This window comes from Pleurodeles waltl, chromosome 1_2 (assembly GCF_031143425.1).
Source record: "Pleurodeles waltl isolate 20211129_DDA chromosome 1_2, aPleWal1.hap1.20221129, whole genome shotgun sequence".
Classification (NCBI taxonomy): domain Eukaryota; kingdom Metazoa; phylum Chordata; class Amphibia; order Caudata; family Salamandridae; genus Pleurodeles; species Pleurodeles waltl.
In genome coordinates this window covers 1199860193-1199932281 of record NC_090437.1, presented here as the reverse complement: position 1 = coordinate 1199932281, position 72089 = coordinate 1199860193, and positions in this window count along the sequence as shown.

Below are 72089 nucleotides of genomic sequence, written 5' to 3'. Positions count from 1 at the left end.
TCTCATGTTGGAGTTGAGGTCTGTCTCTGTATGAACCCAATGGGATCTCCTCCGTCAACCAGGTCCACGCTGTGGCTGGCCGATCAAAAAAATTAGTCTTGTTGTTGTGGACTGCCCGGAGCCTCGCCGGGAAAAGGAGGCGATATTGAATGTTCATCGATCTCATTTTCTGCTTTACATCTGTGAATGAGCTAGGTTGTTGCTATACCTCCTTTGTGTAGTCAGGGAAGAGGAGAACTCTTGCCCCGTCACAGACAAGGTCCCATTTCGTGCGTGCCTCCTGTAGCACTGCGTCCTTATCTTTGAAGTTGAAGAGACAAAGTATCACTGATCTGGGTGGGGAACCCGGTGGGGGCCTAAACTGAAGGGCTCTGTGGGCTCGTTCAATTGCGAACCATGGCGAGAGACGGTCTGTCGGCATCCAGGAGCGGAACCAATCCTCCAGGTATTTGGCCAGGGATGACTCTGCTGTGTTTTCAGGTAGGCCCACCATATGGAGATTATTGCGCCTCAATCTGTTATCAGCGTCTTCTGCTCTTCGGTGGAGTTCTTAGGTGCGGGTGGTCAGTGCGGAGACTTGGGCCTTTAGAGCGGTCACATCATCTTCCATTGTGGAAATTCTGGATTCGGTTTCGGTAATTCGGGCTGTGGCATTGCGGAGTCTTGTCGAATCAAAGCTACGTCCACTCTCAATTCACCAATTTTCGTCTCGACTGCCACTTGGGACGCCTGGATTGCCTGAAGGATTGTCGTTAGGTCGCTGTCTGTGTATCACCATTTCCGCTTGGGGCACGGTCTTCCGTCTGGGAGCCAGCTGCACCTGTAGTAAACTGGTCCATGCGTGTTTGTGTCGCTGTCTGTCGTGTTACTTTGTCTTTGCCCATCTTGGTACAGTCCCTTTCTCTAATTTGCTTAGGCTTAGGTTTAGGTGGATTGGTCTGTCTCCCCGCTTGTTAAGATCTCTGCGGTGCAAGGTCGGACTGACGCCGTCAAAGGTTCGAATCGGGTAGCTCTTCTGCCTCTGGGAGATGGCCATGTGTCTCCGAAAGGTCGTGGGTCACAGGCCACTACTTCCAATTTGATAATGCCCAGTGGGGGTGCCCTCTCCAGCAGGGCACAGCCGATGGAGACGAAACGCCGGTCCCCTCTCCCAGCCCAGGCCCATCAGTGCGGTTCGAGCATTTTACGGAGAGGGGGTGAGGAAAGTGGGCACATCGAAGAAGCCCTGCCTCAATGGCGTTGGGTCTAATTCCCCTTTTGTAGGCAGTTGTTTCGTGTCCCACTTTTCAGGGCATTACCCACCGTTTCTATGTTTTGGTGGGAGAGTCTTCACTCATGCATGGGGCCCCCCCCCAGGTACCGCTATATGCCTCTGCAGGCTTTCCCGTCGAGGCGGGGATCTCCAGTGGGTGCGTGCTTCAGCCTCCCTTTCGGTCTGACTCCATTACCCCGGTAGGAGTCCGGGGGGCTCTCTCAGGGGACCCCCGACGGGGTGGAAAGAAACAGCGAGAGGGAGCGCAGGAGGAGGCCCGAGCCCGGCCCCTCCGGCGTACACTCCCCACTTTGGCAGCCGCTCCTCGGCACAGCTCTCTCCCGGTCAGGCCCCGAGGTCTTCAGGCTCCGACAGGCATGCCCCAGATCCAGCGGGGAAGGCCCAGGTCAACATCCGCGGGTCTCGGGCCCTCCAGGCGCCCCAGCGCTCCTCCGCGACCCGAATCGCCGGGTCGGCATCGTTGCGGTCAGCCTGCTTCTTGGCCGGTGCCGTCTATTTGTTTTAGGCCACGGGCTTCGCGGAGAGCGCAGCAGCGATCCTTCCTCCGGCCGGGTCCCACCAGGCCCGCCCCGGCCCCCCACTGATGGTGCCACAGTCCTTTCCCCCCAGTTTCACAAAGCAGGCACACCACTCGGGGTTGCGCCGATACGCCGCCGCACCGCCCCGACCTCCAGATGCCACCCGGTGCCTCTCTCGCCGTCTGCCCCTTCGGCCGCCGCGGCAGCCTCCGGGCGTTCGCTGACACCCCTGCGCTATGTCCCTCACCTCTGGCCTTCACAACACCGAGGGGGGTTGCAGCAGGGCAGTCCCGGTCCACTGGTGCCACGGCTTCCTCAGTAATCTGTGTTTCTCCTGTATCTGCAGTCGCCGTCCACCATCTTGGCCCGCAGCGTTTATATGCGGCTTGATCGCTTGCGGATTAGTGGGGCGGCCTGCGAGGGTATCCCCGTCTTCCGCACGTCGACAGGATCTCGGGGGCCTTTTAGTGGTGTAGATGATAAGGGATTGTGTGTTCTGTTGAAGGCGGATGACGGAGGGCTCCGGAGCACTACGAAAGTGCTGCCACCATCTTGACGCCTTGGCCACGCCCCCTGAAGTTTACAACTTTTATTTGTGAAAGTGACATGCTGATAAACATTTTTTCCAAAGGAAGGGATAAACCAAACTCCTATATTCAAGAAGAGTACTTACCAGTGCACCAATCTGTTTTTTCACCAAGGATCTCATGTCCAAGGAACTTATGCACCTATAAAAAAGCACCAGAGTTGAGTACAACTTTAAATCTAGACAATCTTGTATTCTTTTGAGATACAACCCTGACTAAGAACCTCATGTTTAAAAAAACCTAACAAGACCTAAATTCCTGTGTAGTTATAAATATCCTCATACCTTTAAAGCTCAAAGCCTATGCAGTGGCAACAGCTTTGTGAATTTCTATCAGTATATCATCAGAACCTTTTCGGCCACTGTTTTGACTTTGAATAGCCGGACACTTGCAAATAAAGAAGACAGTTGAGTTAATCTCAAGAATAGTATTGTGGCCAAAATTACAGGACAGGGTAAAATAAGTTATTTTGAACTGCACATCATATGCACAAGCCAAGCAAGCTCACTTGAAATTCCCTGATAGACTGTTAAATCCACATTCAATCCACTAAAAAATCATGATATCAAATTACAATGGATTTTATAGTCTAGCTGCATGCCCCAAGGTTATAATACAATAGTGGTAGTTGATTTGCTTACAAATATAGGACACTTCATTCCGCCGAAGACTGGGTCCACAGCCCTGGAACTGGCTAATACATTTTTAAGACAGATTTTCAGATTGCATACTTACCCAAGTTAAATATCACAAGATAGAGGCACTCAATGTATCTCTAGATTTTGGAATGCCTTATTGAAACAGGTTAGACCAGTTAATTTTCACCGGTCATCATTCATAATCTGATGGGCAAACAGAGTGACATAACCAAATAATTGAACATTTTCCTAAATGTTTTCTCGTGAATGACTCACAAGTCTGGGTACCGTGGATACCATTGGCGGATTTGGCCCATAATAATGCCATACACAAACTCCTACACTAATGGATCCCATCATTCATATGTTGCATGCAGAATAAGGAGGAAGCTCCTGCCCATCCCCTGCAGCCTCGGATGGCTGCACCATTATGGTTGGTGGTGTGGGTTCCGACTGAGTCCCAACACCAGGCCCCTTGTCTTTACTGCCTGCTGGTGCTGGCCACTTGTCCCTACTGCCTGCTGGTGCAGGCCCCTTGCCCTTCCGCCTGCTGGTGCAGGCCCCTTGCCCTTCCTGCTAGCAGCTGGGGATGGCTCCTTGCTCCTTTTGGCAGCAGCTGGGGATGGCTCCTTGCTCCTTTTGCCAGCAGCTGGGGATGGCTCCTTGATCCTTTTGGAAGCAGCTGGGGGTGGCTCCTTGCCCTTCCTGCCAGCAGCTGGGTATCGCTCCTTGCTCCTTTTGGCAGCAACTGGGGATGGCTCCTTGCTCCTTTTGGCAGCAGCTGGGGGTGGCTCCTTGCCCTTCCTTGCAGCACTTGGGGCAGGCACCCTTTCTTTGTGGCTGCCTGGTGCCTGGGATCCTTTCCCACCTGGAATTGCTGTGGACACTACTGGGCCCGTGGACTGGGTGGCTGAGGTGCTTGCCTGGGTTTTGACCACCCTGGCCTGACGTGAAGGATGGGGGGAGGATGGGAAGGGAAGAGCTCAACGGTGAGAGGAGAAGCTTCTTAGGGACATTAGGGCAGAAAGAGGGAGAATGTTTGGGAGTGGAGGAAGAGGGAGTGGTTGTAGGAGGTGTCAGTCTGCTGTGTTTGGGTGCAGGTGCATGGGCTGGGTGCTGTTGTGAGGTGGATGGCTGTTGGGTGTCTGAGTGCTTGCATTTGTGTCCTTTAGGAGTGGGGGGCACAGACACAGTGGGAGAAGACACAGGAGACGTGTGCATGGATGTTGGGGTGGTGACTGCCAGTGAGGTGTGTGATCTGATAGGTGTGCTGGTGATGGTGGCAGTGGATGAGGATATAGTGCATGCAGGTGTGAGTGTAGATGCAACTGCGAGGGATGTGGAGGAGGAGGAGAAGGAGGGGGACACAGTGGAGGCTGTGGATGTTGGTATGTCTGCATCTGGATGGTGTTTGTGTGAGTGCCTGTGGGATGAGGTATGGTGCTTGTGTTTGCCTGTGCCACTCTTGTGTGTTGTCCTGTGTGCATGCTCGTCTGCCTGTGTGCTTGGGATAGGTTGGGGTTGAGGGGAATGGCATTGGGTAGAGGAAGTTGGAGTGGGGACGGTGGAAACAGGGACAATGGCTGCCAGAGGAGGCCAGAGCCTGGATTGATCTATGTTGGGCTGCCAAGCCAGTGTGAATGACCTCCAGAAATGCATTGGACTGTTACATTTGGGCTGTCAGCCCCTGGATGGCATTCACAATGGTTGACTGCTCAACAGAGATGGATCTCAGGAGGTCAATAGCCTCCTCACTCAGGGCAACAGGGCTAACTGGAGCAGGGCCCGAGGTGCCTGGGGCGAAGGAGATGCCCACCCTCCTGGGTGAGCGGGCATGGGAAACTCGATGAGGGGCTGCTGGGAGGGCGGTGCTGGTACGGGGGTGGCGGCTGTACCTTTAGCGCGGGTGGTCACACAGGTGCCCGCCACCACCAGGGAGCTTTCATTGGAGGCAGTATCCGTGTCCAAACTGTCCCCTCCAGTCCCCGCCGTGGTACTTCCCTCGCCCTCCATCCTACTGGTGCCCTCACCCTTTGGTGGCCTCCAGGGTCCTGTGGGATGCATCCCCCTCCACCGCCCGTGCCTCTGCTCCTCCGCCAGATGATGCTAATGCACATAAGGACATGGTGAACAAACAAAAAGGGGGGGAGAGACAAAGGATACACTTGGTCAATTGCAGCATCAACACCACCGTTGGGGTATACAACACACTCACACACAGGGAACAGCCCACGCACTAGGCAATGCACTACCAGTACCAATGCTAGTCACCAGGGCATACGGAGAGACACATACCGCCAACTGCAGCATACCTGGGACCCACACACCCCTGCCCAGTAGTGGATGCCTACTAGCTAGGTTGGAGGAATTTCACGTCAGAACCCTGCCAAACATGGGACCTACTCTGCAATGTCAGGCCTGGCCTAGGGGCACCCACAGGCACACATCCCCCACTCTGATACCACCCCACCAGGCGCAAGAAGTAATGATGTGCACTGTACTCACCCCCTTGTTGCTGCTGTGATGCAGGCCGTCGAGGGGCTCAGGGTTCGACAGGCACCTGTTCCTCGTTGAGAGGCCATCCCCAGCTGGGCCTCCGCCGTCTTCCGTTCCCAGCGTCTCAGGTCCTCCCACCATTTCCGACAGTGGGTGCTCTGCCTGCCGTAGACCTGCAGGGGCCGCATGTCCTTGGCGGTGGCACGCCATATACCCTTCTTTTGATGGGCGCTGACCTGCAGAGGAAGTATACACAGGGAAAGGTATTAGTCAGACCGTCCTGCCTGTTACACTCATGGCCCACCATATCCCTGCCATCCCCTTACGCAAAGACATGGCCCAGCATACATGCTGCACGCTGTCCAGGGCCCATCCAGCAACACCCCCCCACACGATGTCTTCACACACACACCACTCCATGCATACATGCCCCATGCATCGTGCTCACAGTGTACTTACCTGTTGGTCTGGAGGCCCATACAACAGTCTGTACTGGGATAGGACCCCATCCACCAGTCTCTCCAACTCCGCTGAGGTGAAGGCAGAGGCCCTTCCACAGTCACACAAGCCATGGTAGGTTCCAGACACAGGTCACAGCAGCACATGCAGTGCAGGTCCTCTCCTGTTGAAGGTCAGGTAGCAAGTGAGTGAACAGATAGAAAATTGCGGTGACGTCCGCGGCGGTGCTTACCATCACCGCCGGCGTACATCACCATTGGCCACTGTACCTCATAGGGCCCAATGATAACCAATGAAGAGTTGCACGGCAGTTCCCGACTGCCTCCCGCAACGGCGCACAATGTCAGCGGAATTACCTTACTTCCACCTGTCCCTCCATACAGGACAGGCGGACGCCATTTCGGGGGGGGGAGCAGGCCATGGATCCTAACTCCGTCACAGTTCACAATTGTACATTCAGGTCAGATGCCACCAATAAATTGTAAATTTCACATTATGCATTGAACTGTAGTGGTTACAATGTACAGATTATGACCAGCTCCTCACTATTGTGCCCCATAGATTGCAACCACTGCAGATGAATAGGAGATGGAGACATCCCTCCATGTACAGACCCCTGGTGGACTTGGCAACAATGGAGGACAGGCACATCATCCTCCCCTACAGACTTGACACGGCCACAATCACAGAGCTGTGTGCCCAATTGGAGCCTGACCTGATATCTGCTATCCGTCAGCCCACTGGGATCCCCCCTCTTGTGCAAGTGCTATCAATGCTCCATTTCTTGGCAACTGGTTCTTTCCAAGTGACAGTGGGCTTGACGGCAGGAATGTCACAGCCAATGTTCTCAATAGTGCTGACCAGAGTGTTGTCTGCCCTGATTTAACACATGTGCAGCTACATCGTTTTCCCCACAGGTGGAGGATTTGGCCACAGTGAAGGCTGACTTCTATGCAATGTGACATATTTCCAACATTATTGGGGCTATTTGATGCAACACATATTACATTTGTCACCCCCCTCCCCGGCAAAATGAACAGGTCTTCAGAAATCGAAAACGTTTTCACTCGATGAATGTGCAGATGGTGTGATTGGCGGACCAGTACATCTCCCAAGTTAGTGCTAAGTATACTGGGTCTGTGCATGATGCCTTTATCCTGAGGAATAGCAGCATCCCAAATGTGATGGGCCAACTCCAGAGGCACAGGGTGTGGCTAATAGGTGAGCCCTGGTTTCCCTCCCAGTAGATGTTGATGTATGGGTATGGTGTGGGCCATTTGGCATAGTGTGTGGCTAACAGTTGTTCCTCAATATTTGCAGGTGACTCTGGTTACCCCAACCTCTCATGGCTACTGACCCCTGTGAGGAATCCCAGGACAATGGCTGAGGAACGTTACAACGAGGCACCCGGGACGGCCGCGGGTCTCGCGACCCAACCCGGCGGGTCTACGGGGGAGAGTCCGAGCAGGATCTCTGATATGTCTTGCGCCTCCTAGAACGGGTACGACGGCGTCGGTCGGACTGCCGTCCCTTCTGACTATTCGGCGTTGTCTCATGTTGGAGTTGAGGTCTGTCTCTGTATGAACCCAATGGGATCTCCTCCGTCAACCAGGTCCACGCTGTGGCTGGCCGATCAAAAAAATTAGTCTTGTTGTTGTGGACTGCCCGGAGCCTCGCCGGGAAAAGGAGGCGATATTGAATGTTCATCGATCTCATTTTCTGCTTTACATCTGTGAATGAGCTAGGTTGTTGCTATACCTCCTTTGTGTAGTCAGGGAAGAGGAGAACTCTTGCCCCGTCACAGACAAGGTCCCATTTCGTGCGTGCCTCCTGTAGCACTGCGTCCCTATCTTTGAAGTTGAAGAGACAAAGTATCACTGATCTGGGTGGGGAACCCGGTGGGGGCCTAAACTGAAGGGCTCTGTGGGCTCGTTCAATTGCGAACCATGGCGAGAGACGGTCTGTCGGCATCCAGGAGCGGAACCAATCCTCCAGGTATTTGGCCAGGGATGACTCTGCTGTGTTTTCAGGTAGGCCCACCATATGGAGATTATTGCGCCTCAATCTGTTATCAGCGTCTTCTGCTCTTCGGTGGAGTTCTTAGGTGCGGGTGGTCAGTGCGGAGACTTGGGCATTTAGAGCGGTCACATCATCTTCCATTGTGGAAATTCTGGATTCGGTTTCGGTAATTCGGGCTGTGGCATTGCGGAGTCTTGTCGAATCAAAGCTACGTCCACTCTCAATTCACCAATTTTCGTCTCGACTGCCACTTGGGACGCCTGGATTGCCTGAAGGATTGTCGTTAGGTCGCTGTCTGTGTATCACCATTTCCGCTTGGGGCACGGTCTTCCGTCTGGGAGCCAGCTGCACCTGTAGTAAACTGGTCCATGCGTGTTTGTGTCGCTGTCTGTCGTGTTACTTTGTCTTTGCCCATCTTGGTACAGTCCCTTTCTCTAATTTGCTTAGGCTTAGGTTTAGGTGGCTTGTTAAGATCTCTGCGGTGCAAGGTCGGACTGACGCCGTCAAAGGTTCGAATCGGGTAGCTCTTCTGCCTCTGGGAGATGGCCATGTGTCTCCGAAAGGTCGTGGGTCACAGGCCACTACTTCCAATTTGATAATGCCCAGTGGGGGTGCCCTCTCCAGCAGGGCACAGCCGATGGAGACGAAACGCCGGTCCCCTCTCCCAGCCCAGGCCCATCAGTGCGGTTCGAGCATTTTACGGAGAGGGGGCGAGGAAAGTGGGCACATCGAAGAAGCCCTGCCTCAATGGCGTTGGGTCTAATTCCCCTTTTGTAGGCAGTTGTTTCGTGTCCCACTTTTCAGGGCATTACCCACCGTTTCTATGTTTTGGTGGGAGAGTCTTCAATCATGCATGGGGGCCCCCCCAGGTACCGCTATATGCCTCTGCAGCCTTTCCCGTCGAGGCGGGGATCTCCAGTGGGTGCGTGCTTCAGCCTCCCTTTCGGTCTGACTCCATTACCCCGGTAGGAGTCCGGGGGGCTCTCTCAGGGGACCCCCGACGGGGTGGAAAGAAACAGCGAGAGGGAGCGCAGGAGGAGGCCCGAGCCCGGCCCCTCCGGCGTACACTCCCCACTTTGGCAGCCGCTCCTCGGCACAGCTCTCTCCCGGTCAGGCCCCGAGGTCTTCAGGCTCCGACAGGCATGCCCCAGATCCAGCGGGGAAGGCCCAGGTCAACATCCGCGGGTCTCGGGCCCTCCAGGCGCCCCAGCGCTCCTCCGCGACCCGAATCGCCGGGTCGGGATCGTTGCGGTCAGCCTGCTTCTTGGCCGGTGCCGTCTATTTGTTTTAGGCCACGGGCTTCGCGGAGAGCGCAGCAGCGATCCTTCCTCCGGCCGGGTCCCACCAGGCCCGCCCCGGCCCCCCACTGATGGTGCCACAGTCCTTTCCCCCCAGTTTCACAAAGCAGGCACACCACTCGGGGTTGCGCCGATACGCCGCCGCACCGCCCCGACCTCCAGATGCCACCCCGGTGCCTCTCTCGCCGTCTGCCCCTTCGGCCGCCGCGGCAGCCTCCGGGCGTTCGCTGACACCCCTGCGCTATGTCCCTCACCTCTGGCCTTCACAACACCGAGGGGGGTTGCAGCAGGGCAGTCCCGGTCCACTGGTGCCACGGCTTCCTCAGTAATCTGTGTTTCTCCTGTATCTGCAGTCGCCGTCCACCATCTTGGCCCGCAGCGTTTATATGCGGCTTGATCGCTTGCGGATTAGTGGGGCGGCCTGCGAGGGTATCCCCGTCTTCCGCACGTCGACAGGATCTCGGGGGCCTTTTAGTGGTGTAGATGATAAGGGATTGTGTGTTCTGTTGAAGGCGGATGACGGAGGGCTCCGGAGCACTACGAAAGTGCTGCCACCATCTTGACGCCTTGGCCACGCCCCCTGAAGTTTACAACTTTTATTTGTGAAAGTGACATGCTGATAAACATTTTTTCCAAAGGAAGGGATAAACCAAACTCCTATATTCAAGAAGAGTACTTACCAGTGCACCAATCTGTTTTTTCACCAAGGATCTCATGTCCAAGGAACTTATGCACCTATAAAAAAGCACCAGAGTTGAGTACAACTTTAAATCTAGACAATCTTGTATTCTTTTGAGATACAACCCTGACTAAGAACCTCATGTTTAAAAAAACCTAACAAGACCTAAATTCCTGTGTAGTTATAAATATCCTCATACCTTTAAAGCTCAAAGCCTATGCAGTGGCAACAGCTTTGTGAATTTCTATCAGTATATCATCAGAACCTTTCCGGCCACTGTTTTGACTTTGAATAGCCGGACACTTGCAAATAAAGAAGACAGTTGAGTTAATCTCAAGAATAGTATTGTGGCCAAAATTACAGGACAGGGTAAAATAAGTTATTTTGAACTGCACATCATATGCACAAGCCAAGCAAGCTCACTTGAAATTCCCTGATAGACTGTTAAATCCACATTCAATCCACTAAAAAATCATGATATCAAATTACAATGGATTTTATAGTCTAGCTGCATGCCCCAAGGTTATAATACAATAGTGGTAGTTGATTTGCTTACAAATATAGGACACTTCATTCCGCCGAAGACTGGGTCCACAGCCCTGGAACTGGCTAATACATTTTTAAGACAGATTTTCAGATTGCATACTTACCCAAGTTAAATATCACAAGATAGAGGCACTCAATGTATCTCTAGATTTTGGAATGCCTTATTGAAACAGGTTAGACCAGTTAATTTTCACCGGTCATCATTCATAATCTGATGGGCAAACAGAGTGACATAACCAAATAATTGAACATTTTCCTAAATGTTTTCTCGTGAATGACTCACAAGTCTGGGTACCGTGGATACCATTGGCGGATTTGGCCCATAATAATGCCATACACAAACTCCTACACTAATGGATCCCATCATTCATATGTTGCATGCAGAATAAGGAGGAAGCTCCTGCCCATCCCCTGCAGCCTCGGATGGCTGCACCATTATGGTTGGTGGTGTGGGTTCCGACTGAGTCCCAACACCAGGCCCCTTGTCTTTACTGCCTGCTGGTGCTGGCCACTTGTCCCTACTGCCTGCTGGTGCAGGCCCCTTGCCCTTCCGCCTGCTGGTGCAGGCCCCTTGCCCTTCCTGCTAGCAGCTGGGGATGGCTCCTTGCTCCTTTTGGCAGCAGCTGGGGATGGCTCCTTGCTCCTTTTGCCAGCAGCTGGGGATGGCTCCTTGATCCTTTTGGAAGCAGCTGGGGGTGGCTCCTTGCCCTTCCTGCCAGCAGCTGGGTATGGCTCCTTGCTCCTTTTGGCAGCAACTGGGGATGGCTCCTTGCTCCTTTTGGCAGCAGCTGGGGGTGGCTCCTTGCCCTTCCTTGCAGCACTTGGGGCAGGCACCCTTTCTTTGTGGCTGCCTGGTGCCTGGGATCCTTTCCCACCTGGAATTGCTGTGGACACTACTGGGCCCGTGGACTGGGTGGCTGAGGTGCTTGCCTGGGTTTTGACCACCCTGGCCTGACGTGAAGGATGGGGGGAGGATGGGAAGGGAAGAGGTCAACGGTGAGAGGAGAAGCTTCTTAGGGACATTAGGGCAGAAAGAGGGAGAATGTTTGGGAGTGGAGGAAGAGGGAGTGGTTGTAGGAGGTGTCAGTCTGCTGTGTTTGGGTGCAGGTGCATGGGCTGGGTGCTGTTGTGAGGTGGATGGCTGTTGGGTGTCTGAGTGCTTGCATTTGTGTCCTTTAGGAGTGGGGGGCACAGACACAGTGGGAGAAGACACAGGAGACGTGTGCATGGATGTTGGGGTGGTGACTGCCAGTGAGGTGTGTGATCTGATAGGTGTGCTGGTGATGGTGGCAGTGGATGAGGATATAGTGCATGCAGGTGTGAGTGTAGATGCAACTGCGAGGGATGTGGAGGAGGAGGAGAAGGAGGGGGACACAGTGGAGGCTGTGGATGTTGGTATGTCTGCATCTGGATGGTGTTTGTGTGAGTGCCTGTGGGATGAGGTATGGTGCTTGTGTTTGCCTGTGCCACTCTTGTGTGTTGTCCTGTGTGCATGCTCGTCTGCCTGTGTGCTTGGGATAGGTTGGGGTTGAGGGGAATGGCATTGGGTAGAGGAAGTTGGAGTGGGGACGGTGGAAACAGGGACAATGGCTGCCAGAGGAGGCCAGAGCCTGGATTGATCTATGTTGGGCTGCCAAGCCAGTGTGAATGACCTCCAGAAATGCATTGGACTGTTACATTTGGGCTGTCAGCCCCTGGATGGCATTCACAATGGTTGACTGCTCAACAGAGATGGATCTCAGGAGGTCAATAGCCTCCTCACTCAGGGCAACAGGGCTAACTGGAGCAGGGCCCGAGGTGCCTGGGGCGAAGGAGATGCCCACCCTCCTGGGTGAGCGGGCATGGGAAACTCGATGAGGGGCTGCTGGGAGGGCGGTGCTGGTACGGGGGTGGCGGCTGTACCTTTAGCGCGGGTGGTCACACAGGTGCCCGCCACCACCAGGGAGCTTTCATTGGAGGCAGTATCCGTGTCCAAACTGTCCCCTCCAGTCCCCGCCGTGGTACTTCCCTCGCCCTCCATCCTACTGGTGCCCTCACCCTTTGGTGGCCTCCAGGGTCCTGTGGGATGCATCCCCCTCCACCGCCGGTGCCTCTGCTCCTCCGCCAGATGATGCTAATGCACATAAGGACATGGTGAACAAACAAAAAGGGGGGGAGAGACAAAGGATACACTTGGTCAATTGCAGCATCAACACCACCGTTGGGGTATACAACACACTCACACACAGGGAACAGCCCACGCACTAGGCAATGCACTACCAGTACCAATGCTAGTCACCAGGGCATACGGAGAGACACATACCGCCAACTGCAGCATACCTGGGACCCACACACCCCTGCCCAGTAGTGGATGCCTACTAGCTAGGTTGGAGGAATTTCACGTCAGAACCCTGCCAAACATGGGACCTACTCTGCAATGTCAGGCCTGGCCTAGGGGCACCCACAGGCACACATCCCCCACTCTGATACCACCCCACCAGGCGCAAGAAGTAATGATGTGCACTGTACTCACCCCCTTGTTGCTGCTGTGATGCAGGCCGTCGAGGGGCTCAGGGTTCGACAGGCACCTGTTCCTCGTTGAGAGGCCATCCCCAGCTGGGCCTCCGCCGTCTTCCGTTCCCAGCGTCTCAGGTCCTCCCACCATTTCCGACAGTGGGTGCTCTGCCTGCCGTAGACCTGCAGGGGCCGCATGTCCTTGGCGGTGGCACGCCATATACCCTTCTTTTGATGGGCGCTGACCTGCAGAGGAAGTATATACAGGGAAAGGTATTAGTCAGACCGTCCTGCCTGTTACACTCATGGCCCACCATATCCCTGCCATCCCCTTACGCAAAGACATGGCCCAGCATACATGCTGCACGCTGTCCAGGGCCCATCCAGCAACACCCCCCCACACGATGTCTTCACACACACACCACTCCATGCATACATGCCCCATGCATCGTGCTCACAGTGTACTTACCTGTTGGTCTGGAGGCCCATACAACAGTCTGTACTGGGATAGGACCCCATCCACCAGTCTCTCCAACTCCGCTGAGGTGAAGGCAGAGGCCCTTCCACAGTCACACAAGCCATGGTAGGTTCCAGACACAGGTCACAGCAGCACATGCAGTGCAGGTCCTCTCCTGTTGAAGGTCAGGTAGCAAGTGAGTGAACAGATAGAAAATTGCGGTGACGTCCGCGGCGGTGCTTACCATGACCGCCGGCGTACATCACCATTGGCCACTGTACCTCATAGGGCCCAATGATAACCAATGAAGAGTTGCACGGCAGTTCCCGACTGCCTCCCGCAACGGCGCACAATGTCAGCGGAATTACCTTACTTCCACCTGTCCCTCCATACAGGACAGGCGGACGCCATTTCGGGGGGGGGAGCAGGCCATGGATCCTAACTCCGTCACAGTTCACAATTGTACATTCAGGTCAGATGCCACCAATAAATTGTAAATTTCACATTATGCATTGAACTGTAGTGGTTACAATGTACAGATTATGACCAGCTCCTCACTATTGTGCCCCATAGATTGCAACCACTGCAGATGAATAGGAGATGGAGACATCCCTCCGTGTACAGACCCCTGGTGGACTTGGCAACAATGGAGGACAGGCACATCATCCTCCCCTACAGACTTGACACGGCCACAATCACAGAGCTGTGTGCCCAATTGGAGCCTGACCTGATATCTGCTATCCGTCAGCCCACTGGGATCCCCCCTCTTGTGCAAGTGCTATCAATGCTCCATTTCTTGGCAACTGGTTCTTTCCAAGTGACAGTGGGCTTGACGGCAGGAATGTCACAGCCAATGTTCTCAATAGTGCTGACCAGAGTGTTGTCTGCCCTGATTTAACACATGTGCAGCTACATCGTTTTCCCCACAGGTGGAGGATTTGGCCACAGTGAAGGCTGACTTCTATGCAATGTGACATATTTCCAACATTATTGGGGCTATTTGATGCAACACATATTACATTTGTCACCCCCCTCCCCGGCAAAATGAACAGGTCTTCAGAAATCGAAAACGTTTTCACTCGATGAATGTGCAGATGGTGTGATTGGCGGACCAGTACATCTCCCAAGTTAGTGCTAAGTATACTGGGTCTGTGCATGATGCCTTTATCCTGAGGAATAGCAGCATCCCAAATGTGATGGGCCAACTCCAGAGGCACAGGGTGTGGCTAATAGGTGAGCCCTGGTTTCCCTCCCAGTAGATGTTGATGTATGGGTATGGTGTGGGCCATTTGGCATAGTGTGTGGCTAACAGTTGTTCCTCAATATTTGCAGGTGACTCTGGTTACCCCAACCTCTCATGGCTACTGACCCCTGTGAGGAATCCCAGGACAATGGCTGAGGAACGTTACAACGAGGCACCTGGGTGAACAAGAAGGATAATTGAACGTACATTTGGCCTCCTGAAGGCCAGGTTTTGGTGCCTCCATCTAACAGGTGGATCCCTGTGCTACTCACCCAAGAAGGTCTGCCAGATAATCTTGGCATGCTGTATGTTGCACATCCTTGCCTTGAGACTCCATGTGCCTTTTCTGCAGGAGGAGGAGGCTGGAGATCGCCGTGTGGCAGTAGTGGACCCTGTGGACAGTGAAGATGAGGAGGCAGAGGATGAGGACTGCAGTGATTCGTCAATACTTCCAATGACGCACATGTAAAACAGTGTAATTTCATTGACAGGTTAATGTTTGACATTGTCACTGGCAGGCTCTGTATTCCTACTCCTATGCCCACTCACTGTACCCTTTGGCATCTCTTTTTGCAGATGTTGGTGCCCCACTATCGCTCATGGTTTGTTAACTGCAGCCAAATACAGGTCTTTCCTATGTAAACATTACTGTACAGTTGAATTACAATGTTTAAACCTTGTTAAACGAATACATACTTCAATCATTTGACATACTCCATACTTGCATTTTTTCAAAGTGTGTTTATTGCAGTGCTCTGGCGAAAAGGGGGAAGTGCAATGGGCTGGGGGGATGATGGAGGAAAGTCCAGGTTAGAGTCCAGTATATTTATAGCACAGGTGCATTGTCCAAGGGGGAATAGGAAGGGGAACAATGGCAGTTCAAGGTGGACAGGGTGACAGAGTGGGAGACAAGGGTGACAATCAGGAGAGTTTTGTTTCCTGGCGGGGGTCTTGGCAATAGTCTCTGGCTTCTGCCTGGATCGCAGGGAACATTTGCAGGGTGGTTTTCCTTCTTCAGGGGGATGGGTGCTGGTGGCCTGTGGCAGGGCCTACTGTCCACTAGAGGCAGCAGAGGTGGATGGCTGTTCAGTAGTCTGGCTAGTGGCAGGGGCCCTCTGGTGTGCCACTGCCTCCCTCATACTGTTGGCCATGTCTGCCAGCACCCCTGCAATGGAGACCAGGGTGGTGTTAATGGCCTTCAAGTCCTCCCTGATCCCTAGGTACTGTCCCTCCTGCAGCCGCATGTTCTCCTGCAACTTGTCCAGGATCTGGCCCAGCGTATCCTCGGAATGTTGGTATGCTCCCAGGTGCCTCCTGGAGAGTCGGTTCCCTGGGCCTGTCCTCGCCCTGGTGCACAGCAGTCCTCCCAGCTTCCCTGTTGTCCTGGGTTTGTGGGGTGGCCGGGGGTCCTTGTAGAGGTGGACACACTGCTGATTGACGTGTCCTGGGGACAGAGGTATGGGCAAGCTGGGCGGGTGCTGTGGTGGTGGTTCCTGAGGGGGGAGGCTCTGTGGTGGTGGGAGACAGTGGCTGGGTAACCGACTGTCCAGAGGTCCCTGATGGGCCAGGTTGGTCATCCAGATCAAGGCGACCAGAGCTGCTGTCATCACTGTGGGCCTCTTCTGTGGGGAGACTGGAAATTGCTGGCACCTCTTCTCTGGTGACATTGGCTGGGATACCTGTGGGGATGTAAATGCACTGTTATTGTTTCTGTGTGTGACATATTGTGCATGGGTGTGTTGCCCTCTATGCTTGTTATTGCCCTGGCAGCTTTGCTTGTGTGAGTTGTATTTAGTGGGCTAGCTCATTGTCTCTGGTGTGCACGCTTTGGTGATAGGTGTCCATACAGGTCTGTGAGTGGTGTACATGCATTGGTGGTACATGCAGGACTTGGCATTGGGATGGGTGGGTTGTGATGGTGGGGTGTGTGGGAGGTGGTGAAGTGATGGGAGTGAGGGTGGGGGTATGTGATGGCATGCAGGTAGGGGTTGATAGTGATAGAGAGTTGACTTACTAGAGTCCAGTCCTCCTGCTACTCCTGCCAGGCCCTCAGGATGCAGTATTGCCAAGACTTGCTCCTCTCATGTTGTTAGTTGTGGGGGGTCCACCACCAGTCCTCTGTACTGCAAGCTGGTGTCTTGTTGCAATGGAACGTACCTTCCCCCGTAGAACGTTCCTCCTCTTCCTGATGCCATTCCTTGTTCTTGGGTGCTGTCCCACAGCGTTGATCCTATGCACAATTCCCCTAGCAATGGATATCTGCTGCACCTGTGATCCAAGTAGCTGTGGCTCTACCCGGATGGTTTCCTCAACTATGACCCTTAGCTCCTCCTCAGAGAATCTGAGGTGTCGTTGTGGTGCCATGGGTGTAGTGTGAGTGGTGTGGGTGAGGGTGTGTAGGGTGATGTGGTAGGGTGTGTGATGTAAGGTGCATGGGTGGTGTAAAGGTGATGGTAGTATGTGGCTCTGGTTCTGTCAGCGTTCTTTCTGTCTCTCTCTAGTGGCAATTTTTGTTAGTCGTAAAGGGTTGTGGGTAATGTGGGTGTGTGTTTTATAGTGGTATTGGTGTGGTGTGGTGTGGGGATGTGTGTTAGGTGTGTGTTGTTTGAATTGTCCAATGTGGTGTTGTTTTGTTTGTGTGTGTGTATTTTGAATGCGGCGGTATGTACCACCAATGGTTTACCGCCATTGAATGTCCGCCGTGGTGATTTGTGGGTCATAATGTTGTGGGCCTAGTTCTGTCGGCGTAAGGTGTGGGTTTTGCTACCACCAGTTTATCACTGACCTTTGGGCTGGCGGACTTGTGTGTGTGGCTGTATAGTGACGGATTGGTGTGTGTGTGTCATAATATGGTGAATGGATATCCGCCGTGGCGGCGGTATGTTGGCGGCAGGTAGCATGGCGGTAAGTGGGATTTACCGCCAATGTCATAATGAGGGCCATAATCTTAAGGGATCATAAACCACGAATCCTTCAAGAACAACATTAGAAGCCTGGTTACAAATATTATCCCCCGACCAAAGCAAAAACCAATGAGAATAGTTAAAACCATGTGAGTGCAATGGTTTTTATGAAGTCTCAAGACAATACAACTTCTATATGTGGTTTTGTTTGCTTTATGTATATATTGGGATGATATGTAAACAAACAGAAGAGCAATGCCTACATTTTTGCTAGACACCCATCTTGAACTTGTTCACCAGAGCTATTGAAATCTTCTATATGTACAGAACCCCAATACCAGGAGACATGGACCAAGATATTTATTGGCCTGCCACAGATGCCAACGTATTCCTTTGGGAGAGAGATTGTATAGCGAAACAAAACATTTTGTGACATTTCATGTAACAAACTAAAACTGGCACTTTGTGCTATCAGTCCTTGTGCCATTCAGGAGGATGGAGGCCTGACACCCATTAACAGGCCTCTTGGAATGTATCAAATCTGAAAATATATGGGCTCATATGTCTGTGAGAGAGAGCAAACACAATTCTCACCCGGTGTGCGCCTATTGGATTGGTAGCGGTGTAATCCTAATGCAGTATTTCAATGATGAACAGGTATCAATCAATCATTTGTAAGGTGCCCTACTCACCCGCTAGGGTCTCAAGGCGCTGATGGTGGGGGGGGAAGGATTGCTACTGCTCGAACAACCAGGTCTTGAGGCGTTACCTGAAGGTCAGGAGGTCCTGGGTCTGTCGTAGGTGGACGGGGAGGGAGTTCCAGGCCTTGGTGGCGAGGTGGGAAAAGGATCTGCCGCCAGATGTAGTTCGGTGGATGCGAGGGATGGTGGCGAGGGTGAGGTTGGTGGGGCGGAGTTGGCGTTTGGGAGTGTGAAAGGTGAGTCACTCGTTGAGGTCGGCAGGGCCAGCGTTGTGGAGAGCTTTGTAGGCGTGGATGATGAGTTTGAAGGTGATCCTCTTGTTGACGGGGAGCCAGTGTAGGTCTCTGAGGTGGGCTGAGATGTGGTTGTGGTGTGGGATGTCGAGGATGAGGTGCGGAGGCGTGCGGAGGCGTTCTGTATATGTTGCAGTTATTTCTGGAGCTTGGCCATGGTTCCTGCGCAGAGAGCGTTGCCGTAGTCCAGTCTGCTACTGACAAGGGCATGGGTGACCGTCCTTCTGGTTTCGGTGGGGATCCATCTGAAGATCTTGTGAAGCATACGGAGGGTGTTGAAGCAGGAAGATGAGATGGCGTTGACTTGCTGGGTCATGGTGAGCGATGAGTCTAGGATGAAACCTAGATTGCGTGCGTGGTTGGTGGGCGTCGGTGAGGTTCCTATGGTGGCTGGCCACCAGAAGTCATCCCATGCGGAGCGGTTGGAGCCGAGGATGAGGATCTCTGTCTTGTCTGAGTTCAGTTTAAGGCGGCTCTTCTCCATCCAGTTGGCGATGGCATGTAGTCCGTCGTGGAGGTTGGTTTTGGCGGTGGCGGGGTCCTTGGTGAGTGAGAGGATCAGCTGGGTGTTGTCAGCGTAGGAGATGATGTTGAGGTTGTGGGATCGGACGATGTTGGCGAGCGTTGCCATGTAGATGTTAAAAAGGGTGGGCTGAGGGAGGATCCTTGGGGAATTCCGCAGATGGTCTTGGTGGCTTCACAAAGGAAGGGAGGGAGGCGGACTCTCTGGGTTCTGCCAGAGAGGAAGGATGTGATCCAGTCCAGGGCCTTGTGGCAGATCCCTGCGTCATAGAGGCGAGTGCGGAGGGTGTGGTGACAGACGGTGTCGAAGGCAGCCAAGAGGTCCAGGAGGATGAGGGCAGCGGTTTCGCCTTTGTGGACCATGGCCCTGATGTCGTTGATTGCAGTGATGAGGGCAGTCTCGGTGTTGTGGTTCCTGCAGAATCCGGATTGGGAAATGTCCAGCGTGTGATTTGTATGTGTGGAATGCTGGTGCCATTACGGTACATCCTTATGGTTGTACCAAGGGTTGTGAGTCCTCAGTCTGCCTTTTGGGGTAAATGTAAGGGGGACTTATCAGTCTTGCCCTGCTGTGTAGGCATGTCATGCTTCCTTGTCAGCTGCTGTGTTGCAACTACCTGTACCTGACTACTCATGGAGATGAACAGTAGAGGATGTTACCTATGTGACATCTTTGCTGTCCTACACGTGTGTGTGTGACAATGCAGGCCCTTACATATGTGGTATCAGAGCTGCTGGGGAAGTCATCCTGTGTTTGTGTGCAACTGCTGTGGATGTATGACCGTGGATTACACACCTTGCAACACTGTGCCTAATTCCATGTAATGTTCCCTCTTCAGGTCACATCTCTGTCTGCAAGCTGATTACTGAATTGCCTGCTGGCATCATTGACACTGAATGTTACTTCATTATGGATGCACTTACATACCTGCTGCAGTATCCCACTACATCTGTCACTTAAACATTATTGTGGTGCCAACATGTGTATATAGTTGTTGCTTGTAAACAAAACTGCCACTACAAACAATGAAGAGACGTGCACCATGACTTGTGATAATTTGTGCTTATTTAGTGTATAACATCACAGTCCGGAGGAGTGGGATAATGGTCACGGTGATGATCAGAGTAGGTGGTACAGCTGTTTGTTACACAGGTCCTGTATCCATTTGCCTCAGAATGATGTGAACTAGGTATTGGACAGCCAACAGGGAGTAACAGTGGCACACAAGGGTGACAGTTCAGAAGAGGGATCACTTCCTAGTGGGGGAATTGGTCTTTGCCTCAGGTCCTGCAGGATGTCTGGATGGACGGCCTCTTTTATGGGGATGTCCCTCAGCTACAGGGGTAGGGGTGCTGGTTGCATGTGGGTCCTTCTGTTGGGCGTTCATTCCAGTAGCAGGTGCTGATGTTGAGGGCAGTGGTGTTGACTGACTACTGGATGGGGCCTGCTGTTGGGTGGAGGATGTCCGCAGGATATTTGTCAGTACCTTGAAATCCCCTTATATGGGGACCATGGTGGCATTCAGTGCCTGCCGCTGCTGCAAGGCCTCCTGATGGTGTTCCCCTTTCAGCCTTTGGGTATCCTGCAAGGTAGTCAGTGTCTGGCCCATCTTGTCCTGGGATTGCTGGTAGGCTCCCAGGACTCTGGAAACAGCCTCCTGGCCAGTCGTGTCCTGTACCTGCCGTATCCCTGGGCTCAGGATTGCCCTCCCACTGGCCCTTGCCCCCTGTGCCCCTGGTGCAGTGTGCCCCCTCCCACTGACACCGGGACCGTTATTGTCTTCAGTTTTCACAGTTGACTCCTGCCCCTGTCCTGTGGGGAACACTGATGATTGATATGACCTTGGGACACAGGTTTGGGGAGGCGGGCTCTGCTGTGCAATGGATGCCACAGGGGAGGTTGTTTCAGTTGTGGGCAGGATGAGGCTGGTGGTGGTGGACTGACCACTGATGCCTGATGGGCCAGGTTTGTCATCAATATCCAGACATCCAGGGGAGGACTCCACTATTGAACCTGCTTTCAGGCCTGGGCTTTCTGTCACTGGCCTCCTCTGCTGTGTGCAGTACTTGGGAGACCTGTGGAATTAGAGGTATTGTGTCACATGATGGTATTGTACAAGTGGTACACATGGTTGTATGCCATTATTGACTGGATTTGCAGGGCAGTTATGGCATTGGCAGTTATTAGACCACTGCTTGTGTTTCCATCAGTGGAATGTTACAATAAGCCTATTTTGGGGAATAGTTATTTGTCTTGCTACTGTCATTGCCATTTACTGATGTGCATTCCAAATTCCTTTTGGTGAAGGGGAGTGGCATGGTTAAACATGCAAGTGCAGAGATGTGAAGTGGATGTAGCAGTCATGCAAGGGTAGGGAGTGTTGCATTGTGGTAGCTGTAGTACTTGCTGCAGGGTGGGGCATCCATGCACTAGGTGGGCCTGTGAGGGAATGGTGTCAGTAGGGAGCTGTGGCTTGCAAGGGTGGGTATTGGGTCCATGATGGGTTTGTGCACGTTAGGGTGGTGTGAGGGGGGAGAGGATGGTGGGGGTGCATGCTGTGCACAGGGACATGTTGGCTGGGGTGAGTAGTTGACTTACCAGAGTCCAGTCCACTAAGTATTCCCATCAGCCCTTCTGGGTGTAGGATGGCCAAAACTTTCTCCTCCCATGATGACAATTCTGAAGGGAGTCGATGGGGGCCCACCACCAGTCCTCATGACAGCGTTTTGGTGCCTGGAAGCCATGGTCCGTACCTTCCCCCATAGGTCGTTCCACCTCTTCCTAATGTCCTCCCTTGTGCATGGATGGTTCCTCACAGCGTTCACCCTGACGATTATCCTCTGCCATAAGTCTTTTTTCCGGGCAATGGATGTCTGCTGGACCTGTGCTCCAAACAGTTACGGATCTACTCTGACAATTTCGCCAGTCATTACCCTCAGCTCCTCGTCTGTGAATCTGGGGCGTTTTGGTGGTGCCATGGTGGTTGTGTTGTGGGTGGGGGGGGGGGTGTTGTGCAGGGATGGTGTGTGATTTGTGGTGGTTGTGTACAGTGGTGTGTTGTGTGATGCGTGTTCAGTGTGATGGTGCCTGTGATAGCTAGGTGCAGTGCCTTCTTTTAGTGCGCTCTTGCCTCGCTCTCACAAAGTTTATGGTTGCAGAGGGTTCTGGGTATTTGTGGGGGGGTGTTTTATAGTTCTGTGGTCAGGTGTGTGTATGTGTCTCAGGTGTGGAAATGGTATTATCCAATGTGGTGCAGTGTTCTGGTGGAGGGGCCTTTTTTCCCGCGGCTGTTCGCACCGCCAATGGAATAGTGCCATGTTGAGCCTGCGGTGCAGATTTGTGAATTGTTATTTGGCGGGTGGGATGTTCTCGGCGTGGCGGTCCTGGTGGTGCAGACGTCTGCTTCACGCCATCGTTTCGGCCAATGGTGTCGTTTTTTTAGAGCAATTTTGGTGGAGTTGTGTTGGTGATTCGTAATGTGGCAGTGTTCAGACCGCCATCACTGGCGGTCTTTCGGCGGCTGCTTACACGGCGGTCTTCGGTAAAGACTGCCAAAGTCAGAATGACCACCTTAGTGTCAGTGGAAAACCAGATACACTGCCCCCAAAGATGGAGCTTCAAGTTCACTCACCCTTCTGAACCACATTACAGCAACAGGAAAAGCCAATTTCCATGAGATATGTTGCATGTCCATTAAGTCTGAAAGAATAATGCTAAGCTCTCAAGGAGGAGACTACCAGTAGAAAAAAAATCCTCAGGCCCTGTAGAAAATCCTTTATCAGTAGCACAATTAAAAGGGATGTCTGAAAATGGCTGTTTACTTTAAACAGTCATGGTAGCCAAATGTACTTAATATAATAAAATATCACAGAAATTAAGGTCAGATTTTGCTAAATAAACGAGAGAAGGTAATACTGTCTCTTAACAACAAGTTCTCAGATCCACCTGCTTCTGGAGAAGCCATGTGCAGAAACTCTTCCATATAAAGGCTTTAGAACAACGAGGGGGTGCTTACTTCATTATTATCATGCAGCTGTCTGGAAGATTTAAGTGCCCATATTGTAGCTACTCAGGAGCCAGGCAGTCAAGTTCAGAGAGTGAAGGCTAGATTGGAAAACCTGCCTGACATTCAGGAATCCAGATCTGTTTTGAGCAGGAGACTCCAGTGAGTTTGCATCAAGTGAAACCGTTCTGGATACTGTCACTGCCACAACTGTCTGGTGCTATGATGATCATCATATTACACTGCATAATTTTGCTGATGAGTTTGGATAGTAAGGCCCATATTTATACTTTTTTTGTGCTGCATTTGTGTCATTTTTTTACGCAAAAGCGGCGCAAACTTACAAAATATAATGGTGATTTGTAAGTATGCACCGCATTTGCGTAAAAAAATGATGCAACTGCAGCGCAAAAAAAGTATAAATATGGGCCAAAGTGTATCTGACTATCAAAAGGGCACTACCTTTGAATCTGGGTTTTGGGAAACTGGACACAAATCAATCAATCAATCAATCATAGTATTTATAAAGCGCGCTATGTACCCGTCAGGGTTTCGAGGCGCTGAGGGGGGGGGGAGGGGAGCGCTGCTGGTTTAGCGGTCGAAGAGCCAGGTCTTGAGGAGCCTTCTGAATGCGAGGAGGTCCTGGGTCTGGCGAAGGGATGTGGGGAGAGAGTTCCAGGTCTTGGCGGCGAGGAAGGAGAAGGATCTGCCGCCGGATGTCTTGCGCTGGATTCGGGGTACGATGGCGAGGGCGAGGTTGGCGGATCGGAGTTGACGTGTTGGGGTGTAGAAGTGAAGTCTGGTGTTGAGGTAGGAGGGTCCGGTGTTGTGAAGTGCCTTGTGAGCGTGGGTCAGGAGTTTGAAGGTGATCCTCTTGTCTACCGGGAGCCAGTGGAGTTCCTTTAGGTGAGGGGAGATGTGACTTCGGCGGGGTATGTTGAGGATCAGTCGGGCGGAGGCATTTTGGATACGTTGGAGGCGTTTGATGTCTTTGGTTGGGATGCCTGTGTAGAGTGCGTTGCCGTAGTCAAGTCTGCTGCTGACGAGGGCCTGGGTCACCGTCTTTCTGGTTTCTGTTGGAATCCACTTGAAGATTCTGCGGAGCATTCGGAGGGTGTTGAAACAGGAGGAGGAGACGGCGCTGACCTGTTTGGACATGGTGAGGGCGGAGTCCAGGATGAAGCCAAGGTTTCTTGCGTGGCTGGCAGGGGTGGGTGGGGGTCCGAGGACGTAGGGCTACCATGAGTCGTTCCAGGCCGAGGGAGTGCGTCCGAGGATGAGGACTTCCGTCTTGTCGGAGTTGAGGTGCAGAATTATGCTATTTTCCCTGTGGCAAACAAATCATTTCCTGAAGTGCCCTAGTTGTGAAGGATATTTTGAAGTACAACATTATGTAGCACCCATTTGTGTTGTTCTATGAAATGCCTTCGGAACTTGTCTACTCACCTGTTATGTGAACCCGGCATGTGTATTGCAGACAGAGAATGTTCCCCACTATGGCCCAGTGCCGGATTTACTGTGCTCCTTTAACAGGATGCTTGGTTTGTTATATAGTGCATGGCGGTTGTGTTTTCTTTTTGAATAGGCACTGTAGATACCAATAGGTATTGGAGGAAAGACTTCAGAGCTAGATGGACAGCTGTCAACTCCAGCTTGTTGGCGGACTAGAGATTCAACATAGTGGACTATCTGACTTGACCTGAAAGATGTCGCTTAAGGGCACCTCAGAATTCCAGCGACTTATCCATGACTACAGAGATTTCTGGAATGGTGCTCCCATAAACATGTTAACCCTGTTGCACCACCACTCCAGAAGCTGGATGGCAAAGGTGGTGAGGCTTATTATCTCTTTCTAGTCCGCATCTTCTGACAGAACTGGTCTTTCAGACATTCTTGTAATACCCACATATGCAGTCTGCCATTGTGAACTAGGAGCAAGCATGAAACCATGCTGTCCAGGAGGATGATACCTGATACTGATGGAGCTACTGTTGCTTCGACAGAAAGATACATAAAAATGAAAGCCATTATTTTGCTTGAAGCATATTGATCTTTGCTTTGGTAGTAATGATTGTACTGTTGAAGGAAGAGATTTGGAATGGATATTCAAGTGGCAGAAAATATCAAATTCAAATTATCCTCGATGCAGATGGCCTCATGACAATGGCATTAATAGGTCTGTGAGCTGTCGGGATTTTAATGAATTCTGGGTCAATCTAAATGAAAGGGTAATTAACATTCTTACATGGGATATTACATTGATGGCACAGAGCATAATGCTAGGTACAGATAAATTTATACCAAATTTCCCTAAGTAGACAGTGTGGGCCATATTTATACTTTTTGATGCAAAACTGCGCTAACGCAGTTTTGCGTCAAAAAAACTTAGCGCCGGCTAACACCATTCTGAAGCGCCATGCGGGCGCCGTATTTATTCAATGACGTTAGCCGGCGTTAGCCGCCGGCGCTGTCTGGTGTGCGTTAAAAAAAACGACGTACACCAGGCAGCGCCGGCGTAGGGGGAAAATAGAGTATGGGGGTCCACAAATGGTGCAAGTCAGGCTGAGCCAAAAAAATCGCCTCAACCCGATTTGCGCCATTTTTTTACGACTCCCAACCCCCATTGAAATGACTCCTGTCTTAGCAAAGACAGGAGTCATGCCCCCTTGCCCAATGGCCATGCCCAGGGGACTTCTGTCCCCTGGGCATGGTCATTGGGCATAGTGGCATGTAGGGGGGCACAAATCAGGCCCCCCTATGCCACCATTTTTTTTTTAAAAAAATACTTACCTGAACTTACCTTAATGTCCCTGGGGTGGGTCCCTCCATCCTTGGGTGTCCTCCTGGGGTGGGCAAGGGTGGCAGGGGGTGTCCCTGGGGGCAGGGGAGGGCACCTCTGGGCTCATTCTGAGCCCACAGGTCCCTTAACGCCTGCCCTGACCCAGGCGTTAAAATCCGGCGCTAATGCGGGTTTTTTAGACCCGCCCACTCCCGGGCGTCATTTTTGCCCGGGAGTATAAATACGACGCATATGCATCGGAGTCATTTTTTAAGACGGGAACGCCTACCTTGCATATCATTAACGCAAGGAAGGTGTTCACGCAAAAAAATGAGGCTAACTCCATGAACTTTGGTGCTAGACGCGTCTAACGCCAAAGTATAAATATGGAGTTAGTTTTGCGTCGAATTTGCGTCGAAAAAACCGACGCAAATTCGGCGCAAACGGAGTATAAATATGCCCCTGTATGTTTTTATTACAACAGCTCCTTTATGTATAGCAAAAGATTAGGGCCTATATTTATACTTTTTGATGCAAAACTGCGCAAATGCAGTTTTGCATCAAAAAAGTTTACCGCTGGCTTGCGCCATTTCTCAGATCCAACCGGGCGTCATATTTATACCATGACACATGATAGTGCTAAGAAATGGTTGGAGTATAAAATGTTGGCGTAAACCCTTGCGCCCTGTCGTTAGGCACTTTGACGTTAATACTGCAAAACTGACTAACCCGTTTTGCGGCACGTAAACATGACGCAAACAGATATGCACCATTTTAACCCCAAATTTGCATCAACTTCAGACTCTAAAGCAGGAAAGAGTGCTAATCTAAGGGAAGATGGAAACAGCAGGCCAGGAGAGATCCCAGGATGACCCCATACACCCAAGAACCAGCCAGGAGGAGACACAGAAGTCCCAGGAGAAGGAAAAGAAAAGGCACGTGTCGGTTTAGTGAGGAGGAGCATGAGATCCTTGTGAGAGATTTGACGAAGCACCAACACCAATTACTCGTCCCCTCCAAATTGCCAATTGGCAAGAAAGAGGCAATAATGCAGCAATAGTGGACAAAACCAATAGTGTGGCAGAGGTGAAGTGAACTGTTACGGAGTGCAAGAAAGCTGGCATGATTGTAAGCAAAGAACTGAAAATGTCCAGGAACAGAAAGGCAGCACTGCAAACTGGAGGTGCACCACAGGAAGACCTGGATAAGATGGAGGTGATGGTTGCTGCGCTCATCTCAGAAAATCTGGTCACAGGAATACAAGGATAGGACAGCGCAGAATTTGAGCAACCACCACAAATGCAGGGTAAGTTTCATGGGGTTTAACAAATGCCAGAAGGGGGAGGTACATAGGATACACTCAATGCATGCAAAAGGAGTGCAGCAGGACACATTGCCCATGAATCAAGTTGCACCATTCAAACATAAGCAACACATGGGGGTACCAGGGTTCCAGTGTGGCATAGATTGCAGGCCGACTCTTCATTATCACTGTGTGGGTATGTATGGCAACAGAAACACATGTTTAAATGGCAAGCTGCAGGTTTCTGGTGCTCCACTTTGTTCTTCCCCCTTGGCAGATACATCAGGCACCTGACTATGTCATATTTTGATGTAGTCAGGACAGTGGTCTGTGGCTTAATAAAGCTGGGATCTCGGCCATTAATGATTGGAACTCAGCAGCCTATGCAGACTCCCCAGTGGTTATACACATGCACAAATGTGTTCTTACAGACCAGGATGTAATGCTTCACTAGGCGGCACTTGATGTTAGGCTTTCCCTTCTCAGGTACAGTGCTCAGCTGTTTTCACATGTAGGACATGTCCCATTCAAAGGACTCATTATCTGTTTCCATGTGCAGCAAGTTTAGGGGTTGTATAACTGTAGTGATTTCAATGATCAACTAATGTCATCGTACAGATGGTATTGTACGCGACAGACTCATGTCATGGTGCCAGGTTAAGGCCATGTTATGGTAGTGCCAAAGATGTCTGGGTCATGTATGTACCTAGCCAGCCTCAATATACATATGTGAAGGATAGACCTGCAGGCATTGATGTGTTGCACTGTCTGTTTTAGAGTATGTCTGTTCATTTCCCTGTTATTTCAGACATTACTGTTAAGATATGTATTGTGTCCTCCATTAATCCTAGATATTTGCAGCTACTGCTTTGTGCACATCTTCTACAACAACATTGTGTGGTGATGTAGGGACAGAATCCAACATATGACTTGGGTAATGTTGGGATCTAGCCTCCTACTACTACTGGCAACTTGTTCCCGTACCACTGGTGGTATTAGTGAGATGTATTGAGTGTCACACACACATATAACTTATGGCACAGCACTTGTGTAGTCTCCAGGTGACATGGCATGTTCTATTTGGAACTATCAGTGGGTATCTCTGAGCTGTCCATCCACACACTCCATGGAACATGGTTATGCAATTCTACCGGCATCCCACAACCTAGCTAACTCTTACCATGACTGAATGATGTAAAAGTTAGAAATCATCTCAGTGCTGTACTTATCTTTTGGAACAACCTACCTACGTGGCTAGGTGTACTCCGACTCAATGTGATGTTGGATATCTGATTGCATTGGACATTGCAACACATAGTACCGCACCCACACCAGATTGTGATGTTGGAGTCCAAAACATGTATGGGATACATTTTTACAGTCAGTACCAAGCAATTGTTCTGTATTGTAAGTGAGATTGAGTGTTGTGTTTTGGTATGTGATGTGTGGTGTTGTCTTACAGAGAATCCTATTTAAAGCTGCAAACACAGGTTAGGCACTGTAGGTGATGGGTTAACTGTTGCAACCTAGGAGATACAACTACACATCTGTCTCCGTATTTAGATATGTATTTTCTGGAGACGTGTGAAGACAGCATATTTGTCTGACAAGTGTACATCTTTGGTACATAGTGAGTGTAACACACTCTGCCTACATACCACCCAGACTATGCTTTGATCACGCATTGTGGAATTAACTCATTGCTCTTGCCAATAACTGTTGTATTTGTATAGGGGACCTGCAGCCCAAGATGCATTATTTCTCATCCAAACCAATGTGCATTCCACAGACGTGTGTGTGCAATATGTGAGGTCAAGTTTACCCTGTGTCAAGGTTGTGCCCCATGGCAGTGGCAGGACATTATCCCATGGATAGACTGAGCAGGCTCTACTTCTTTCATTGGATACTATCCCTGGGCAAATCATGATGACCATAGTTACCTATGAAGACCCCCTCTTGTCACACATGTTCCATGCAGTCATTGCAACTATCACACTGAGTTGTGACAGTGTTCAGTTCCAACATTACTTAAGTTCAATTTCTTGACATCCCCTACCTTACGTGTGGGCCCCTTGCATATATTGTATTAGGCCATGATGTATTAAATTACAAGTTGTCAATGTGAATATACAAAATATGTAGCGGTCCATGGATTATGTCCTTCAGTTGTCACATACCAGTAATTAGGCTGTGAGTGATATGTGTGATGGAGGCAGTATGATCTCTTACATCACATATGATGTTGCTACAATACTTGTCACTTAGGCCCTCATTCTGACCCTGGCGGTCGGTGATAAAGCGGCGGCCAACCCGCCAACAGGCCGGCGGTCCAAAATATGCAATTCTGACCCTGGCGGGAAGCGCCAACACAGCCCGCCGCATTAACACTCCACCCGCCACGGCGGAACAAACAAACAGCACGGCGGTCCCCGCCAACAGCCAGGCGGCAGACAATGTACCGCCCACCCTATCACGACCCACCAATCCGCCACCTTTTCCGGGGCGGGAGCACCGCCGATAAAAACACGGCGGAAACAGACTACGAACGGGAAAACGCTCACCTCCACATACAATACGCGAGATCCCGGCAGTATGTAACCCGAGTTGCAGGTCATCCCCGCAATCCTATACCTGCTCCTGTACCAGGAGCACGCCCAGCGGCGCGGAAGACATCGGTGAGTACTGCACCTACGACACAGGGGAGGTAAAAGATTACCGGCACACACCCACCCACCCACACCCACTACAACACACACATCAATGCATTCCCACAGATCACTGTCACAAACCAAAAGAAGAGATCTCAAACGGGCAGATATATTGAAAAATGGACAGCAGCAATCCAAATAAATAAATAAACTATGTACAAAATATATACAGCTACTAAATGTAGTCCAACCACTGTCCGTGGACCACAGGGGTCCTGAGCAAAGGGGCAAGGCCCAGTCCCACGACAAGAACTCCACGGAGAGAACACTGCAGGGGCATCAGAAAGAAAAAAGGACGGGCACCTCAGGGGGAAGGGAAGGGGGGGCACCTCAGCCACTTGAGTACACGACGCCAGATCCACGAGGGGACTCCATGACCACTGGCCCATCCTGGGGAGAGCAAAGCCACAGTCCAAACAGTCCATACAGTGGGTGGCCTGCCCACTGGGCCATCCTGGGGAGAGCAAAGCCACAGTCCAAACAGTCCATACAGTGGGTGGCCTGCCCACTGGGCCATCCTGGGGAGAGCAAAGCCACAGTCCAAACAGTCCATACAGTGGGTGGCCAGCCCACTGGGCCATCCTGGGGAGAGCAAAGCCACAGTCCAAACAGTCCATACAGTGGGTGGCCTGCCCACTGGGCCATCCTGGGGAGAGCAAAGCCACAGTCCAAACAGTCCATACAGTGGGTGGCCTGCCCACTGGGCCATCCTGGGGAGAGCAAAGCCACAGTCCAAACAGTCCATACAGTGGGTGGCCTGCCCACTGGGCCATCCTGGGGAGAGCAAAGCCACAGTCCAAACAGTCCATAACAGACTCCACTGCCACTGGAGGAGGCATGTTGGCCAGAGGACATCCTGCAGCCCTGCCCGAGACAGATCCTGCCCTGCCACGTCTGCCAAAGGGCCAGCGGTTCCTGCCTGGAAGGGCCCAGTTCAGCGGTTCCTGAGACGGCGGTCCCCAGCGGAGCGGTGCTGGAGACGGCGGGGCCCAGTTCAGCGGTTCCTGCCTTGAAGGGCCCAGTTCAGCGGTTCTTGAGACGGCGGTCCCCAGCGGAGCGGTGCTGGAGACGGCGGGGCCCAGTTCAGCGGTTCTTGCCTTGAAGGGCCCAGTTCAGCGGTTCTTGAGACGGCGGTCCCCAGCGGAGCGGTGCTGGAGACGGCGGGGCCCAGTTCAGCGGTTCCTGCCTTGAAGGGCCCAGTTCAGCGGTTCTTGAGACGGCGGTCCCCAGCGGAGCGGTGCTGGAGACGGCGGGGCCCAGTTCAGCGGTTCCTGCCTTGAAGGGCCCAGTTCCGCAGTTCTTGAGACGGCGGTCCCCAGCGGAGCGGTGCTGGAGACGGCGGCCATTCTATGGCCAACTGCTCATTGCCTGGTGGTGCCCTGCTGGGCAGCGGGGATGGTGCTCCTTCAATGCCCACCTGGGATGTGGGTGGTGGGGCCCTCCTGGCCAGCTGGGCTGGGTCCTCCCTGGGCAGCGGCTATGGGGGTGGTGGGCTCTCCCGGGGCAGCTGTGCCGGTTCCTCCTGAGGCAGCGGCTATGGGGGTTGCGGGCTCCTCCTGGGCAGCTGTGACGGGACCTCCATGGGCAGCAGGCCTGCTGCCTGACTTCTCCGCCTTGCTGCCCTTGCCCTCCTTAGTCGGGAGTCTGTGGCCCTTTCCTCCCTTTGGAGTTGTGGCTTTTGATGGTGGCTGGCTAGTGTCCTGGGGGGATATCGAATCCGGGCTCCGGCGGCGGCCCTTCCGCCTTCTGCTCCTCTTCCCAGGGGGTGGGCTGGCTGTCCCCTTGCTGCTGGGCGAAGATCCAGACCTGCGGGCTGGTGGGCTCCAATACCCCTGCACCCTTGTCAAGGGGGCTGCAGGGCTGGTGGTGGCTGAGGTGCTCTTTTTACCCCGACGAGAAGGAGGGGGGGGCTCAGGGTCAGGAAAGAAGGTAGCAGTGGAGAGATAGATTTTCTTGGGACAATGGAGAGTGGTAGGTACAGTGGGTATGGGAGTGGAGGGAGAGGATGTGGTTGTAGGCGAGACAAGTTTGCTGTCTTTGGGTGCAGGTGCAGGAGCGGGAGGCTGTCGTGAGGTGGATGGCTGTTGGGTGGGTGGGTGGCTGCGTTTGTGTGGTGTGGAAGAGGGGGTGACAGACACAGTGGGAGAGGACACAGGGGACGTGTAAATGGCAGTGGGGGTGGTGACTGCACGTGTGCGGACTGGAGTGGAGGGTATGCTGGTGATGGAAACACTGGCTGATGGTGAGGTGAATGAAGGTGTGAGTGTAGACGTCACAAGGAGGGAGGAGGGAGACGAGGAGGTGGGGGTCACAGAGGTGGTAGTGACTGTTGGCATGTCTGCATCGGAATGTTGCTTGTGTGAATGTCTGCGTGATCTGTGGTGCTTATGTTTGGATGAGCTGCTCTTGGGTGTTGAGGTGTGTGCAGGCTGGTCTGATGGTGTGGGTGGGACAGGCAGAGGAACAGGAGACTGGGAGGAGGGAGTTAGTAGAGGGAGGCAGGAGACAGGGACAATGGCTGCCGTCAGTGCTGAGGCCAGAGCCTGGAACGATCGCTGATGGGCAGCCTGACCCGAATGAATGCCCTCCAGGTACGCATTGCTGCGATGAACCTCCCTCTCCACCCCCTGGATGGCATTCAAAAGGGTAGTCTGCCCAACAATGAGCGTTCGGAGGAGGTCAATGACCTCCTCACTGAGGGCAGCGGGGGTAACAGGGGCAGGGCCTGAGGTGCCTGGGGCGAAGGAGATGCCCGGCTTCCTGGCAGAGCGGGCACGGGGCGAACGCTGAGGGGCTGCTGGGAGGGCGGAGATGGTGCGCTGGGTGGCGGCTGTACCTGTAATGGCGGGGGGCACGGATGGTGCCACCCCCGCAAGGGAGCTCCCTTCCGAGGACGTGTCCGTGTCGCTGCAGGGTCCAGTCGTCCCCGTTGTGGAGCTCCCCTCGCCCTCCGTCTCACTGGTCCAGTCAGACTCTGTGGCATGGCCCTCCTGGGCCATGTGAGATGCAGCTCCCTCCTGCCCCGATGCCACTTCTCCTCCGCCTGATGATGCTGATGCACACAAGCACAGAAAGACAAACAAAAAGGGGGGGGGGAGAGAGAAATAAAGAGATTTTGAGTACATGGATCACCAGTACAGTTAGCGGACATGACAGACACAGATGCCCCCTGCACTAAGTTGCGCACTTGGGGTCCGCTACGCATTCCGTGGAACATGCCCTACACGCCTAGAGTTGACAACTGCACCCATGGATGACACGGCCCAGGGATGGCTGTACTGACACACTACTGAGGGTGGTGGCTGGGGACACAGGGGCTTACGGGGGTGCCCAGCCTACAGATCTCGCCCTGGCCTAGGGGGACCCACAGCCCTCCTCCCCCACCCAGACACCTCCACTGCGCGACAACAGAGTAGATGATGCTTGTACTCACCCCCTTGTGTCTGCTGTGCTGCCCTCACTCGCCCATCCAAATCAGGGTAGGCCACCGCCAGGATCCGGAACATCAGGGGGGTCAGTTGATGGCAGGCACCCCGCCTACGTTGGGAGGCCATCCCCAGCAGAGACTAGGCGGTCTTCTTGGTCCCGCGGCGGATGTCCTCCCACCTCTTGCGGCAGTGGGTGCCCCGTCGATGGTGGACCCCCAGGGTCCGGACTTCCTTGGCGATGGCACGCCAAATCCCGATCTTCTCATGGGCGCGGACCTATGTGACACGTACAGGGAGGGAGAAATACCACGTTCAAGTTTGTCTGCATTTTCGTTGCCAGTGGCCCAACGCCCCCCATCCCCGCCAGGCCCCCCGCCAGGCCCAACATGCCCCCCATCCCCGCCATGCCCCCCGCCAGGCCCCCCGCCAGGCCCCCCGCCAGGCCCAACATGCCCCCCATCCCCGCCAGGCCCCCCGCCAGGCCCCCCGCCAGCCCCAACATGCCCCCCATCCCCGCCAGGCCCCCCGCCAGGCCCAACATGCCCCCCATCCCCGCCATGCCCCCCGCCAGGCCCCCCGCCAGGCCCCCCGCCAGCCCCAACATGCCCCCCATCCCCGCCAGGCCCCCCGCCAGGCCCCCCGCCAGCCCCAACATGCCCCCCATCCCCGCCAGGCCCCCCGCCAGGCCCCCCGCCAGCCCCAACATGCCCCCCATCCCCGCCAGGCCCCCCGCCAGGCCCCAAGCCAGCCAGTGGCCCCAAATCCATATTGAATTAAACTCACTTGTTGGTCTGGAGGACCGTAGAGTAGCTCATACTGGGGGAGGACCCCATCCACAAGTTTCTCCAACTCCTCTCCAGTGAAGGCAGGGGTCCTTTCCCCAGTCGCAGCAGCCATTGTCCCTTCCAGACCGAGGTCACAGCAACACTTGCAGTATAGGTCCTCTCCTGTGAAATTTCAAGTCGCAAGTGGATAAGTAGATAGGAAATGGCGGTCACGTCCGCGGCGGTGCGTACCGCGGCGGTGCGTACCGCCACCGCCGGCGCCCTTCGCCATTGGCTCCTGAAACCCATAGGCTTCAATGTTAACCAATGCGGCTTTGCGCCGCGGTCTTCGACCGCCGACCGCCGCGGTGTGCCACGCCAGCGCATTGACCTCACATCCCATTGTCACACTTCACAGGTCAGGCAGCCGCCATTTCGAGGGTCCACATGGCTCAATTTCAACTGCGTCACACAGGCCTAGGCCTTGCATTGCCACTCAGACACGCCATTCACTGCATGGAGAATCGTTTACTGTGCAAGCTGTGAGTACGTACCTGTGGGTTGCTTGACTCTGTGCTCCATGTTGTCCTTCCTAGGCACCGTCCGCTGGGTTTGGCGAGGAGACGGATGAATCCTCGCGTGTACCGACCGCTGGTGGACCTGTCGACAATGGAAGAACGCCACATTATCCTGACCTACCGGCTTGACCGTGCCACTATACATGAACTGTGTGCCCAGCTGGAGCCCGACCTGATGTCCCCCATCCGCCAACCCACAGGGATTCCCCCTCTGGTGCAGGTCCTGTCAGTACTCCATTTCCTGGCAAGTGGGTCATTTCAGACAACAGTGGGAATTGCTTCTGGGATGTCTCAGCCCATGTTTTCGAAGGTGTTATCCAGAGTGTTGTCTGCCCTGATGAAATACGTGAGGAGCTACATCATTTTCCCTGAGGTGGGCGAATTGGCTACAGTGAAGGGTGATTTCTACGCCCTTGGACATATTCCCAACGTCATTGGTGCCATTGATGGGACCCATGTGGCTTTGGTTCCCCCAAGAGACAGGGAGCAGGTGTACAGGAACAGAAAAATTTACCATTCCATGAACATCCAGGTGGTGTGTTTGGCTGACCAGTACATCTCGCATGTAAATGCCAAATTCCCAGGGTCAGTGCATGACGCCTACATCCTGAGGAATAGCAGCATCCCTTACGTGATGGAACAGCTAGAGAGACACCGTGTATGGCTATTGGGGGACTCTGGGTACCCCAACCTGTCGTGGCTACTGACCCCAGTAAGGAATCCCCGGACCAGGGCAGAGGAACGGTACAATGAGGCCCATGGGCGTACTAGGAGGGTGATCGAACGCACCTTTGGCCTCCTAAAGGCCAGGTTTCGGTGCCTGCATATGACAGGTGGATCCCTAATGTACTCACCTAAGAAGGTGTGTCACATCATCGTGGCCTGCTGCATGCTTCACAACCTGGCTTTGCGCCGCCAGGTGCCTTTCCTGCAGGAGGATGGTCGAGATGGTGGTGTTGTGGCAGCTGTGGAACCTGTGGAGAGTGACGAGGAGGAAGACGACGGGGCTGAAACAGACAACAGGGACAGAATCATTGAACAGTACTTCCAATAGGACACAGGTAACAATTCAAACATAATTTAGTAAATGTGAACTACTCTCCTGCATCTCTGCTGCCTGTCTATTTGCCCCAGTGTATGATGACTGAGTTGTGGCTTTTCCCTCCCTATTTCAGATCTGGGGTCCCCACTACGAGTCCTGTGCTTCGTTTCCCCATGGACTACAGCTTTGTGGCAGCTGTTTGTTGACTTCCCTATGTACAAGGACATATTTGCACGGTCATGTCAATTACAATATTTTGAAATCACAGCCAGACTCCAGATAGTTTTGTGCAAAATAGGTGTTTATTTCAGTGCTCAAAATGGGATGGGTGGTTTCAAGTGGGTGGGGGCTATGGTGAAGGAATGTCCATGGCAGAGTCCAGAGTAACAGTCACACAGGTGCATTGTCCAGAGGCCTGTGGAGAGATGGAGCATGGGCAGTTCAAGGATGGACAGGGTGACAATGTGGGACAGTGGGATGACATCAGGTGGTATCCTTTGCTGGCGGGGGTCTTGACATCCTACTCTGTCTTCTTGCGAGATCTCAGGGCCCTCTTGCGGGGTGGTTCTTCTCCTGCAGGAGGTGGGGGTCTGGTGGGCTGCTGTTGTGCGGGGGCCTCCTGTCCACTAGCGCCGGCGGAGGTGGTTGGCTGTTCTTGGTCCAGGCTAGTGGCAGGGGCCCTTTGTTGTTGTTGAGTGTCCGTCCTGGTGTTGATGAGGTCCTGCAGCAGCCCTACCATGGTAACCAGGGTGGAGGTGAGGGCTCTGATGTCCTCCCTGTACCCCCGATAGTGTTCCTCCTGCAGTACCTGGATCTCCTGGAACCGTGCCAGTACCGTCGCCATCGTCTCCTGGGAGCGGTTGTATGCTCCCATGATGGTGGTGAGGGCCTCGTGGAGAGTGGGTTCCCTGGGCCCGTCCCCCCCCTGTCGCACAGCTGCACTCCGAGTTGCCCTGTTTCCCTGGGCCTCTGCCCCCTGGCCGGTGTGCCCACTACCACTGCCCCCAGGTCCCTGTTGTTGTTGGGGTGGTGGGTTATCCTGGGTGCCCTGTAGTGGTAGACACACCGCAGATTGACGCGCCCTGGAGACAGAGGCATGGGCCCGCTGGGTGGGAGCTGTGCTGGTGTTCCCAGAGGGGTTTGGGTCTGTAGTGGCCTGTGCCTGTGTGAGGGGAACCGACTGTCCAGAGGTCCCCGATGGTCCGGGCTGGTCATCGGTGTCCAGGTCGACAGAGCTGCTGTCATCGCTGACGGCCTCTTGGGTGGGGGGTGTGGAGAATTCTGGGCCCTCCGTGGCGGTGTGTTGACGGTCGGGTCCTGCAGGGGTATAGAGGTATGGTTATAGTTTCAATGTGTGGCATATGGGTGTATCTGTGGGTTCCCGTGTCCCCAAGTGCTGGCATTCGTGTGTGGGGGCTTTGGTGAGGGTGGCTTGTGGGGGGGATGTGTATATGCATTGGGCATGCTTTGGTGATGGGTGTCCATGCTTAGTGGACGCATGCAGGCCTAGGTTTTGGGATGTGTGGGTTGTGATGGTGAGACATTGGCAGGGAATAGGTGTGCTGGGGGTGGGGGTGAGGATGGTGGTGGGGGTGAGGATGGTGGTGGGGGTGAGGGTGGGGGTGAGGATGGGGGTGAGGGTGGGGTTCGAGGATGGGGGTGAGGGTTGGGGTATGATTTGGCATGCAGGTGGGGGGGAAGCAGTAGTGAAGCTTCGACTTACCAGTGTCCATTCCTCCGCCGACTCCTGCGAGGCCGTCAGGATGCAGGATGTTCAAGACTTCCTCCTCCCATGTTGTAAATTGTGGGGGTTGAGGTGGGGGTCCTCCGCCAGTCTTCTGCACGGCGATGTTGTGCCTGGATACCATGGAACGCACCTTCCCCCGTAGGTCGTTCCATCGCTTCCTGATGTCTTCCCGATTTCTGGGGTGCTGTCCCACAGCGTTGACCCTGTCGACAATCCTCTGCCATAGCTCCGTCCTCCGGGCAATGCTGGTGTATTGGACCTGTGTGCCGAAGAGCTGGGGCTCTACCCGAACGATTTCCTCCACCATGACCCTGAGTTCTTCGTCTGAGAAGCGGGGCTGTCTTTGGGGTGCCATGGAGTGGTGTGTATGATGTGTGGGGTGGAGTATGTGTAGTTAAGTGTGTTGAGTGTGGTGGTGTGTGTTGTTTTGTGTGTGGATATTGTGTGGGTGATGGTGTAGTGTGCCTCTGTGTGATGGTATTCTGTGATCGCTGCTGTGTCTCTCAGTGCTTCTTTCAGAATTTTTTGTCGTAGGGGTTTGTGGGTGATGTGGGTGTGTGTTTTATATTGTATTGTGTGTGTGGGAGTGGTGTGTGTATGTGTATCAGGTGTGTGGAATTCAAATCGGCCAATGTGGCTGAGTTTTGTTCGTTAGTGTGTATTCTGACCGCGGCGGTGTGTAACGCCAATGGAAAACCGCGTTTGAAAGACCGCTGTGTGGATTCGTGGGTCGTAATGGCATGGGCGTATTTCTGTTGGCGTGACGGTGGAGGTTTGGTCACCTCCACTTTTCCGCCGACCGCTGGTCTGGCGGTCTGTTGTGGCTGTCGGATTTTCGGAGGTTTGGCTGCTGCGGGTCAGAATGACCGTGGCGGGTTACCGCGACCGCGGCGGAATTATGGAGGATTTCTGACCGGCAGGCGGCGCCTTTTACCGCCGAGGTCAGAATGACCACCTTAGTGTTTTTAACATTCTCCCTGAGGTTAGAGTCGCATTCCTGTGGTATATGTAGTGGAGTATGAATAGACCAACGCAGAATTAGTGAAAAAATGAGAAGTGTTTATTTACAATATTTACATGGTGATTTCTGTGGTTTTTATGTATAAACGTTGCCACCAATAAGTTGTCTCCGGCAAACCCCAGCAGCTGTGTTGTGCTGTTCCCCCTCCAAACCGTCAGCACCATCCTCCTCCTCCACCTCCTCCTCCTCAGGTGGCACAGCAACCTGGTCGCACACATGTTCATTCACACACAAATGTTGTGCAGGGTGACACATGTGAGGATTATCCTGTCAGGTCCAGCCACCTTAATCTGGATTTGAGGATGCCAAATGTCCTTTCCAATACATTGCGTGTCTGAAAGTGTCCCTCATTGTAGGCGCGCTCTGTTGCTGTGTTAGGGTTACCAAATGGGGTCATCACCCATGGCTGTATGCTGTAACCCTGATCCGCTGCAAAGTTAAGAGAGGAAAATTGTTGTTAAAGCTTGAAACTGTTATAGCATGGCAGTTAGTTGGAGATGGATTGGTGAATCAGACGTGTTTGTGGTATGGTGTGAGTTCTTAGCCTTGTGCTAAGATTTACTTGCATTGTGTTGTTGGACATGACAATCTTGGGTATTGGCTCAAGGACCTGTGACATATAATTAGGATTCCTAATTGATGCTCAGTATGTATATATACCATGTGTTGTGTAGTGTATTTTTGTTGCAGGGTGCTATTTCTAGAGGGAGCTGCCACATCCTTGCACCACAATGGTGTCAGATGTTGAGACAACATAGTAGCCCTACAAAGCCTGGCTATCCCAGCCAAATTGCCATGTGGCGGGTACAGATTCAGTGCAACACTTAGGCCCATATATTAAAGGGTAAATGACAGGGCGCAACACAGCTCCTAAATTGGCAGCGCCGTGCTGCATCATTTTCACTATGCAGGAATGCACCGTGTGTAATATGTTACAAGGCAAACCTTTGTTGTCCCCTGCACCGGTGCTAAATATGCAGCCGTGTACCAACGCTGTCAACCTCGCACCAGGGTGCATGGATGGCTGCCCTGTGGGGGAGATTAAATCTGTGCAGGAAGGGACACCTTCCTAAACATAAACTATCTTGATGGGCAATATGCTGTTTCTATGTGTGCAGGAGTATGCAGCACGCATAAGTGGCACATTCATATGAGGACAAATCAAAGTATATTTCCTTATTGCAACCTGCAAATGCCACCACTGGGGTGGTGTTTGATATTGGCACTACCTCAGGTTTTAGGAAACACCTACATCTGGGGCAACGTCATCTTGTCGTGACACACCTACAGTAATACACATTGGACGCTCCTTCCACGCAAAGTGCTGCATGGGAAGAGGCCCTATTTATAAGGTGGCATCAAGGCACAAAAGAGTGGGCTGACGCCACCTTGTACATACGGTGCGGAGCATGACAATGGCACGAGGGGCTCTTACAGATGGCCCTTAGTGATCTTGAGTGGCATATGATGGTTGTGCCAACCATTAGGTGTACAAGGGTGTGTATCTCATTGTTTCAGGATGATCAACATTGCTACCGGTGTTTCTTCTAGCTTCTGGGGTGTATCCCATTGTTTCAACATTACTACTGGTGTTTCTCCTAGCTTCCAATACATGAATAAGCATTTATACTGTTAACACATGCACAGTGCAGGCTATGGGATGGGGCACAGCTACTTTACAAATGTGTCCCTTAGCACAGTGCAGGTAAGGTCAGTAATGTCCTCTATATTCCTACAGGGTCCCACTATGGCATTCATGATCTTCACTGTTTGACAGTGACTCTGCCCCATGGTGGACCATTTATTGTCTACAATACAGGCATGATGGTATTAGGGGGGCAGTAAGTGGTGCATGTACGGTGGAACTACAGTAGGTGTGGTACCAACTCTCATGAATCTGGCACATGGTATGTAATTTGGTATTCCTATATGTGTGACCCAATTCAACAGGCAGATGTATGTGCACACTACAGGTAAGTCAGATATGTGTAGAAGAGATGTAGTTGGTATTGGCACCAGTTGTCTGGCATTTGATGTTTGTTCTGACAGATACTTGCACAGCATGATTTAAGTGGGGCTGTGCCTATGTGTGACTTTCTTTACATGACCATGGTATATGCCATTGACATTGCTGAGCTATTCTTTTTTTGGTGTAATGTGTGTGTGAAGTGTATTTAGTAGCCAACCTGTGGGCACTTGAAGTGGTTTGTGGACTTCTTCTGTTAGCAAAGGGGACATAGCTCCACCTGTCCTTCACGTGGTGTGCCTGTCAAGTTGTGGGTGTGTAAAGTACATATGGGTGTATGTGTTTATGATGTGCACTGACTGTGCTGTACTACAGTATGGTGCATATGTGTTATGACCTGCACATCTGTGTTACCCTGGCCATGTGTTTTTGGTGTGATGTATGTTGTGTGTGCCCTACAAGGTTGGTGTGTTGTGTGTTTATTGCTAGGTTTGTTGACTTCCCCATGAGTAGGCCATTGCCATATCGGCCATCCTGGAAGCGTTTGTTGATCCTACAGTGCCTGAATATGTAGGCGTCAGGGACACTACCAGGATACTTGGCTACAATGTTTGTAAATAGCCCACAGTGATCCACTATGGCCGCTATGGCCGGCACATTTATGGAATGCATATGTTTCCGGTTCCTGTATAAGTGTTCTTTTGCTGGAGGTGGGACAAGTCGGACATGGGTACAGTCCATTGCACCCAGCACAAGCAGAAACCCAGCAATTTGGTAAAAGCCTTGTTTGGTCTCCTGCTGCATTTGTTGGGTATTGGGGAAGCAGATGTGGCGGGGTGTCAGGAAGATGATTGCATCTAATATCTTCGGCAGGAAGACCGAGAAAGACGGCTGTGACACACCAGCAACCAGTGCACCCGTTGTCTAGAATGAGCCAGTTGCCAGCATGTGCAGTAAAGCCAGCAGCTTTGTGAGGGGTGGTATGTTATGTGGTGTTTGCAGCCTGGCTATGATATCTTGCTCAATGTGGTGCAGCAGGTGTAACATGGACTGCCCGGTTAAGACGGTAAGTCCTGATGAGGTCTTGTTCCCTAAGGCCAAGGAGGGTTGTCCTGTTCCAGAATATCCTCTCCTGCCTTCTGCGTTGCTTTTGTGGGTGCTGTGGTGGTGGTTGTGGTTGCAGTGTCGGTGGAGGGAACTGCTGTTGTTGCTGTCCTCTGCAACGTGTCCCAAGCTGGGGCAGTAACACTTCCATCTTGTCCTTTGGGTTGCCAATGTTGCTTCTGTGAGTTTTCCTTAAGTGGTGGTGTGTGGGCCTCATTTTAATGCCTGGTCTGACCCAGGCATTAAAATTGGACGCAAATCGGGGTTTACGTCCACTTCTTAGTTGTGAGTCTTTTTTGTGTCAAGAGTTAAATATGGTGCTAGAGGGGTTGGCGTCATTTTTTGGACAGGAACACCTACCTTGCATATCATTGTCGCAAAAGGATGCAAGTTGTTGTGGCGCATCCAAGCGCCAAATATATAAATATGGAGCACACTTTGCACCAAATATTTGCCAAACAAAATTACATAAATTTGGCGCAAACAGAGTATAAGTCTGCCCCTAGAACTGTTCTCAGCCTCCCTATGCTGAGTAGTGGAATTTGGCATGCTACTATTATGATCTTGAATCTGCCATCGCTAGGACTATCAAATTTAAAGTGATTTGGAATCCAATGGCTACCATGTAATCTTCTGCCATAGGGAAGGGTGCATGATTCAGACTGATAAAATTAAATTTTCTTTATTAGAGCATGCACCTTATAAGGAAATGCCTCATTGGAATGGTTACTCCCTAACATTTTGCCTTTGCTGATGCTAAGTTTTGATTGAAAGTGTGCTGGGATCCTGCTAACCAGGCCCCAGCACCAGTATTCTTTCCCTACACTGTACCTTTGCTTCCACAAATGGCACAGCTCTGGCACTCAGATAAGTACCTTGTAACTGGTACCCCTGGTACCAAGGGCCCTGATGCCAGGGAAGGTCTCTAAGGGCTGCAGCATGTCTTATGCCACCCTGGGGACCCCTCACGCAGCACGTGCACACTGCCTCACAGCTTGTGTGTGCTGGTGGGGAGAAAAAGACTAAGTCGACATGGCACTCCCCTCATAGTGCCATGCCAACCTCACACTGCCTGTGGCATAGGTAAGTCACCCCTCTAGCAGGCCTTACAGCCCTAAGGCAGGGTGCACTATACCACAGGTGAGGGCATATGTGCATGAGCACTGTGCCCCTACAGTGTCTAAGCAAAACCTTAGACATTGTAAGTGCAGGGTATCCATAAGAGTATATGGTCTGGGAGTTTGTCAAACACAAACTCCACAGTTCCATAATGGCTACACTGAAAACTGGGAAATGTGGTATCAAACTTCTCAGCACAATAAATGCACACTGATGCCAGTGTGCAATTTATTGTAACACACACCCAGAGGGCATCTTAGAGATGCCCCCTGAATACCAATCTGACTTCTAGTGTAGGCTGACCAGTTTCTGCCAGCCTGCCACACACCAGACATGTTGCTGGCCACATAGAGAGAGTGCCTTTGTCACTCTGTGGCCAGGAACAAAGCCTGTACTGGGTGGAGGTGCTTCTCACCTCCCCCTGCAGGAACTGTAACACCTGGCGGTGAGCCTCAAAGGCTCACCCCTTTTGTTACAGCACCCCAGGGCATCCCAGCTAGTGGAGATGCCCGCCCCTCCGGCCACTGCCCCCACTTTTGGCGGCAAGGCTGGAGGAGATAATGAGAAAAATAAGGAGAAATCACCCACCAGTCAGGACAGCCCCTAAGGTGTCCTGAGCTGAGGTGACCCCTGCCTTTAGAAATCCTCCATCTTGAGTTTGGAGGATTCTCCCAATAGGATTAGGGATGTGCCCCCTCCCCACAGGGAGGAGGCACAAAGAGGGTGTAGCCACCCTCAAGGACAGTAGCCATTGGCTACTGCACTCCCAGACCTAAACACACCCCTAAATTCAGTATTTAGGGGCACCCCAGAACCTAGGAAACTAGATTCCTGCAACCTGAAGAAACAAGAAGGACTACTGACCTACAAGCCTGCAGAGAAGACGGATGATGACAACTGCCTTGGCCCCAGCCCTACCGTCCTGTCACCAACTTCGTAAACCTGCAACCAGCGACACATCCGACAGGGACCAGTGACCTCTTTAGCCTCAGAGGACTGCCCTGGACTAAAGGACCAAGAAACTCCTGTGAGCAGCGGCCCTACTCAAAACCAGCTACTTCTTTGCAACAAAGAAGCAACTTCCAAAGACTGCACATTTCCCGCCAGAAGCGTGAGACTTCTCACTTTGCACCAGACGCCCGGCTCGAGAATCAGAGAACAAACACCACAGGGAGGACTCCCGGTGTCTACGAGCCCGTGAGTAGCCAGAGACAACCCCCCCTAAATCCCCACAGCGATGCCTGCAGAGATAATCCGGAGGCTCCCCCTGACTGCGACTACCTGTAACAAGGGACCTGACGCCTGGAACCAGCACTGCACCCCCAGCCCCATGGACCTGAAGGAACCGAACTTCAGCGCAGGAGTGACCCCCAGGCGACCCTCTGCCTAGCCCAGGTGTTGGCTGTCCCGAGAAGCACCCCCTGTGCCTGCCTGCAGCGCTAGAGGGACTCCCGGGTCCCTCCATTGAAATCAATACTAAACCCTACGCCTGCTTTGCACACTGCACCCGGCCGCCCCTGTGCCACTGAGGGTGTATTTTGTGTGCCTACTTGTGTCCCTCCCAGTGCTCTACAAAACCCCCTTTGTCTGCCCCCCGAGGACACAGGTACTTACCTGCTGGCAGACTGCAACCAGAGTACCCCTGTTCTCCATAGGCGCCTATGTGTTTTGGGCACTTCTTTGACCTCTGCACCTGACCGGCCCTGAGCTGCTGGTGTGGTAACTTTGGGGTTGCCTTGAACCCCCAACGGTGGGCTGCCTATGCCCCAGGACTGAGATTTGTTAGTGTTTTACTTACCTCACAAACTAACCTTTACTTACCTCCCCCAGGAACTGTTGATTTTTGCAGTGTCCACTTTGAAAATAGCTTATTGCCATTTTTACAAAAACTATATATTACATTGCTTTTATTCAAAGTTCCTAAAGTATCTAAGTGAAGTACTTTGCATTTAAAGTGTTTACTGCAAATCTTGAACCTGTGGTTCATAAAATAAACTAAGAAAATATATTTTTCAATATAAAAACCTATTGGCCTGGAGTAAGTCTTTGAGTGTGTGTTCCTCATTTATTGCCTGTGTGTGTACAACAAATGCTTAACACTACCTTCTGATAAGCCTACTGCTCGGCAAAACTACCACAAAATAGAGCATTAGAATTATCTAATTTTGGCACTATCTTACCTCTAAGGGGATCCCTTGGGCTCTGTACACACTAGCTCTTACTTTGAAATAGTATATACAGAGCCATCTGCCTACATTGGTGGATCAGCTGTGGGGTCTAAGACTTTGCATTTGCTGGACTACTCAGCCAATACCTGATCACACAACTAAATTCCAACAAATTTCATTAGTAATAGATTTTTGCAATTTGAGCTATTTTTCTAAATTTTTAAAAGTCCCGCTAGGGCCTTGTGTAAGTCCCTGTTAGCATTTCTTTTAGAGTTTAAAAGTTTGGATTAAGTTCTAGAAATAGTTTTAGATTCTTAAAAAGTATCCCAACTTTTAGAAAAGTAATGTCTAGCACAGAAGAGATGGTGGTGGAACTCAACCTCACCCCTTACCTGCATATAGGGATGTCAGAGTTAAGGACTCTCTGTAAACTAACAAATATAAAGACTAGGTCAAACCCTACCAAGGTTGAGCTCCAGGAGTTTTTGGCAGAGTTTGCAAAAGATCACTCCTCTGAGGATAACCCTACAGAGTGGGAAGCTAGTGACCAGGAGGATGATTCCCTCCCTCCTGTCCTAGTTAGGGAGGCCAGGGTCCCTCAAACCCTGACTCCACAAGTGATAGTCAGAGATGCTGGTTCTTCCACAGGGGAGACCAGTAACTCTGTAAGTATTGAGGGCAGCCTCAATGAAGATGACCTCCTGTTAGCCAGGATGGCCAAAAGATTGGCTTTAGAGAGACAGCTCCTAGCCATAGAAAGGGAAAGACAAGAGATGGGTTTAGCTTCCGTCAATGGTGGCAGCAACATAAATAGGTTCAGAGAAAATAATGACATGCTAAAAATCCCCAAAGGGATTGTAACAAAATATAAAGAAAGTGATGACATCACTAAATGGTTCACAGCTTTTGAGAGGACGTGTGCAACCAGAAAAGTAAACAGATCTCACTGGGGTGCTCTCCTTTGTAAAATGTTCACTGGAAAGTGTAGGGATAGACTCCTCACACTCTCTGGTAAAGATGCAGAATCCTATGACCTAATGAAGGCTACCCTGATTGAGGGCTTTGGATTCTCAACTGAGGAGTACAGGATTAGGTTCAGGGGGCTCAAAAATCCTCGAGCCAGACCTGGGTTGATTTTGTTGACTTCTCAGTCAAGACACTAGATGGTTGGATTAATGGCAGTGGTGTAAATGATTATGATGGGCTGTATAACTTGATTATGAAAGAACATCTTTTAAGTAATTGTTTCAATGATAAACTGCATCAGCATCTGGTGGACCTAGGTCCAATTTCTCCACAAGAATTGGGAAAGAAGGCAGACCACTGGGTCAAGACAAGGGTGACCAAGACTTCCACAGGAGGTGACCAAAAGAAAGGGGTCACAAAGCCTCCCCAGGCGAAGAGTGTTGAGACAACCAAGGGAAAAAGTAAAGTGTCTTATACAGGGCCCCAACAACCTGCACAGGAGGGTGGGTCCAAAGCCTCTGTACAATCCTCATTTGGGTACAAGGGTAAAAACTTTGATCCCAAAAAGGCCTGGTGACGCAGCTGTAGCCAGCATGGACACCAAACTGGAGACAAGGCCTGTCCCAAGAAGGTTCCACTTCAACTACTACTCCAGTTGGCACTGGAATAGACAGTCTCCAGGTGGGATCAACAGTGTGCCCAGGGCAAATCAGGGTTCACACTGAAGCTACATTAGTCTTAGAGGGTGGGGTGGACCTAGCCACACTTGCTGCATGGCTGTCTAACAATGAAAAAATACATGCAGCAGCTCTTAATTAATGGGACTAGAGTAGAAGCCCTGAGGGATACAGGTGCCAGTGTCACTATGGTGACAGACAAACTGGTTTCCCCGGGACAATACCTGACTGGCCAAACGTTTCCAGTCACCAATGCTGACAATCAGACTAAAGTACATCCCATGGCTATGGTAACATTAGAATGGGGAGGGATCACTGGCCTGAAACAGGTGGTAGTCTCTTCTGCTATACCAGTAGAATGTCTGCGTGGAAATGATCTGGACTCCTCAGCATGGGCAGAGGTAGAACTCAAAACCCATGCAGCCATGCTGGGTAACTCTGAACTGGTGTGTGTCAAGACAAGGGTACAGTGCAGGGCTCAGGGTGAAAAAGAAGTGTTGGAGTGTGGAATAATGGCCCAGCCTTCCAAGAGAAAAGGAAAGAAGACTGGGGAACCAGCTTCAGCACAGAAAAAGAAACAGAACATCTCTTCTCAGGAAGAAGTTCTATCCCCTGAGGGAACTGAGTCCATGGAGCTAGAACCTTACCAGGGTGAGCTCTTGGGCCCAGGTGGACCCTCAAGGGAACAGCTGTGCAAGGGGCAAGAAACGTGTCCCTCTCTTGAAGGCCTAAGACGGCAAGCAGCTGAACAAGAAAAAGGAATTGTCAGTGGAACACATCGGGTCTATTAGGAAGATGGACTCCTTTACACTGAGGCAAGAGATCCCAAACCTGGTGCCACTAGGAGAGTGGTAGTGCCTCAGGAGTTTAGGGAGTTCATTCTAACCTTAGCCCATGACATTCCCCTTGCTGGGCATTTGGGACAAACCAAGACATGTGAGAGGTTAGTCAACCATTTCTATTGGCCCGTTATGTCCCAGAAGGTAAAGGAGTTTTGTGCCTCCTGTACCACCTGTTAAGCCAGTGGTAAGACAGGTGGTCACCGAAAGGACCCCCTCATTCCACTTCCAGTGGTGGGGGTCCCCTTTGAAAGAGTGGGAGTGGATATAGTGGGTCCACTTGAACCTCCCACAACATCAGGGAATCAGTATATCCTAGTAGTAATGGATCATGCTACTAGGTACCCTATGGCAAATCCCCTTAGGTCCACTACTGCCCCTGCAATAGCCAAAGCACTCATTGGTATTTTTTACCAGAGTGGGATTTCCTAAGGAGGTGGTTTCTGACTGAGGTACCAACTTCATGTCAGCTTACCTCAAACACATGTGGAGGGAATGTGGGGTGACTTACAAATTCACCACACTATATCATCCACAAACCAATGGTCTTGTTGAGAGATTTAACAAGACATTGAAGGGCATGATCATGGGGCTCCCAGAAAAACTCAAAAGGAGATGGGATGTCCTCTTGCCATGCCTGTTTTTTGCCTTCACAGAGGTGCCTCAGAAGGGAGTAGGGTTTCCCCCTTTGAACTTCTGTATGGCCATCCTGTTAGGGGACCACTAGCTCTTGTAAAAGAAGGCTGGGAGAGACCTCTCCATGAGCATAAACAAGATTTGGTGGAATATGTACTAGGCCTACGTTCAAGGATGGCAGAGTACATGGAAAAGGCAAGCAAAAACCTTGAGGCCAGCCAACAACTCCAGAAGATGTGGTATGACCAAAAGGCTGCTATGGTTGAGTTTCATCCAGGGCAGAAAGTCTGGGTTCTGGAGCCTGTGGCTCCCAGGGCACTCCATGACAAATGTGCTAGAGAAGAAGAGTCAGGTCACCTACCTGGTGGACCTAGCCACTAGCAGGACCCCCAAGAGGGTGATCCATGTTAACCGCCTAAAACTCTTCCATGATAGGGCAGATGTAAACATGTTGATGGTTACAGATGAGGACCAGGAAGCAGAGAGTGAACCTCTCCCTGATCTCCTCTCCACTGACCCTAAGAATGGCACAGTAGATGGAGTTATCTATTCAGACACTCTCTCTGGCCAACAGCAGGCTGACTGTAGGCAAGTCCTCCAGCAATTTGCTGAGCTCTTTTCCCTAACCCCTGGTCAGACACACCTGTGTACCCATGATGTGGACACAGGAGAGAGCATGCCTGTCAAAAACAAAATATTCAGACAGTCTGATCAAGTTAAGGAAAGCATCAAAGTGTAAGTCCACAAGATGCTGGAGTTGGGAGTGATTGAGTACTGACAGTCCCTGGGCTAGCCCAGTGGTCTTGGTCCCCAAGCGTCACACAAAAGATGGCAAGAGAGAGATGAGGTTCTGTGGGGACTACAGAGGGCTTAATTCTGTCACCTAGGCAGATGCTTACCCCATTCCAAGGGCAGATGAGCTGATTGACAAATTGGGTGCTGCCAAATACTTAAGTACCTTTGACTTAAAAGCAGGGTACTGGCAAATAAGAATGGCACCAGGAGCAAAAGAGAAAACAACATTCTCTACACATGATGGACACTACCAGTTTACTGTGATGCCCTTTGGCTTACAGAATGCTCCTGCCACCTTCCAAAGGTTGGTGAATCAAGTCCTTGTTGGCTTGGAGTCCTTTAGTGCAGCTTTTCTTGATGATATTGCTGTCTTTAGCTCCAGCTGGCAGGATCACCTGGTCCACCTGAAGAAGGTTTTGCAGGCCCTGCAAGCAGCAGGCCTCTCTAGCAAGGCATCTAAATGTCAGATAGGGCAGGGTACTGTGGTTTACATGGGACACCTTGTAGGTGGAGGCCAAGTTCAGACACTCCAACCCATGATTCAGACTATTCTGGACTGGGAAGCTGCAAAAACCAAGACTCAAGTCAGGGCATTCCTTGGCTTGACTGGGTACTATAGGAGGTTTGTGAAGGGATATGGATCCATAGTGACACCCTTCACAGAACTCACCTCCAAGAAAATTACCAAGAAAGTGAACTGAACCGTGGACTGTCAAAAGGCCTTTGACACCCTGAAGCAAGCTATGTGTACAGCACCAGCTTTGAAAGCTCCAGATTACTCTATGCAGTTCATTGTGCAGACAGATGCCTCTGAACATGGGATAGGAGCAGTCCTGTCCCAAACAAATGATGATGGCCTTGAGCAGCCTGTTGCTTTTATTAGCAGGAGGTTACTCCCCAGGGAGCAGTGTTGGAGTGCCATTGAGAGGGAGGCCTTTGCTGTGGTCTGGTCCCTGAAGAAGTTGAGACCATACCTTTTTGGTACTCACTTCATAGTTCAAACTGACCACAGACCTCTCAGACTTACTAGAGTCCAGTCCTCCTGCTACTCCTGCCAGGCCCTCAGGATGCAGTATTGCCAAGGCTTGCTCCTCTCATGTTGTTAGTTGTGGGGGGTCCACCACCAGTCCTCTGTACTGCAAGCTGATGTCTTGTTGCAATGGAACGTACCTTCCCCCGTAGAACGTTCCTCCTCTTCCTGATGCCATCCCTTGTTCTTGGGTGCTGTCCCACAGCGTTGATCCTATGCACAATTCCCCTAGCAATGGATATCTGCTGCACCTGTGATCCAAGTAGCTGTGGCTCTACCCGGATGGTTTCCTCAACTATGACCCTTAGCTCCTCCTCAGAGAATCTGAGGTGTTGTTGTGGTGCCATGGGTGTAGTGTGAGTGGTGTGGGTGAGGGTGTGTAGTGTGATGTGGTAGGGTGTGTGATGTAAGGTGCATGGGTGGTGTAAAGGTGATGGTAGTATGTGGCTCTGGTTCTGTCAGTGTTCTTGCTGTCTCTCTCTAGTGGCAATTTTTGTTAGTCGTAAAGGGTTGCGGGTAATGTGGGTGTGTGTTTTATAGTGGTATGGGTGTATGGGTGTGGTGTGGGGATGTGTGGGGATGTGTGGGGATGTGTGTCAGGTGTGTGTTGTTTGAATTGTCCAATGTGGTGTTGTTTTGTTTGTGTGTGTGTATTTTGAATGCGGCGGTATGTACCACCAATGGTTTACCGCCATTGAATGTCCGCCGTGGTGATTTGTGGGTCATAATGTTGTGGGCCTAGTTCTGTCGGCGTAAGGTGTGGGTTTTGCTACCGCCAGTTTATCACTGACCTTTGGGCTGGCGGACTTGTGTGTGTGGCTGTATAGTGGCGGATTGGTGTGTGTGTGTCATAATATGGTGAATGGATATCCACCGTGGCGGCGGTATGTTGGTGGCAGGTAGCATGGCGGTAAGTGGGATTTACCGCCAATGTCATAATGAGGGCCATAATCTTAAGGGATCATAAACCACGAATCCTTCAAGAACAACATTAGAAGCCTGGTTACAAATATTATCCCCCGACCAAAGCAAAAACCAATGAGAATAGTTAAAACCATGTGAGTGCAATGGTTTTTATGAAGTCTCAAGACAATACAACTTCTATATGTGGTTTTGTTTGCTTTATGTATATATTGGGATGATATGTAAACAAACAGAAGAGCAATGCCTACATTTTTGCTAGACACCCATCTTGAACTTGTTCACCAGAGCTATTGAAATCTTCTATATGTACAGAACCCCAATACCAGGAGACATGGACCAAGATATTTATTGGCCTGCCACAGATGCCAACGTATTCCTTTGGGAGAGAGATTGTATAGCGAAACAAAACATTTTGTGACATTTCATGTAACAAGCTAAAACTGGCACTTTGTGCTATCAGTCCTTGTGCCATTCAGGAGGATGGAGGCCTGACACACATTAACAGACTTCTTGGAATGTATCAAATCTGAAAATATATGGGCTCATATGTCTGTGAGAGAGAGCAAACACAATTCTCACCCGGTGTGCGCCTATTGGATTGGTAGCGGTGTAATCCTAATGCAGTATTTCAATGATGAACAGGTATCAATCAATCATTTGTAAGGTGCCCTACTCACCCGCTAGGGTCTCAAGGCGCTGATGGTGGGGGGGGAAGGATTGCTACTGCTCGAACAACCAGTTCTTGAGGCGTTACCTGAAGGTCAGGAGGTCCTGGGTCTGTCGTAGGTGGACGGGGAGGGAGTTCCAGGCCTTGGTGGCGAGGTGGGAAAAGGATCTGCCGCCAGATGTAGTTCGGTGGATGCGAGGGATGGTGGCGAGGGTGAGGTTGGTGGGGCGGAGTTGGCGGTTGGGAGTGTGAAAGGTGAGTCGCTCGTTGAGGTCGGCAGGGCCAGCGTTGTGGAGAGCTTTGTAGGCGTGGATGATGATTTTGAAGGTGATCCTCTTGTTGACGGGGAGCCAGTGTAGGTCTCTGAGGTGGGCTGAGATGTGGTTGCGGTTGTGGTGTGGGATGTCGAGGATGAGGCGTGCGGAGGCGTGCGGAGGCGTTCTGTATACGTTGCAGTTATTTCTGGAGCTTGGCCATGGTTCCTGCGCAGAGAGTGTTGCCGTAGTCCAATCTGCTACTGACAACGGCATGGGTGACCGTCCTTCTGGTTTCGGTGGGGATCCATCTGAAGATCTTGTGAAGCATACGGAGGGTGTTGAAGCAGGAAGATGAGATGGCGTTGACTTGCTGGGTCATGGTGAGCGATGAGTCTAGGATGAAACCTAGATTGCGTGCGTGGTTGGTGGGCGTCGGTGAGGTTCCTAGGGTGGCTGGCCACCAGAAGTCATCCCATGCGGAGCGGTTGGAGCCGAGGATGAGGATCTCTGTCTTGTCTGAGTTCAGTTTAAGGCGGCTCTTCTCCATCCAGTTGGCGATGGCATGTAGTCCGTCGTGGAGGTTGGTTTTGGCGGTGGCGGGGTCCTTGGTGAGTGAGAGGATCAGCTGGGTGTTGTCAGCGTAGGAGATGATGTTGAGGTTGTGGGATCGGATGATGTTGGCGAGCGTTGCCATGTAGATGTTAAAAAGGGTGGGCTGAGGGAGGATCCTTGGGGAATTCCGCAGATGGTCTTGGTGGCTTCACAAAGGGAGGGAGGGAGGCGGACTCTCTGGGTTCTGCCAGAGAGAAAGGATGTGATCCAGTCCAGGGCCTTGTGGCAGATCCCTGCGTCATAGAGGCGAGTGCGGAGGGTGTGGTGACAGACGGTGTCGAAGGCAGCCAAGAGGTCCAGGAGGATGAGGACAGCGGTTTCGCCTTTGTGGACCATGGCCCTGATGTCGTTGGTTGCAGTGATGAGGGCAGTCTCGGTGTTGTGGTTCCTGCAGAATCCGGATTGGGAAATGTCCAGCGTGTGATTTGTATGTGTGGAATGCTGGTGCCATTACGGTACATCCTTATGGTTGTACCAAGGGTTGTGAGTCCTCAGTCTGCCTTTTGGGGTAAATGTAAGGAGGACTTATCAGTCTTGCCCTGCTATGTAGGCATGTCATGCTGCCTTGTCAGCTGCTGTGTGGCAACTACCTGTACCTGACTACTCATGGAGATGAACAGTAGAGGATGTTACCTATATGACATCTTTCCTGTCCTACACGTGTGTGTGTGACAATGCAGGCCCTTACATATGTGGTATCAGAGCTGCTGGGGAAGTCATCCTGTGTTTGTGTGCAACTGCTGTGGATGTATGACCGTGGATTACACACCTTGCAACACTGTGCCTAATTCCATGTAATGTTCCCTCTACAGGTCACATCTCTGTCTGCAAGCTGATTACTGAATTGCCTGCTGGCATCATTGACACTGAATGTTACTTCATTATGGATGCACTTACATACCTGCTGCAGTATCCCACTACATCTGTCACTTAAACATTATTGTGGTGCCAACATGTGTATATAGTTGTTGCTTGTAAACAAAACTGCCACTACAAACAATAAAGAGACATGCACCATGACTTGTGATAATTTGTGCTTATTTAGTGTATAACATCACAGTCCGGAGGAGTGGGATAATGGTCACGGTGATGATCAGAGTAGGTGGTACAGCTGTTTGTTACACAGGTCCTGTATCCATTTGCCTCAGAATGATGTGAACTAGGTATTGGACAGCCAACAGGGAGTAACAGTGGCACACAAGGGTGACAGTTCAGAAGAGGGATCACTTCCTAGTGGGGGAATTGGTCTTTGCCTCAGGTCCTGCAGGATGTCTGGATGGACGGCCTCTTTTATGGGGATGTCCCTCAGCTACAGGGGTAGGGGTGCTGGTTGCATGTGGGTCCTTCTGTTGGGCGTTCATTCCAGTAGCAGGTGCTGATGTTGAGGGCAGTGGTGTTGACTGACTACTGGATGGGGCCTGCTGTTGGGTGGAGGATGTCCGCAGGATATTTGTCAGTACCTTGAAATCCCCTTATATGGGGACCATGGTGGCATTCAGTGCCTGCCGCTGCTGCAAGGCCTCCTGATGGTATTCCCCTTTCAGCCTTTGGGTATCCTGCAAGGTAGTCAGTGTCTGGCCCATCTTGTCCTGGGATTGCTGGTAGGCTCCCAGGACTCTGGAAACAGCCTCCTGGCCAGTCGTGTCCTGTACCTGCCGTATCCCTTGGCTCAGAATTGCCCTCCCACTTGCCCTTGCCCCCTGTGCCCCTGGTGCAGTGTGCCCCCTCCCACTGACACCGGGACCGTTATTGTCTTCAGTTTTCACAGTTGACTCCTGCCCCTGTCCTGTGGGGAACACTGATGATTGATATGACCTTGGGACACAGGTTTGGGGAGGCGGGCTCTGCTGTGCAATGGATGCCACAGGGGAGGTTGTTTCAGTTGTGGGCAGGGTGAGGCTGGTGGTGGTGGACTGACCACTGATGCCTGATGGGCCAGGTTTGTCATCAATATCCAGACATCCAGCGGAGGACTCCACTATTGAACCTGCTTTCAGGCCTGGGCTTTCTGTCACTGGCCTCCTCTGCTGTGTGCAGTACTTGGGAGACCTGTGGAATTAGAGGTATTGTGTCACATGATGGTATTGTACAAGTGGTACACATGGTTGTATGCCATTATTGACTGGATTTGCAGGGCAGTTATGGCATTGGCAGTTACTAGACCACTGCTTGTGTTTCCATCAGTGGAATGTTACAATGAGCCTATTTTGGGGAATAGTTATTTGTCTTGCTACTGTCATTGCCATTTACTGATGTGCATTCCAAATTCCTTTTGGTGAAGGGGAGTGGCATGGTTAAACATGCAAGTGCAGAGATGTGAAGTGGATGTAGCAGTCATGCAAGGGTAGGGAGGGTTGCATTGTGGTAGCTGTAGTACTTGCTGCAGGGTGGGGCATCCATGCACTAGGTGGGCTTGTGAGAGAATGGTGTCAGTAGGGAGCTGTGGCTTGCAATGGTGGGTATTGGGTCCATGATGGGTTTGTGCACGTTAGGGTGGTGTGAGGGGGGAGAGGATGGTGGGGGTGCATGCTGTGCACAGGGACATGTTGGCTGGGGTGAGTAGTTGACTTACCAGAGTCCAGTCCACTAAGTATTCCCATCAGCCCTTCTGGGTGTAGGATGGCCAAAACTTTCTCCTCCCATGATGACAATTCTGGGGGAGTTGATGGGGGCCCACCACCAGTCCTCATGACAGCGTTTTGGTGCTGGAAGCCATGGCCCGTACCTTCCCCCATAGGTCGTTCCACCTCTTCCTAATGTCCTCCCTTGTGCATGGATGGTTCCTCACAGAGTTCACCCTGACGATTATCCTCTGCCATAAGTCTTTTTTCCGGGCAATGGATGTCTGCTGGACCTGTGCTCCAAACATTTACAGATCTACTCTGACGATTTCGCCAGTCATTACCCTCAGCTCCTCGTCTGTGAATCTGAGGCGTTTTGGTGGTGCCATGGTGGTTGTGTTGTGCAGGGATGGTATGTGCGTGTGATTTGTGGTGGTTGTGTACAGTGGTGTGTTGTGTGATGCGTGTTCAGTGTGATGGTGCCTGTGATAGCTAGGTGCAGTGCCTTCTTTTAGTGCGCTCTTGCCTCGCTCTCACAAAGTTTATGGTTGCAGAGGGTTCTGGGTATTTGTGGGGGGGTGTTTTATAGTTCTGCGGTCAGGTGTGTGTATGTGTCTCAGGTGTGGAAATGGTATTATCCAATGTGGTGCAGTGTTCTGGTGGAGGGGCCTTTTTTCCCGCGGCTGTTCGCACCGCCAATGGAATAGTGCCATGTTGAGCCTGCGGTGCGGATTTTAGAGCAATTTTGGTGGAGTTGTGTTGGTGATTCGTAATGTGGCGGTGTTCAGACCGCCATCACTGGCGGTCTTTCGGCGGCTGCTTACACGGCGGTCTTCGGTAAAGACTGCCAAAGTCAGAATGACCACCTTAGTGTCAGTGGAAAACCAGATACACTGCCCCCAAAGATGGAGCTTCAAGTTCACTCACCCTTCTGAACCACATTACAGCAACAGGAAAAGCCAATTTCCATGAGATATGTTGCATGTCCATTAAGTTTGAAAGAATAATGCTAAGCTCTCAAGGAGGAGACTACCAGTAGAAAAAAAATCCTCAGGCCCTGTAGAAAATCCTTTATCAGTAGCACAATTAAAAGGGATGTCTGAAAATGGCTGTTTACTTTAAACAGTCATGGTAGCCAAATGTACTTAATATAATAAAATATCACAGAAATTAAGGTCAGATTTTGCTAAATAAACGAGAGAAGGTAATACTGGTGGTCATTCTGACCCTGGCGGTCTTTGACCGCCAGGGCGGAGGACCGCGGGAGCACCGCCGACAGGCCGGCGGTGCTCCAATGGGGATTCCGACCGCGGCGGTAAAGCCGCGGTCGGACCGGCACCACTGGCGGGGTCCCGCCAGTGTACCGCGGCCCCATTGAATCCTCCGCGGCGGCGCAGCTTGCTGCACCGCCGCGGGGATTCCGACCCCCCCTACCGCCATCCAGATCCCGGCGGTCGGACCGCCGAGATCCGGATGGCGGTAGGGGGGGTCGCGGGGCCCCTGGGGGCCCCTGCAGTGCCCATGCCACTGGCATGGGCATTGCAGGGGCCCCCGTAAGAGGGCCCCTACATGTATTTCACTGTCTGCTGCGCAGACAGTGAAATACGCGACGGGTGCAACTGCACCCGTCGCACAGCTTCCACTCCGCCGGCTCGATTCCGAGCCGGCTTCATCGTGGAAGCCTCTTTCCCGCTGGGCTGGCTGGCGGTCTGAAGGCGACCGCCCGCCAGCCCAGCGGGAAAGTCAGAATTACCGCCGCGGTCTTTCGACCGCGGAACGGTAACCTGACGGCGGGACTTTGGCGGGCGGCCTCCGCCGCCCGCCAAGGTCAGAATGAGGGCCACTGTCTCTTAACAACAAGTTCTCAGATCCACCTGCTTCCGGAGAAGCCATGTGCAGAAACTCTTCCATATAAAGGCTTTAGAACAACGAGGGGGTGCTTACTTCATTATTATCATGCAGCTGTCTGGAAGATTTAAGTGCCCATATTGTAGCTACTCAGGAGCCAGGCAGTCAAGTTCAGAGAGTGAAGGCTAGATTGGAAAACCTGCCTGACATTCAGGAATCCAGATCTGTTTTGAGCAGGAGACTCCAGTGAGTTTGCATCAAGTGAAACCGTTCTGGATACTGTCACTGCCACAACTGTCTGGTGCTATGATGATCATCATATTACACTGCATAATTTTGCTGATGAGTTTGGATAGTAAGGCCCATATTTATACTTTTTTTGTGCTGCATTTGTGTCATTTTTTTACGCAAAAGTGGCGCAAACTTACAAAATATAATGGTGATTTGTAAGTATGCACTGCATTTGCGTAAAAAAATTATGCAACTGCAGCGCAAAAAAAGTATAAATATGGGCCAAAGTGTATCTGACTATCAAAAGGGCACTACCTTTGAATCTGGGTTTTGGGAAACTGGACACAAAGGTGCAGAATTATGCTATTTCCCCTGTGGCAAACAAATCATTTTCTGAAGTGCCCTAGTTGTGAAGGATATTTTGAAATACAACATTATGTAGCACCCATTTGTGTTGTTCTATGAGATGCCTTCGGAACTTGTCTACTCACCTGTTATGTGAACCCGGCATGTGTATTGCAGACAGAGAATGTTCCTCACTATGGCCCAGTGCCGGATTTACTGTGCTCCTTTAACGGGATGGTTGGTTTGTTATATAGTGCATGGCGGTTGTGTTTTCTTTTTGAATAGGCACTGTAGATACCAATAGGTATTGGAGGAAAGACTTCAGAGCTAGATGGACAGCTGTCAACTCCAGCTTGTTGGCGGACTAGAGATTCAACATAGTGGACTATCTGACTTGACCTGAAAGATGTCGCTTAAGGGCACCTCAGAATTCCAGCGACTTATCCATGACTACAGAGATTTCTGGAATGGTGCTCCCATAAACATGTTAACTCTGTTGCACCACCACTCCAGAAGCTGGATGGCAGATGTGGTGAGGCTTATTATCTCTTTCTAGTCCGCATCTTCTGACAGAACTGGTCTTTCAGACATTCTTGTAATACCCACATATGCAGTCTGCCATTGTGAACTAGAAGCAAGCATGAAACCATGCTGTCCAGGAGGATGATACCTGATACTGATGGAGCTACTGTTGCTTCGACAGAAAGATACATAAAAATGAAAGCCATTATTTTGCTTGAAGCATATTGATCTTTGCTTTGGTAGTAATGATTGTACTGTTGAAAGAAGAGATTTGGAATGGATATTCAAGTGGCAGAAAATATCAAATTCAAATTATCCTCGATGCAGATGGCCTCATGACAATGGCATTAATAGGTCTGTGAGCTGTCGGGATTTTAATGAATTCTGGATCAATCTAAATGAAAGGGTAATTAACATTCTTACATGGGATATTACATTGATGGCACAGAGCATAATGCTAGGTACAGATAAATTTATACCAAATTTCCCTAAGTAGACAGTGCGGGCCATATTTATACTTTTTGACGCAAAACTGCGCTAACGCAGTTTTGCACCAAAAAAATTAGCGCCGGCTAACGCCATTCTGAAGCGCCATGCCGGCGCCGTATTTATTCAATGACGTTAGCCGGCGTTAGCCGGCGGCGCTGTCTGGTGTGCGTTAAAAAAAACAACGTACACCAGGCAGCGCCGGCGTAGGGGGGAAATGGAGTATGGGCGTCCACAAATGGTGCAAGTCAGGCTGAGCCAAAAAAATCGCCTCAACCCGATTTGCGCCATTTTTTTACGACTCCCAACCCCCATTGAAATGACTCCTGTCTTAGCAAAGACAGGAGTCATGCCCCCTTGCCCAATGGCCATGCCCAGGGGACTTCTGTCCCCTGGGCATGGTCATTGGGCATAGTGGCATGTAGGGGGGCACAAATCAGGCCCCCCTATGCCACAACATTTTTAAAAAAAAAATACTTACCTGAACTTACCTTAATGTCCCTGGGGTGGGTCCCTCCATCCTTGGGTGTCCTCCTGGGGTGGGCAAGGGTGGCAGGGGGTGTCCCTGGGGGCAGGGGAGGGCACCTCTGGGCTCATTCTGAGCCCACAGGTCCCTTAACGCCTGCCCTGACCCAGGCGTTAAAATCCGGCGCTAATGCGGGTTTTTTAGACCCGCCCACTCCCGGGCGTCATTTTTGCCCGGGAGTATAAATACGACGCATATGCATCGGAGTCATTTTTTAAGACGGGAACGCCTACCTTGCATATCATTAACGCAAGGAAGGTGTTCACGCAAAAAAATGACGCTAACTCCATGAACTTTGGTGCTAGACGCGTCTAACGCCAAAGTATAAATATGGAGTTAGTTTTGCGTCGAATTTGCGTCGAAAAAAATGACGCAAATTCGGCGCAAACGGAGTATAAATATGCCCCTGTATGTTTTTATTACAACAGCTCCTTTATGTATAGCAAAAGATTAGGGCCTATATTTATACTTTTTGATGCAAAACTGCGCAAATGCAGTTTTGCATCAAAAAAGTTTACCGCTGGCTTGCGCCATTTCTCAGATCCAACCGGGCGTCATATTTATACCATGACACATGATAGCGCTAAGAAATGGTTGGAGTTAAAAATGTTGGCGTAAACCCTTGCGCCCTGTCGTTAGGCACATTGACGTTAATACTGCAAAACTGACTAACCCGTTTTGCGGCACGTAAACATGACGCAAACAGATATGCACCATTTTAACCCCAAATTTGCATCAACTTCAGACTCTAAAGCAGGAAAGAGTGCTAATCTAAGGGAAGATGGAAACAGCAGGCCAGGAGAGATCCCAGGATGACCCCATACACCCAAGAACCAGCCAGGAGGAGACACAGAAGTCCCAGGAGAAGGAAAAGAAAAGGCACGTGTCGGTTTAGTGAGGAGGAGCATGAGATCCTTGTGAGAGATTTGACGAAGCACCAACACCAATTACTCGTCCCCTCCAAATTGCCAATTGGCAAGAAAGAGGCAATAATGCAGCAATAGTGGACAAAACCAATAGTGTGGCAGAGGTGAAGTGAACTGTTACGGAGTGCAAGAAAGCTGGCATGATTGTAAGCAAAGAACTGAAAATGTCCAGGAACAGAAAGGCAGCACTGCAAACTGGAGGTGCACCACAGGAAGACCTGGATAAGATGGAGGTGATGGTTGCTGCGCTCATCTCAGAAAATCTGGTCACAGGAATACAAGGATAGGACAGCGCAGAATTTGAGCAACCACCACAAATGCAGGGTAAGTTTCATGGGGTTTAACAAATGCCAGAAGGGGGAGGTACATAGGATACACTCAATGCATGCAAAAGGAGTGCAGCAGGACACATTGCCCATGAATCAAGTTGCACCATTCAAACATAAGCAACACATGGGGGTACCAGGGTTCCAGTGTGGCATAGATTGCAGGCCGACTCTTCATTATCACTGTGTGGGTATGTATGGCAACAGAAACACATGTTTAAATGGCAAGCTGCAGGTTTCTGGTGCTCCACTTTGTTCTTCCCCCTTGGCAGATACATCAGGCACCTGACTATGTCATATTTTGATGTAGTCAGGACAGTGGTCTGTGGCTTAATAAAGCTGGGATCTCGGCCATTAATGATTGGAACTCAGCAGCCTATGCAGACTCCCCAGTGGTTATACACATGCACAAATGTGTTCTTACAGACCAGGATGTAATGCTTCACTAGGCGGCACTTGATGTTAGGCTTTCCCTTCTCAGGTACAGTGCTCAGCTGTTTTCACATGTAGGACATGTCCCATTCAAAGGACTCATTATCTGTTTCCATGTGCAGCAAGTTTAGGGGTTGTATAACTGTAGTGATTTCAATGATCAACTAATGTCATCGTACAGATGGTATTGTACGCGACAGACTCATGTCATGGTGCCAGGTTAAGGCCATGTTATGGTAGTGCCAAAGATGTCTGGGTCATGTATGTACCTAGCCAGCCTCAATATACATATGTGAAGGATAGACCTGCAGGCATTGATGTGTTGCACTGTCTGTTTTAGAGTATGTCTGTTCATTTCCCTGTTATTTCAGACATTACTGTTAAGATATGTATTGTGTCCTCCATTAATCCTAGATATTTGCAGCTACTGCTTTGTGCACATCTTCTACAACAACATTGTGTGGTGATGTAGGGACAGAATCCAACATATGACTTGGGTAATGTTGGGATCTAGCCTCCTACTACTACTGGCAACTTGTTCCCGTACCACTGGTGGTATTAGTGAGATGTATTGAGTGTCACACACACATATAACTTATGGCACAGCACTTGTGTAGTCTCCAGGTGACATGGCATGTTCTATTTGGAACTATCAGTGGGTATCTCTGAGCTGTCCATCCACACACTCCATGGAACATGGTTATGCAATTCTACCGGCATCCCACAACCTAGCTAACTCTTACCATGACTGAATGATGTAAAAGTTAGAAATCATCTCAGTGCTGTACTTATCTTTTGGAACAACCTACCTACGTGGCTAGGTGTACTCCGACTCAATGTGATGTTGGATATCTGATTGCATTGGACATTGCAACACATAGTACCGCACCCACACCAGATTGTGATGTTGGAGTCCAAAACATGTATGGGATACATTTTTACAGTCAGTACCAAGCAATTGTTCTGTATTGTAAGTGAGATTGAGTGTTGTGTTTTGGTATGTGATGTGTGGTGTTGTCTTACAGAGAATCCTATTTAAAGCTGCAAACACAGGTTAGGCACTGTAGGTGATGGGTTAACTGTTGCAACCTAGGAGATACAACTACACATCTGTCTCCGTATTTAGATATGTATTTTCTGGAGACGTGTGAAGACAGCATATTTGTCTGACAAGTGTACATCTTTGGTACATAGTGAGTGTAACACACTCTGCCTACATACCACCCAGACTATGCTTTGATCACGCATTGTGGAATTAACTCATTGCTCTTGCCAATAACTGTTGTATTTGTATAGGGGACCTGCAGCCCAAGATGCATTATTTCTCATCCAAACCAATGTGCATTCCACAGACGTGTGTGTGCAATATGTGAGGTCAAGTTTACCCTGTGTCAAGGTTGTGCCCCATGGCAGTGGCAGGACATTATCCCATGGATAGACTGAGCAGGCTCTACTTCTTTCATTGGATACTATCCCTGGGCAAATCATGATGACCATAGTTACCTATGAAGACCCCCTCTTGTCACACATGTTCCATGCAGTCATTGCAACTATCACACTGAGTTGTGACAGTGTTCAGTTCCAACATTACTTAAGTTCAATTTCTTGACATCCCCTACCTTACGTGTGGGCCCCTTGCATATATTGTATTAGGCCATGATGTATTAAATTACAAGTTGTCAATGTGAATATACAAAATATGTAGCGGTCCATGGATTATGTCCTTCAGTTGTCACATACCAGTAATTAGGCTGTGAGTGATATGTGTGATGGAGGCAGTATGATCTCTTACATCACATATGATGTTGCTACAATACTTGTCACTTAGGCCCTCATTCTGACCCTGGCGGTCGGTGATAAAGCGGCGGCCAACCCGCCAACAGGCCGGCGGTCCAAAATATGCAATTCTGACCCTGGCGGGAAGCGCCAACACAGCCCGCCGCATTAACACTCCACCCGCCACGGCGGAACAAACAAACAGCACGGCGGTCCCCGCCAACAGCCAGGCGGCAGACAATGTACCGCCCACCCTATCACGACCCACCAATCCGCCACCTTTTCCGGGGCGGGAGCACCGCCGATAAAAACACGGCGGAAACAGACTACGAACGGGAAAACGCTCACCTCCACATACAATACGCGAGATCCCGGCAGTATGGAACCCGAGTTGCAGGTCATCCCCGCAATCCTATACCTGCTCCTGTACCAGGAGCACGCCCAGCGGCGCGGAAGACATCGGTGAGTACTGCACCTACGACACAGGGGAGGTAAAAGATTACCGGCACACACCCACCCACCCACACCCACTACAACACACACATCAATGCATTCCCACAGATCACTGTCACAAACCAAAAGAAGAGATCTCAAACGGGCAGATATATTGAAAAATGGACAGCAGCAATCCAAATAAATAAATAAACTATGTACAAAATATATACAGCTACTAAATGTAGTCCAACCACTGTCCGTGGACCACAGGGGTCCTGAGCAAAGGGGCAAGGCCCAGTCCCACGATAAGAACTCCACGGAGAGAACACTGCAGGGGCATCAGAAAGAAAAAAGGACGGGCACCTCAGGGGGAAGGGAAGGGGGGGCACCTCAGCCACTTGAGTACACGACGCCAGATCCACGAGGGGACTCCATGACCACTGGCCCATCCTGGGGAGAGCAAAGCCACAGTCCAAACAGTCCATACAGTGGGTGGCCTGCCCACTGGGCCATCCTGGGGAGAGCAAAGCCACAGTCCAAACAGTCCATACAGTGGGTGGCCTGCCCACTGGGCCATCCTGGGGAGAGCAAAGCCACAGTCCAAACAGTCCATACAGTGGGTGGCCAGCCCACTGGGCCATCCTGGGGAGAGCAAAGCCACAGTCCAAACAGTCCATACAGTGGGTGGCCTGCCCACTGGGCCATCCTGGGGAGAGCAAAGCCACAGTCCAAACAGTCCATACAGTGGGTGGCCTGCCCACTGGGCCATCCTGGGAAGAGCAAAGCCACAGTCCAAACAGTCCATACAGTGGGTGGCCTGCCCACTGGGCCATCCTGGGGAGAGCAAAGCCACAGTCCAAACAGTCCATAACAGACTCCACTGCCACTGGAGGAGGCATGTTGGCCAGAGGACATCCTGCAGCCCTGCCCGAGACAGATCCTGCCCTGCCACGTCTGCCAAAGGGCCAGCGGTTCCTGCCTGGAAGGGCCCAGTTCAGCGGTTCCTGAGACGGCGGTCCCCAGCGGAGCGGTGCTGGAGACGGCGGGGCCCAGTTCAGCGGTTCCTGCCTTGAAGGGCCCAGTTCAGCGGTTCTTGAGACGGCAGTCCCCAGCGGAGCGGTGCTGGAGACGGCGGGGCCCAGTTCAGCGGTTCTTGCCTTGAAGGGCCCAGTTCAGCGGTTCTTGAGACGGCGGTCCCCAGCGGAGCGGTGCTGGAGACGGCGGGGCCCAGTTCAGCGGTTCCTGCCTTGAAGGGCCCAGTTCAGCGGTTCTTGAGACGGCGGTCCCCAGCGGAGCGGTGCTGGAGACGGCGGGGCCCAGTTCAGCGGTTCCTGCCTTGAAGGGCCCAGTTCCGCAGTTCTTGAGACGGCGGTCCCCAGCGGAGCGGTGCTGGAGACGGCGGCCATTCTATGGCCAACTGCTCATTGCCTGGTGGTGCCCTGCTGGGCAGCGGGGATGGTGCTCCTTCAATGCCCACCTGGGATGTGGGTGGTGGGGCCCTCCTGGCCAGCTGGGCTGGGTCCTCCCTGGGCAGCGGCTATGGGGGTGGTGGGCTCTCCCGGGGCAGCTGTGCCGGTTCCTCCTGAGGCAGCGGCTATGGGGGTTGCGGGCTCCTCCTGGGCAGCTGTGACGGGACCTCCATGGGCAGCAGGCCTGCTGCCTGACTTCTCCGCCTTGCTGCCCTTGCCCTCCTTAGTCGGGAGTCTGTGGCCCTTTCCTCCCTTTGGAGTTGTGGCTTTTGACGGTGGCTGGCTAGTGTCCTGGGGGGATATCGAATCCGGGCTCCGGCGGCGGCCCTTCCGCCTTCTGCTCCTCTTCCCAGGGGGTGGGCTGGCTGTCCCCTTGCTGCTGGGCGAAGATCCAGACCTGCGGGCTGGTGGGCTCCAATACCCCTGCACCCTTGTCAAGGGGGCTGCAGGGCTGGTGGTGGCTGAGGTGCTCTTTTTACCCCGACGAGAAGGAGGGGGGGGCTCAGGGTCAGGAAAGAAGGTAGCAGTGGAGAGATAGATTTTCTTGGGACAATGGAGAGTGGTAGGTACAGTGGGTATGGGAGTGGAGGGAGAGGATGTGGTTGTAGGCGAGACAAGTTTGCTGTCTTTGGGTGCAGGTGCAGGAGCGGGAGGCTGTCGTGAGGTGGATGGCTGTTGGGTGGGTGGGTGGCTGCGTTTGTGTGGTGTGGAAGAGGGGGTGACAGACACAGTGGGAGAGGACACAGGGGACGTGTAAATGGCAGTGGGGGTGGTGACTGCACGTGTGCGGACTGGAGTGGAGGGTATGCTGGTGATGGAAACACTGGCTGATGGTGAGGTGAATGAAGGTGTGAGTGTAGACGTCACAAGGAGGGAGGAGGGAGACGAGGAGGTGGGGGTCACAGAGGTGGTAGTGACTGTTGGCATGTCTGCATCGGAATGTTGCTTGTGTGAATGTCTGCGTGATCTGTGGTGCTTATGTTTGGATGAGCTGCTCTTGGGTGTTGAGGTGTGTGCAGGCTGGTCTGATGGTGTGGGTGGGACAGGCAGAGGAACAGGAGACTGGGAGGAGGGAGTTAGTAGAGGGAGGCAGGAGACAGGGACAATGGCTGCCGTCAGTGCTGAGGCCAGAGCCTGGAACGATCGCTGATGGGCAGCCTGACCCGAATGAATGCCCTCCAGGTACGCATTGCTGCGATGAACCTCCCTCTCCACCCCCTGGATGGCATTCAAAAGGGTAGTCTGCCCAACAATGAGCGTTCGGAGGAGGTCAATGACCTCCTCACTGAGGGCAGCGGGGGTAACAGGGGCAGGGCCTGAGGTGCCTGGGGCGAAGGAGATGCCCGGCTTCCTGGCAGAGCGGGCACGGGGCGAACGCTGAGGGGCTGCTGGGAGGGCGGAGATGGTGCGCTGGGTGGCGGCTGTACCTGTAATGGCGGGGGGCACGGATGGTGCCACCCCCGCAAGGGAGCTCCCTTCCGAGGACGTGTCCGTGTCGCTGCAGGGTCCAGTCGTCCCCGTTGTGGAGCTCCCCTCGCCCTCCGTCTCACTGGTCCAGTCAGACTCTGTGGCATGGCCCTCCTGGGCCATGTGAGATGCAGCTCCCTCCTGCCCCGATGCCACTTCTCCTCCGCCTGATGATGCTGATGCACACAAGCACAGAAAGACAAACAAAAAGGGGGGGGGAAGAGAGAAATAAAGAGATTTTGAGTACATGGATCACCAGTACAGTTAGCGGACATGACAGACACAGATGCCCCCTGCACTAAGTTGCGCACTTGGGGTCCGCTACGCATTCCGTGGAACATGCCCTACACGCCTAGAGTTGACAACTGCACCCATGGATGACACGGCCCAGGGATGGCTGTACTGACACACTACTGAGGGTGGTGGCTGGGGACACAGGGGCTTACGGGGGTGCCCAGCCTACAGATCTCGCCCTGGCCTAGGGGGACCCACAGCCCTCCTCCCCCACCCAGACACCTCCACTGCGCGACAACAGAGTAGATGATGCTTGTACTCACCCCCTTGTGTCTGCTGTGCTGCCCTCACTCGCCCATCCAAATCAGGGTAGGCCACCGCCAGGATCCGGAACATCAGGGGGGTCAGTTGATGGCAGGCACCCCGCCTACGTTGGGAGGCCATCCCCAGCAGAGACTCGGCGGTCTTCTTGGTCCCGCGGCGGATGTCCTCCCACCTCTTGCGGCAGTGGGTGCCCCGTCGATGGTGGACCCCCAGGGTCCGGACTTCCTTGGCGATGGCACGCCAAATCCCGATCTTCTCATGGGCGCGGACCTATGTGACACGTACAGGGAGGGAGAAATACCACGTTCAAGTTTGTCTGCATTTTCGTTGCCAGTGGCCCAACGCCCCCCATCCCCGCCAGGCCCCCCGCCAGGCCCAACATGCCCCCCATCCCCGCCATGCCCCCCGCCAGGCCCCCCGCCAGGCCCAACATGCCCCCCATCCCCGCCAGGCCCCCCGCCAGGCCCCCCGCCAGCCCCAACATGCCCCCCATCCCCGCCAGGCCCCCCGCCAGGCCCAACATGCCCCCCATCCCCGCCATGCCCCCCGCCAGGCCCCCCGCCAGGCCCCCCGCCAGCCCCAACATGCCCCCCATCCCCGCCAGGCCCCCCGCCAGGCCCCCCGCCAGCCCCAACATGCCCCCCATCCCCGCCAGGCCCCCCGCCAGGCCCCCCGCCAGCCCCAACATGCCCCCCATCCCCGCCAGGCCCCCCGCCAGGCCCCAAGCCAGCCAGTGGCCCCAAATCCATATTGAATTAAACTCACTTGTTGGTCTGGAGGACCGTAGAGTAGCTCATACTGGGGGAGGACCCCATCCACAAGTTTCTCCAACTCCTCTCCAGTGAAGGCAGGGGTCCTTTCCCCAGTCGCAGCAGCCATTGTCCCTTCCAGACCGAGGTCACAGCAACACTTGCAGTATAGGTCCTCTCCTGTGAAATTTCAAGTCGCAAGTGGATAAGTAGATAGGAAATGGCGGTCACGTCCGCGGCGGTGCGTACCGCGGCGGTGCGTACCGCCACCGCCGGCGCCCTTCGCCATTGGCTCCTGAAACCCATAGGCTTCAATGTTAACCAATGCGGCTTCGCGCCGCGGTCTTCGACCGCCGACCGCCGCGGTGTGCCACGCCAGCGCATTGACCTCACATCCCATTGTCACACTTCACAGGTCAGGCAGCCGCCATTTCAAGGGTCCACATGGCTCAATTTCAACTGCGTCACACAGGCCTAGGCCTTGCATTGCCACTCAGACACGCCATTCACTGCATGGAGAATCGTTTACTGTGCAAGCTGTGAGTACGTACCTGTGGGTTGCTTGACTCTGTGCTCCATGTTGTCCTTCCTAGGCACCGTCCGCTGGGTTTGGCGAGGAGACGGATGAATCCTCGCGTGTACCGACCGCTGGTGGACCTGTCGACAATGGAAGAACGCCACATTATCCTGACCTACCGGCTTGACCGTGCCACTATACATGAACTGTGTGCCCAGCTGGAGCCCGACCTGATGTCCCCCATCCGCCAACCCACAGGGATTCCCCCTCTGGTGCAGGTCCTGTCAGTACTCCATTTCCTGGCAAGTGGGTCATTTCAGACAACAGTGGGAATTGCTTCTGGGATGTCTCAGCCCATGTTTTCGAAGGTGTTATCCAGAGTGTTGTCTGCCCTGATGAAATACGTGAGGAGCTACATCATTTTCCCTGAGGTGGGCGAATTGGCTACAGTGAAGGGTGATTTCTACGCCCTTGGACATATTCCCAACGTCATTGGTGCCATTGATGGGACCCATGTGGCTTTGGTTCCCCCAAGAGACAGGGAGCAGGTGTACAGGAACAGAAAAATTTACCATTCCATGAACATCCAGGTGGTGTGTTTGGCTGACCAGTACATCTCGCATGTAAATGCCAAATTCCCAGGGTCAGTGCATGACGCCTACATCCTGAGGAATAGCAGCATCCCTTACGTGATGGAACAGCTAGAGAGACACCGTGTATGGCTATTGGGGGACTCTGGGTACCCCAACCTGTCGTGGCTACTGACCCCAGTAAGGAATCCCCGGACCAGGGCAGAGGAACGGTACAATGAGGCCCATGGGCGTACTAGGAGGGTGATCGAACGCACCTTTGGCCTCCTAAAGGCCAGGTTTCGGTGCCTGCATATGACAGGTGGATCCCTAATGTACTCACCTAAGAAGGTGTGTCACATCATCGTGGCCTGCTGCATGCTTCACAACCTGGCTTTGCGCCGCCAGGTGCCTTTCCTGCAGGAGGTTGGTCGAGATGGTGGTGTTGTGGCAGCTGTGGAACCTGTGGAGAGTGACGAGGAGGAAGACGACGGGGCTGAAACAGACAACAGGGACAGAATCATTGAACAGTACTTCCAATAGGACACAGGTAACAATTCAAACATAATTTAGTAAATGTGAACTACTCTCCTGCATCTCTGCTGCCTGTCTATTTGCCCCAGTGTATGATGACTGAGTTGTGGCTTTTCCCTCCCTATTTCAGATCTGGGGTCCCCACTACGAGTCCTGTGCTTCGTTTCCCCATGGACTACAGCTTTGTGGCAGCTGTTTGTTGACTTCCCTATGTACAAGGACATATTTGCACGGTCATGTCAATTACAATATTTTGAAATCACAGCCAGACTCCAGATAGTTTTGTGCAAAATAGGTGTTTATTTCAGTGCTCAAAATGGGATGGGTGGTTTCAAGTGGGTGGGGGCTATGGTGAAGGAATGTCCATGGCAGAGTCCAGAGTAACAGTCACACAGGTGCATTGTCCAGAGGCCTGTGGAGAGATGGAGCATGGGCAGTTCAAGGATGGACAGGGTGACAATGTGGGACAGTGGGATGACATCAGGTGGTATCCTTTGCTGGCGGGGGTCTTGACATCCTACTCTGTCTTCTTACGAGATCTCAGGGCCCTCTTGCGGGGTGGTTCTTCTCCTGCAGGAGGTGGGGGTCTGGTGGGCTGCTGTTGTGCGGGGGCCTCCTGTCCACTAGCGCCGGCGGAGGTGGTTGGCTGTTCTTGGTCCAGGCTAGTGGCAGGGGCCCTTTGTTGTTGTTGAGTGTCCGTCCTGGTGTTGATGAGGTCCTGCAGCAGCCCTACCATGGTAACCAGGGTGGAGGTGAGGGCTCTGATGTCCTCCCTGTACCCCCGATAGTGTTCCTCCTGCAGTACCTGGATCTCCTGGAACCGTGCCAGTACCGTCGCCATCGTCTCCTGGGAGCGGTTGTATGCTCCCATGATGGTGGTGAGGGCCTCGTGGAGAGTGGGTTCCCTGGGCCCGTCCCCCCCCTGTCGCACAGCTGCACTCCGAGTTGCCCTGTTTCCCTGGGCCTCTGCCCCCTGGCCGGTGTGCCCACTACCACTGCCCCCAGGTCCCTGTTGTTGTTGGGGTGGTGGGTTATCCTGGGTGCCCTGTAGTGGTAGACACACCGCAGATTGACGCGCCCTGGAGACAGAGGCATGGGCCCGCTGGGTGGGAGCTGTGCTGGTGTTCCCAGAGGGGTTTGGGTCTGTAGTGGCCTGTGCCTGTGTGAGGGGAACCGACTGTCCAGAGGTCCCCGATGGTCCGGGCTGGTCATCGGTGTCCAGGTCGACAGAGCTGCTGTCATCGCTGACGGCCTCTTGGGTGGGGGGTGTGGAGAATTCTGGGCCCTCCGTGGCGGTGTGTTGACGGTCGGGTCCTGCAGCGGTATAGAGGTATGGTTATAGTTTCAATGTGTGGCATATGGGTGTATCTGTGGGTTCCCGTGTCCCCAAGTGCTGGCATTCGTGTGTGGGGGCTTTGGTGAGGGTGGCTTGTGGGGGGGATGTGTATATGCATTGGGCATGCTTTGGTGATGGGTGTCCATGCTTAGTGGACGCATGCAGGCCTAGGTTTTGGGATGTGTGGGTTGTGATGGTGAGACATTGGCAGGGAATAGGTGTGCTGGGGGTGGGGGTGAGGATGGTGGTGGGGGTGAGGATGGTGGTGGGGGTGAGGGTGGGGGTGAGGATGGGGGTGGGGGTGAGGGTGGGGTTCGAGGATGGGGGTGAGGGTTGGGGTATGATTTGGCATGCAGGTGGGGGGGAAGCAGTAGTGAAGCTTCGACTTACCAGTGTCCATTCCTCCGCCGACTCCTGCGAGGCCGTCAGGATGCAGGATGTTCAAGACTTCCTCCTCCCATGTTGTAAATTGTGGGGGTTGAGGTGGGGGTCCTCCGCCAGTCTTCTGCACGGCGATGTTGTGCCTGGATACCATGGAACGCACCTTCCCCCGTAGGTCGTTCCATCGCTTCCTGATGTCTTCCCGATTTCTGGGGTGCTGTCCCACAGCGTTGACCCTGTCGACAATCCTCTGCCATAGCTCCGTCCTCCGGGCAATGCTGGTGTATTGGACCTGTGTGCCGAAGAGCTGGGGCTCTACCCGAACGATTTCCTCCACCATGACCCTGAGTTCTTCGTCTGAGAAGCGGGGCTGTCTTTGGGGTGCCATGGAGTGGTGTGTATGATGTGTGGGGTGGAGTATGTGTAGTTAAGTGTGTTGAGTGTGGTGGTGTGTGTTGTTTTGTGTGTGGATATTGTGTGGGTGATGGTGTAGTGTGCCTCTGTGTGATGGTATTCTGTGATCGCTGCTGTGTCTCTCAGTGCTTCTTTCAGAATTTTTTGTCGTAGGGGTTTGTGGGTGATGTGGGTGTGTGTTTTATATTGTATTGTGTGTGTGGGAGTGGTGTGTGTATGTGTATCAGGTGTGTGGAATTCAAATCGGCCAATGTGGCTGAGTTTTGTTCGTTAGTGTGTATTCTGACCGCGGCGGTGTGTACCGCCAATGGAAAACCGCGCTTGAAAGACCGCTGTGTGGATTCGTGGGTCGTAATGGCATGGGCGTATTTCTGTTGGCGTGACGGTGGAGGTTTGGTCACCTCCACTTTTCCGCCGACCGCTGGTCTGGCGGTCTGTTGTGGCTGTCGGATTTTCGGAGGTTTGGCTGCTGCGGGTCAGAATGACCGTGGCGGGTTACCGCGACCGCGGCGGAATTATGGAGGATTTCTGACCGGCAGGCGGCGCCTTTTACCGCCGAGGTCAGAATGACCACCTTAGTGTTTTTAACATTCTCCCTGAGGTTAGAGTCGCATTCCTGTGGTATATGTAGTGGAGTATGAATAGACCAACGCAGAATTAGTGAAAAAATTAGAAGTGTTTATTTACAATATTTACATGGTGATTTCTGTGGTTTTTATGTATAAACGTTGCCACCAATAAGTTGTCTCCGGCAAACCCCAGCAGCTGTGTTGTGCTGTTCCCCCTCCAAACCGTCAGCACCATCCTCCTCCTCCACCTCCTCCTCCTCAGGTGGCACAGCAACCTGGTCGCACACATGTTCATTCACACACAAATGTTGTGCAGGGTGACACATGTGAGGATTATCCTGTCAGGTCCAGCCACCTTAATCTGGATTTGAGGATGCCAAATGTCCTTTCCAATACATTGCGTGTCTGAAAGTGTCCCTCATTGTAGGCGCGCTCTGTTGCTGTGTTAGGGTTACCAAATGGGGTCATCACCCATGGCTGTATGCTGTAACCCTGATCCGCTGCAAAGTTAAGAGAGGAAAATTGTTGTTAAAGCTTGAAACTGTTATAGCATGGCAGTTAGTTGGAGATGGATTGGTGAATCAGACGTGTTTGTGGTATGGTGTGAGTTCTTAGCCTTGTGCTAAGATTTACTTGCATTGTGTTGTTGGACATGACAATCTTGGGTATTGGCTCAAGGACCTGTGACATATAATTAGGATTCCTAATTGATGCTCAGTATGTATATATACCATGTGTTGTGTAGTGTATTTTTGTTGCAGGGTGCTATTTCTAGAGGGAGCTGCCACATCCTTGCACCACAATGGTGTCAGATGTTGAGACAACATAGTAGCCCTACAAAGCCTGGCTATCC